This window comes from Ceratotherium simum, chromosome 15 (assembly GCF_057802395.1).
Source record: "Ceratotherium simum simum isolate JZ-2026a chromosome 15, ASM5780239v1, whole genome shotgun sequence".
In the NCBI taxonomy this organism is placed as follows: domain Eukaryota; kingdom Metazoa; phylum Chordata; class Mammalia; order Perissodactyla; family Rhinocerotidae; genus Ceratotherium; species Ceratotherium simum.
This window is the reverse complement of record NC_141914.1, coordinates 23,023,570-23,085,002: the sequence shown is the minus strand read 5'-3', so window position 1 is coordinate 23,085,002 and position 61,433 is coordinate 23,023,570. Positions and strand designations below refer to the sequence as shown.

General features: G+C 41.2%; 1 protein-coding gene across 4 annotated transcripts; it reads left to right on the top strand.

Moving 5' to 3' along the window:
• The first annotated feature begins 29,574 nt into the window (after nt 1-29,574).
• ILDR1 (immunoglobulin like domain containing receptor 1) lies at nt 29,575-61,188 on the top strand. Of its 4 annotated transcripts, none has more exons than XM_087439685.1 (8): nt 29,576-29,749; nt 42,437-42,607; nt 43,998-44,147; nt 48,041-48,160; nt 48,441-48,587; nt 54,643-54,774; nt 54,994-55,773; nt 59,830-61,188. In XM_087439685.1, exons 1-8 carry the CDS (start codon nt 29,695-29,697, stop codon nt 59,847-59,849), a joined length of 1,575 nt encoding a protein of 524 aa, XP_087295811.1. In that variant the 5' UTR covers nt 29,576-29,694; the 3' UTR covers nt 59,850-61,188. The 4 variants fall into 4 exon arrangements, with proteins under 4 accessions (XP_087295808.1, XP_087295809.1, XP_087295811.1 ...); XM_004436510.3 differs by having other exon boundaries at nt 54,994-55,814; XM_087439682.1 differs by lacking the exon at nt 59,830-61,188 and having other exon boundaries at nt 29,575-29,749; nt 54,994-59,802.
• The last annotated feature ends 245 nt before the right edge of the window (nt 61,189-61,433 follow it).

The following is a 61,433-nucleotide window of genomic DNA, read 5'->3' as shown; positions in this document are numbered from 1 at the left end:
CTAGGTCATATGATAAGTATATGCTTAGTTTTGTAAGAAACTGCCAAACTGTTTTCCAGAGTGGCTGTACCATTTTACATTCCCAACAGCAATGTATGAGTGATCCAGTTTCTCTGCATCCTGCCAGCATTTGATATTACCATTATTTTTTATTTTAGCCATTCTGATAGGTGTATAGTGTCATCTCACTGTGGTTTTAATGTTCATTCCCATAATACCTAATGACACTGAACATCTTTTCATGTGCTTACTTGTCATCTGTATATCCTCTTTGGGGAAATGTCTTTATCTTTTGCCCATTTTATAATTGGATTGTTTGTTTGTTTACTGTTTAATCTGATAAATGAAAATATTTCATTGGTGTTTGAATTGGCATTTTTTAAATATCTAGTGAGAATGAATATATTTTGTCATTTATATTTATTTTTTTAAAGTCACAATTATTAACTACATTGGGTTGCTTTTGTCATTTCGTAATTGTTGGTTTCTATTCCAAATTAGACTATAAAAATTACATGTTGGTTATTTCTTCTGTATACTCCACAGTGCCTTAAAACTATCAGGTTCTTGATAAAGATTTATTGTTTTGTTGGTTTAAAATAGTTGTTAAATGGGAGTGATGATCTAGAATTATCTTTTGGGTAGTTAGTTATTTCAGGTTTTATCCTGTGGTTAGTTTCTGGCTAGTATTTACTATGTTTATTCTTTTTTACTTTTATTAAAACTTTTCATACAGTCAAATCTGATTAATTTGATCCCCAATAATATAGAACTGTGACATTTGGGTTGTTTGGCCAATAACATCCCTGAGACAACAGAAAGCAAATTTTAGATTCATTTTTACTTCAAAGCTTTCTAAGAAAATGCTTTGATACTTCTCTGTTCCAATTCTAGTGTTTTTTTCTGCTTATTGCTGGAAATTATAAGTGATACCCAAAAACCACTTGGGCTTGTTTTCTTCTTTACATCACCAGATTCACCAGGGGCTTCATCTCTGAAAAGCCTCAAATAATAACTTTCTTTTGGTTTAACAAAGCAGAATGGAATCTGTGTCAGTACCAAAAATCCAACACAGAAAATGACAGCTGCAAGATCCTTTTCTTCCTGAAATCCTTTCCAAACCAGTTTTGGGTAGAAAAAGAAGTATTGATTTTTCTCTCCTCTCTTTAGCTATTAAAGCAGAGAAGACTCCAGGTGTGGATGACTCGACTCTAAGTTGTTTCCATGTGGCTCTTTATGGACAGCAGAAGTGAGTTTTGTCCAGTAAGAGGTGCCTTTTCATAAGCAAACATTTTGCAGGAGTAGTCTATCTGCTGTCTCCGTGTTCTCAGTTCTCTAAGGTCTGCTCCCTCTACTCAACTGGAAGTGCTCTGCAAAGGTCAGTGAGGGGCCTCTGGACTGACATGTTCAGTCATTCTCTTAATTCACCTTTCTGTAGAATTTGACACTGTGACTTCCCTCTGTTTTATGAAATATTTTTCTCCTTTTAGCTTAGGTGACTTAATCCTTTTTTGGTCCCCCCTCCCCACGTCTCTGAGACACTTATACAGTTTCCTTCTTTGGATGTATGCACTCTCACCAAGGGACTATGCATCCTCACCAAATGTATTAGTTTGTTAGGACTATAGTAACAAAGTACCACAAACTGAGTGGCTTAAACAACAGAAGTTTATTGTCTCACAGTTCTGGAAGCCAAAAGTCCAAAATGAAGGTATTGGCAGTGCCTGTTCTGTCTGAGGGTTGTGAGGGAAAGATCTGTTCCAGGCCCCTCTTCCTGGTTTGTAGATGGCTGTCTTCTCCATGTCTCTTCATATAGTCTTCCCTCTATGCATGTTTCTGTGTCCAAATTTCCTCTTCTTTATCAGCACACCGGTCATCTTGGATTAGGACCCACCCTAATGACGTCATTTTAACTTGATTATCTCTGTAAAGTCCCTATGTCCAAATACGGTCACATCCTAAGGTACAGGGGTTAAGATTTCAGTGCATGAATTTTGAGGGGATATAATTCAACCCTTAAGACTTAGTCCCTAAAGTCACTTTTTCCGTCATATCTCATGTGCTCAAAGTAGAAGTTTGGTAAAGATTCTTTGTCTTTCCCTGGACACATCCCCCTCATTCTTGCATCTCTCTTTTCCCCTGGTTTCTATGACATCACTTTTCTCCTGCTTTGCTCCAATCTCTCTAGTCGCTGCTTGGTGTCTATTGCGGACTCTTCATTCTCCTCTAGCTCCTTAAAAGTCAAAGTTTTCCGGGATCCATCCTTGGCTTCTTCTCACTCCACCATCCCCTTTCCCTAATGATCTCATCCACAACAAGAATTTCAATTATCAGCTGTACTTATGCTGAAGACTCTTAACGTCTACTTCAGCTCATACCTGTTTCTTGAACTTTGCACTCATATATCCACTTGTTTAGTTGGACCTCACTATTCAGCTGCTCCACAGGATCTCAAATTCAGCATCTTAGAAAATGAACTCAACTTCTGTCCTCTCTTTCCCTCTGGCCCAAAACCAGTCTACTTCCTATATCCCCCATTTTGTGAAGAATGCCACTGTGTACGTAGATCTCTCTTTCCAAGCTCCAAATCCTGTCAATTCTAGTGCTTAAGTATGTCCTAAATGCATTCTCTCCTCTCTGATCCCACCATAACTGCCCTGGTTTCATGTTCTCAACACCTGTCATTGGATTATTCCAATAGTTTCCTAAATGATCTCCTTGTCACCCCAAATCAGTTCTGTACTCTGCTGCCAGAGGAATTTTTTAAGACAAATTTTAGCATACCTTTGCTTGTTCATGATTCTTCAAGCTTAGGCTGTGACTTTAGGATAATCGTGACTGGATGCCTGGGCTCCAGGGGCTCCTTGTCCTGGCTCCTCCCAGTTTCCACTTCATCCTCTATTATTACTATCTGTCAGGCATCTTCTCACAGCTATACTTGCAAAACCCCCACACACCCCATTTGTCTTATTAATCATCCAGACCTTGGGTCTTTAAACCATGCTGACCCCTCATGAAGCCCAAAGCTTTTGGTCTATAATAGACTCAGCAGGGTCTCTGAGCCTTCTCCTCTCTCCTGCACTAGCTCGTTGTTCCCAGCTTCATCCTTGCACCTAACTTGGCTCTTAGCTTCCTTAGCCTCACCCTCCTTTCCAGCACTTGGCTTCTCACCGTGATCAGAGTCATTCCCTGGAAGTGGCTGGCCTGTCCTTGGGCTCTGCCTATTTCAGGTCACCACCCCCCCCCCCCCAAGAGCCCAGAGTCCTGACAGGCTCAGAGAGTATTGAACACTTCTGGTGGAAAAAACCTTCCTGAATTCTAGTCCTATAGCATTGCCATCAAGTAGTTGTGTAATCTTAAACAAATCACTTCCCCTCTGTATCTTGATCCTAACAATAATAGTAACAAAAACAACTAATAATAATAATAATTACTGAGTACTTATCAGAGCAAGGTTCTAAGCACTTCACACGGATTATCTCATTAAAATCTCACAACCACTATATGACATGTCACAGTTATCCCCATTATACAGATAAGAGGCTGAGGATTACAACTGTTAAGCAGCTTGTCCAAGGTCACACAGCTAGAAAGTGGGAGAAGCTGGGATTCAAACCTCAGCACTCTGGTACCAAAGTGTGGCCACTTAACCACTGTACTGTTCTTCCTCCCAACATGCAGCTCACTCTAGAGCCAGGCCATCACATCCGTAAAATAAGGAAATGAGAGCTCTGGTCTTTTCCACACAGAACATTCTATGAAAACGGGCTTATTAGGATCTATCAAGTTATGAGTAGAGTATGTATATTTTGAAGTGGAATCAAAAGACAAACAAGTTAAACACAAAGGGCAAAATCCCTAACAATGGAATTCCACAAATTATGAGTGATCACATACCACTAGACAGCTATCTGCTTTTCTGAGAGAAGTCAGCTCTTGGTTTCTTTTTCTTAAACATCTGTTTTTATTTTTCTGCCTGCAAGTGTGATCCAAGTTCAAAAGCACGAAGTAGAAAATAAAAATCATCTGTATTTCTGATTACCACTGTGTGTATATAGGTATTGTGTATGAAACTAGTAGCACTATACATTCTTCTTTTTTTTTCCTTAAGCTAAACACATCAAGAATTGTCCTACAATAGAATTTTTAATGATTGTATGGTATTCCATTATGGATGTTCTATAATTCACCAATTTCCTATGTTTAGACATTTAAACTATTTATAAGATTTTTCCCTATTAGAAACCATGGCAAAAAAAATCCATGTCACTAAAACTTACAAACACATATGATTATGTCCTTACAATAAATTCCAAAAAGTTGAACTGCTTTTGCTTTATGCTTTGAAGGGCGTATCCTTTTTAAGGGCTTTTGACATGTATCACCATATTATTGTCCAGAAAGATTATACTACCATCAGCAGATAATAGGGTATAAAGGTTCCTCCCTCCTTGGAAACATGTAGGATTTTTGCTTGCTTGCCTGCTTGCTTTTTAAACACAGTATTTGCCACTTTGATAAAAGAAAAATGTTTCACTGTTTTAGTTTGCATTTCTTTTATTTCAGATGAGTCTAAACATTATTTATTGGCCATGTATATTTTAAAATTTCCTGTTCATGATCCGTTTTTAGGCACTGTAAAGCAAAGAGAATCTTAACAAGAACAATAAAGACATGACCTGTGGTTCTATAGACGTCTGTAGGCAGCGTTAGCATAATTAAGTGATACCACCTCTATGGTTCCACAAAAATTCTAAATTCTGTAATTGTTTCTTTCATACACATGTAACATTTCAAAATTCCACTGAAGGGAAAAGGATTTTTTACTTGGAAATTTAAATTCTAATCTTCTGAAATAAAAGCAGCAAAGCTGTTTCCCAAACCAGTAAGCACTGGGTAGACGAGAGCTACTTAGATTTTCAAAGAACAATAATAAATAATAACTGACCCCAGCTGCCACCATCCAAGAGAAGGGTGGGTGTGACTCCTTCCAGTAAGTCACTGCCATGGGGACCTGCCAGGGCATGAAGAAACCTTGTGGTGCAGAGCAAAGTGGCAAGAAAGATTTTAGCTCTACTCTTTACGAGCAGTGTGACATTTAGCTAGTTACTTAGCCTCTTTAAGCCACAGTTATCTCATCCATAAAACACAACGATGCTATTATCTGTCTGAGAGTCATTGCGAAGATTAAAATTCAGTGAAATAAGGCTAGTGAAGTCCACAGCACATCATGCATGTTCAACACCCGGTAGTTGATTGAATTCCTCTGCCTCTTTCCACTACCTCATTCTGCTCAGAATCTCCCATGGCCTGTTTGTGACTCATTATCTGGCTTCTGCATTTTCTTCTTATATCTCTTCTTCTTCTACTTTTGCCTCGGTCTCTCTCTTTCTACCTTCTCTATCTCATTCCCCCATTCCCAGGCCAAAGTTTACTCCCTATCATTTGTCATACTTATGCAGACATTAAAAAACTTCCTGATTTCTCAAATCAACTACTGAAACATTTAAATATTTGAAAAACAAATTTACAAAATCAAAATTAATCACTTAAACAAACCAACAACCAATAAAATTTTGGGCAGCTCAAATAATTCTCACCTTTGAGTGGCAGTCAAATGTCTTTGGTAGAAATTTTTTTTAAAAGCTTGGAGTATGGAATCAACCTAGAGTGGATGCTCCAAGAAGGGGAGTATGGCTTCGGGACTTTGGCTGACCTTTCATGCTATAGACCATTCTTTCTCTCAGACGTTTCTACTTTTGGCTTTTGCATAAATATGCCTTTAACATATATTAACTTTCTTGGACAGGAAGGACAAAAAGAGCACCATCCTCAACCTCAGCCTGCCGCTGAGGTCATTTAACACATAACTGCCTTTCAAAGAATAATAAGAATGATCACTCACCATCCGAGATCCATCTGGGCTGTTTCTGCCGTTGGGCTAATGTCGAAGAATGACCCCGCTCTCTGTCTGTTTATGTTAGTTCACCTTACAGTAAAAGGAGGAGAAACCCCTTCTATGCCTGTGAAAGCCTTCCTCCTCAATGACTGTATACTCTGTAACTTTCTTTAATAAGGGCTGTTCCTCTTTTTTTCTACAGATTTTGCCAACACTTGGGGAAGAAACTTAACCCTTTCCTTGCATTCGAATCCATTGACCTAGGTCTAAATGTATTTTTAAAGATAATTCTGTGGCTTGAATTCCAAACACGACATTAAGATGAGGCTGACTAAAAATCCTCCCTTTTGAAATTCCTTCAAAAAACTTAGAAAATAAGATAATTAGAAAGAGGAAAAGTCTCTGCATCTATAAGATAAAATAAAAGAACATTCTACAGATTTTGGTAAGACAATAAAAAGTGTGATTTATGGGGCCAGCCTGGTGGTATAGCAGTTGGGTTCATGCGCTCTGCTTCGCTGGTGGCCCAGGGTTCACTGGTTCAGATCCTGAGCATGGACCTATGCACTGTTCATCAAGCCATGCTGAGGCAGCGTCCCACATAGAGCAACTAGAAGGATGTACAACTATGATATACAACTGTCTACTGGGGCTTTGGGGAGAAAAAAGGAAAAAAAGGAGGAAGATTGGCAACAGATGTTAGCTCAGGGCCAATCTTCCTCAAAGAAAAAAGAACGTGTGATTTATTATGGATGTAGATTAGGAGTGAGCAGCCTCGCTTCGCTGATTTCCACTACCAAGACGATGGAGGATTTCACTTCAGGGGCAAAAGGATGTCCTCCTGTGACAGCTGCTCAACCAAGGAAAGCAAACAAAAACTACTGCTTTTATTATTTCTTCCTACTATAGCCAACTTCCTACTATAGCCTACTATAACCTACTAACCCGGTTAAGGAGAAAACTCCTAAAATAGAGGCCTAAAAAAAAAGCAGCGTTCTAAAATTAAGAGATGTACTTGAGAGAGAAACACAAAATTCATCAAGCAAAAACTGTTACCAGACGAAAAGAAATTTCTGCGTATGAGCTAAAAAGGGCACTATTAAAAAACACAAAGGGTTCAGATTGTCAGAAAAAAAATTTATGAAAATGGATTTTCATCCACATAAATCATTGTGAACATTTTAAATTACAAAGATGAAGAAAGCTCAAAATAAAATGAAAAAGTAGGATGACTGCAGAGAAAGATAAACCAGCTTGGCCTCTTACTCACCCCTAAATGTCAGAAAACCACAGAACAATATCTATAGAGTTTTGAGGTAGCATTCTCTACCCAGATAAGATGCCAGTTAAGTGTGAAGTCAATAGAAATATATTACCAAGCAGACAGAAAAAAAATACCACCACCAAGATAACCTTTCTAAATAAATTACTTAAAGATGTGTTCCAGAATAGTAAGAAATAAATTAAAATTGAAAGCCTAGGAATGGAGAAGCTATGATTGGGGAAAAAAACAAACAAAAACAAAATAGTGTTGAGTTTGAAATCCAGTTGAACATATAGGGATAAGACTAAACAACTATTGTACATTGGTTTAGCAGATAAAAATGTTAAGAAAGAATTGTTAGAGATAGATTACCTATATTATTTTTAGTGAGGTTTGGAAATAACACTGTGATGGAGAGGATTCTGGGAAGATGACAGAGCAGAAAGCCCTAGGAATTTGTCTCCCCACCTAGCTAATTGCACTGGCAGAATCTGTCTGATGTCACTATCTTGGAACTCTGGAGACTATAAGGCTTTCGATGTCTAGGGGAAGGCTTGGACTGTAAATTGTGATTAATTTCAGTCAATTTCAACTCTTAGCACAGTAGCAGATACCCATGCCCCACTCCCAGTTTTGCTGCAGGAAGTTGTGCACATGTTCCTGAAGCAGCTTGCACACCGCTTGCATGAGTCAGGATGGGCAAAAAAGACTCTGTCCTCCAAATATCTGGGATCTATGCTATGATCCCTGATTGCTGCTTCTGATACAGAAGTGCAGACAACGAAGTGGGCAGTCATTGTTGTTGTACCTGCCTCTTTTGTTGCAAGATCTTCCTGCTCCAGCTGAAGTGATTTACAGGGGATGTAAAGGGCTGGTTCCCTTTCTCCCATTTTCATTTTTCTCTTTTTTCCCTTTTTGAAGCCAGACATTAAAGACTAAGAAATTCAAAAGTAACTGGATATATGGGGAAAATTATAAAGTGACCATGCATGCCCAGGGAAAGGCACAGGCTCTGAGAAAACCTTAAGTTTATACTTCAGTCTGATCCTTGGCACAGAGACAGCCTACAGCAATTAAAAAAAATAATAATAATAACAAAAAAGCAGCAAACAATGTGGAAGGTGGATAATCTGATTTCCAGAGTTACCACATTGTTGAATTCAAATGTCCAGTTTTTGACAAAAAATCATAAGGCATATAAAGAAATGGAAAAATATGCCCCATTCAAAGGAAAAAAATAAATCAACAGAAACTGTTCCTGATAAAGTCTTGATGGCAGGTCTACTAGACAAAGACTTTAAAATAATTGTCTTAAAGATGCTCAAAGAACTAAAGGATGATGTAGAGAAAGTCAATAAAATGATGTATGAACAAAATGGAAATATCAATAAAGAGATAGAAAACCTAAAAAGAAACAAAAAAGAAATTCTGGAACTAAAAAGTATAATAACTGAAATGAAAAAGTCACTAGAGGGATTCAAAGGAAAATTTGAGCAGGGAGAAGAAAGAATCAGTGAACTTTGAAGATAAGATAAAAGAAATTATTGAGTCTGAGGAACAGAAAGAAAAAATTGAAGAAAAATGATCAGAGCCTAAGGAGCCTGTGAGACACCATCAAATTGACCAACATATTTATTGTGGGAGTCCCAGAGGAGAGGAGAGAGAGAAAGGGGCAGAGAGAATATGTGAAGAAATAATGATTTGAAAATAATGAAGTGAAAACATCATAAATTTGTTGAAAGACATGAATATAAATATCCAAGAAGCTCAACAAACTCCAAGTAAGATGAACTCAGAAAGACCTACGCTGAGACATATTATAATGAAACTTCTGAAAGCCAAAGACAAACAGAAAATCTTGAAAGCAGCAGGAGAGAAGTGACTTGTCATATACAAGGGATCCTCAATAAAATTATCACCATATTTCTCATGAGAAACTTTGGAGGCCAGAAGGCCAGGTGCCAATATATTCAAAGTGCTAAAAGAAAAAAAAACTGTCAACCAAGAATCCTACATATGGAAAAACTGTCCTTCGTAAGTGAGTAAGAAATTAAGAATTCCAAGATAAATAAAAGTTGTGACAATTGGTTACTACTAGATCTTCCCTGCAAGAAATTCTCAAGGGAGTCCTGAAGGGTCAAATGAAAGCATACTATACTCAAAGCCATATGAAGAAATAAAGATCTCAATAAAGGTAAATATATGGGCAATTCTAAAAGCTAGTATTATTGTAACTTTGATTTGTAACTCTACATTTTATTTTCTATATAATTTAAGAGACTGTATTTAAAAGACTTACTAGTTTATGTTTTTGGGTGTATAATGTATAAAGATGTAACTTTGTAACATCAACAACTGAAAGGGGTGGTGACAGAGCTATAAAGGAGTAAAGTGTTTATATACTATAAAGTTAAGCAAGTATAATTCAACTAGAATGCTACAGTTTTAGGATGATAAATGTAATCCCCATGGTAACCACAAAGAAAACGGCTATAGAATATATACAAAAGGATATAAGAAAGGAATTTAAACATTTCACCACAAAAAAAATCAACTAAAGACAAAAGAAAACAACAATGCAGAAAATGAGGGACAAAAAAACTATAAGACATAAAGAAAACAAATAGCAAAATGATGGAAGTAAGCCCCTCCTTATCAATAATTACTGATAGTTGGAGAATTCAATAGACCACTCTCAATAATGGGTAGAGCAACCAGACAGAAGATAAGTAAGGAAATAGAGGACACAATAAAAAAACTACATCTAACAGACAAACACAGAACACTCTAACCAACAATAATAGCATACACATTCTTCTCAAGTGCACATGAGACATTTTCCAAGATAGACCATATGTTAGGCCACAAATTAACTCTCAATAGATTTAAAAAGATAGATATCATACAGAGTATCTTCTCAGACCACAATGGGATGACATTAGGAATCAATAACAGAAATAAAACTGGAAAATTCACAAATTGGTGTAAATTAAACAACATACTCTTAACCAATGGATCAAATAAGAAATCACAAAGGATATTAGAAAATACTTAGAGATGAATGAAAACAAAACACAACGCACCAAAACTTACGGGACACAGTGAAAGCAGTGTTAAGGTGGGAATTTATAGCTATAAACACTTACATTAAAAAACAAAAGAGATCTCAAATCAACAACTTAACTTTAAAACTTAAGGAACTGGAAAAAGAAGAACAGACAAAACCCAAAGATAACAGAAGGAAGGAAATAATAAAGATTAGAATAGAGATAAACAAAATAGAGAATAGAAAAACAGCAGAGAAAATCAATGAAAGCAAAAGTTGGTTCTTTGAAAAGATCAAAAATATTGACAAACCTTTAGCTAGATGGACTATGAAAAAAGAGAGAAGACTCAAGTTACTAAAATGAGAAGTGACCAATGGGTCAAAGAAGAAATCAAAAGGGAGATCAAAAAGAATTTTGAGACAGACAAAAATAAAAACACAAATTACCAATATTTACAGGATGCAGCAAAAGCAGTTATAAGGGGGAAGTTTACAGCAATAAATGCCTACATTAAGAAAAAGAAAGATCTCAATTGAACAATTTAACTTTACACCTCAAGGAACTAGAAAAAGAAGAACAAACTAAGCCGAAAGTTAGCAGAAGGAAGGAAATAATAAAGATTAGTGTAGAAATAAATGAAATAGAGACTAGAAAGACAACAGAAAAAATCAAGGAAACTAATAGTTTTTTGAAAAGACAAAAACTGACAAAACTTTAACTAGACTAACCAAGAACAAAAGAGAGAGAGGACTCAAATCAATAAAATTATAAATGAAAGAGGAAACATTACAACTGATACTACAGAAATACAAAGGATCATGAGATACTATGAACAATTATACACCAACAAATTGGATGACCTAGAAGCAATGAATAAAATTCTAGAAACCAATATTGAACACTAAGAATAGAAAATCTGAAGACACAAATAATGAGTAAAGAGATTGAAGCAGTAATCAAAAAACTCTCAACCAAAAAAAAGCCCAGGACCTGACGGCTTCAGGGGTGAATTCTACCAAACATTTAAAGAGAAATTAATGCCAATCCTCTTCAAACTCTTCCGAAAAATTGAAGAGGAGGGAACAGTTCCAAACTCGTTATACAAGGCCAGATTTACCCTCATTGCAAAGCCAGATAAGGACACTACAAGAAAAGAAAATCACAGGCCAATATTCCTGATGAACATAGATGCAAAAATCCTCAACAAAATACTAGCAAATTGAATTTAGCAGAACATTAAGGCAATCATACACCATGATCAAGTGAGATTTATCCCTGAGGTGCAAGGATGATTCAACATATGCAAATCAATAAATGTGATACACCACATTAACAGAATGAAGGATAAAAATCATATGATCATCTCAATAGATGCCAAAAATGCATTTGACAAAATTCAACATTCTTTCTTGATTAGAAAAAACTTGACAAACTGGTATAAAAGACATGTACCTCCACACAATGAAGACCATACACAACAAGCCCATAGATAACATCATAGCCCATAGATAACATCATACTCAACAATGAAAAGCTAAAAACTTTCTCTCTAAGATCAGGAACAAGACAAAGATGCTCACTCTCACCAAAATCCTAAAATTTGTATGGAACCACAAAAGACTCCAAACAGCCAAAACAATCTTGAGAAACAAAAACAAAGATGGAGGCATCACACTTCTGATTTCAAACAAATTACAATGCTATGGTAATCAAAAGAATATGGTACTGGCACAAAAAAGACATATAGATCAATGGAACAGAAGAGAAAGCACAGAAATAAACCCATGTATATACTGTCAACTAACCTTTGACAAGGGCACCAAGAATACACAATGTGGAAATGATAGTCTCTTCAATAAATCGTGTTGGGAAAACTGGATATCCACATACAAAAGAATGAAATTGGGCTCTTATCTTACAACACACAAAAATTAACTTCAAATGGATTCAAGACTTAAATGTAAGATCTGAAACTGTAACACTCCTAAAAAAAAAAATGAGGTAAGCTCCTTGATATTAGTCTTGGTAATGAATTTTTTTAAAATTATTTCTCTCTCTGTTTTTTTTAGTGAGGAAGATTCACCCTGAGCTAACATCCATTGCCAATCTTCCTCTTTTTTTTTTTTTTTTTTGGCTTGAGGAAGATTAGCCCTGAGCTAACATCTGTGCCAATCTTCCTCTATTTTGTATGTGGGACGCCTTCACAGCATGGCTGATGAGTGGAGTAAGTCCATGTCTGGGATCCAAACCCACAAACCTGGGTTGCTGAAGTGGAGCACATTGGCCTTTCACCACTTGGCCATGGGGCCTGCCCCAATGATTTTTTTTTCACATGACACCCAAAGCACAGGCAACAAAAGCAAAAATAAACAAGTGTGATCATATCAAACCAAAAAGTTTCTGTACAGCAAAGGAAACAACAAAATGAAAAATCAAACTATGGAATGGGAGAGATATTTGCAAACCGTATATCTTATAAGGGCTTATGAACCAAAATAAATAAGGTACTCATACAACTCAGTAGCAAAACATATAACCCAATTACAAAATGAGCAAAGGACTTGGATGGACGATTTTTCAAAGAAGACATACACATGAACAACAGGTAAATGAAAAGGTGCTCAACATCACTAATCATCAGGGAAATACAAATCAAAACCATAATGAGATATCACCTCACACCTGTTAGAATGGCTATTATCAAAAAGATGAGAAATAACAAGTGTTGGCAAGAATGTGGAGAAAAGAGAACACTTTTACACTGTTGGTGGGAATTCAGATTGGTACAGCCATTATAGAAGTATGGAGTTTCTGAAAAAATTAAAAATAGAACTTCCATATGATCTATCAATCCCACTTCTGGGTATATATTCAAAGAAAATGAAATCAGTATCTCAAAGAGATAATCACACTCTCATGTTTATTGCAGCATTATTTACAATAGCCAAGATATGAAAACAACCTAAGTGTTCATAGATGAAAGAACCAAAGAAAATATTGCACATAGATATACATATATATAATGAAATATTCAGCCATAAAAAAGCAGGAAATCCTGCCATTTGTGACAACATGGTGAACCTGAAGGACATCACGCTTAGAAATAAGCCAGAAACAGAAAGACAAATACTGTATAATCTTGTTTATATGGGGAATCTAGAAAACTCAAACTCATAGAAACAGAGAGTAGAACAGTGATTGCCAGGGACTGGAGGATGGGAGAAATGGGGAGATGTTGGTCAAAGAGTATAAACTTTCAGTTATAAGATCAATAGGTTCTGGGTATCTAATGTATAGCATGGTGATTATAGTTAATAACACTGTATTGATTGCATGGTGATTATTGTTAATGATACTTGAAGTAATTGAATACTTGAAATATGCTAAGAGAGTAGATCCTAAGTGTTCTCACCACACCAAAAAAGGTAAGTATGTGAGGTCATGGATGTGTTAATTAACTTGATTGTGGTAATCATTTCACAATGTGTATGTATATTAACTCATCATGTTGTACACCTTTAAAAAGTCACGTTTTACAACCTAAATATGTGTAATTTTTATTTGTCAATTTTACCTCAATGAAGCTGGGGAAAAATAATCAAAACATAAAAGGAAATTACAAACAATTACATTTACAGTAGCATCAAAAAGAATTAAATACTTGGAATTTAACCAAGGAGATGAAAGACTTGTACAATGAAAACTATAAAACATTCCTTAAAGAGATTAAAGAAGACATAAATAAATGGGAACATATTACATGTTCACAGATTGAAAGATTTAATGTTAAGATGTCAATACCATGCAAAGTAATCTATAGACTTAATGCAATTTTCTTCAAAATCTCAATGATATTTTTTGCAGGAAAAAAACCTTAAAATTCATATGCAATCTCAAGGGAGCAGGAATAGCCAAAACAATCTGGAAAAAGAAGAACAAAGCTGGAGGACTCACACTTCCTGATTTCAAAACTTACTACAAAGCTACAGTAATCAAAACTTTATGGAACTGGCATAAAGAGAGACATATAAACCAATGGAATAGAATAGAGAGCCCAGAAATAAACTCTCATATACACTGCCAAATGATTTTTGACAAGGTGCCGAGACCATTCAATGGGGAAACGACAGCCTTTTCAACAAACGGTGCTTGGAAAACTGGATATCCACATGTAAAAGACTGAAGTTTGACCCTCACCTAACACTATATATAAAAATTAACTCAAAATTAATTAAAGATTTAAGTGTAAGACCTAAAACTATAACAATCTTAGAAGAAAACATAGGGCAAAAGCTCTATGACATTGAATTTGGCAATGATTTCTTAGATATGACACCAAAAGTACAGGCAACAAAAGAAAAAACAGACAAAGTGAACTTCATGAAAATTAAAAGATGTTGTGTATCAAAAGACAACATCGACAGAGTAAAAAAGCAACCCACAGAATGGAAGAAAATATTTGCAAATTATATATCTAATAAGAGATTAATATCTAGAATATTTAGAGAACTCCTCAAACAACAACAAAACACAAACAACCCAATTCAAAAATGAGCAAAGAACTTGAATAGGCATTTCTTCAAAGAAGATATACAAATGACCAATAAACACATAAAAAGATGCTCAGCATAACTAATCATTAGGGAAGCGCAACTCAAACTACAGTGAGATACCACCTCACACCAATTAGGATGGCTACTGTCAAAAAGGAAAAGAAAAAAACCCCAAATCCCAGAATAACAAGTGTTGGTGAGGATGTGGAAAAATTGGCACCCTTGTGTATTGCTGGTGGGAATGTAAAATGGTGCAGCTGCTATAGAGAACAGTATGACATTTCTTAAAAAAATTAAACACAGAATTATCATCTGATCCAGCAATTCCACTTCTGGGTATATTTGCAAAAGAATCGAAAGCAGAAATTTGAAGAGATACTTCTGCCCCCACGTTCATAGCAGCATTATTCACAACATCCAGAAGATCAAAGCAACCCTAATGACCACTGATGGATGAATGGAGAAACAATATGTGGTGTATACATACAATGGAATATTATTCAGATTAAAAAGAAAGAAAATTTTGACACATGCTATCACATGGATAAACCTTGAAGACATTATGATAAGTGAAATAAGCTAGTCAAAAAAGGACATATATAGGGACCGGCCCTGTGGCGCAAGCGGTTAAGTGTGCACGCTCTGCTGCAGTGGCCCGGGGTTCGCCAGTTCGGATCCCGGGCGTGCACCGACGCACTGCTTGTGCGTGTGCTGCAGCGGCGTCCCATATAAAGTGGAGGAAGATGAGCATAGATGTTAGCCCAGGGCCAGTCTTCCTCAGCAAAAAGAGGAGGATTGGCAGATGTTAGCTCAGCGCCAATCTTCCTCACACACAAAAAAAGGACATATATGATTCCTCCTATATGAGGTTCCTAGAATAGTCAAATTCATAGAGACATAAAGTAGAATGGTGGTTGCCAGGGGCTGGTGGGAGGAGGGAACGGGGAATTAATATTTAATGAATACACAGTTTCAGTTAAGAAAGATGAAAAAGTTCTGGAGATGGATGATGGTGATTGTTGCACAATAAGGTGAATGTACTTATTACCACAGAATTGTACATTTAAAAATGGTTAAAATGGAAAATTTTATCTTAACTATATTGCTGCCATAACAAAATGCCAATGACTAGGTGGCTCAAACAACAGAAATTTATTTTCTCACATTTCTGGAGACTGGAAGTCCAAGATCAAGGTGTTGGCAGCTTTGGTTTCTCCTGAGGCCTCTCTTATCTTGCAAATGACCACAGTCTTACTCTGTCTGCATATGGTTCTTCCTCTGTGCATGCTTACCCCTGGTGTCTCTTCTTCTTGTGAAGAGAGTAGTCCTACTGGATTAGGGCCATGCTCTATGACATCATTTAACCTTAATTACCTCTGTAAAGGCCCTGTCTCCAAATACAGTCACATTGAGGGTTAGTGCTTCATCATACTAATTTCAGGGGGACACAATTCAGTCCATAATACCATAATTTTAAAAAATATTTATTATTTCACAGTTTCTGTATATTAGGAATTCTGGAGAGACTTAGCTGGTTATTCTGACTCAGGACCTCTCATCAGGTTGCAGTCAGGATGTCAGTATGGGCTATAGTCTTCAGAAGGCGTCTCTGGAGCTAGAAGAGCTGCTTCAAGAGGGCTCACTCAGATGGCTCTTCGCTGGAGACCTCTGTTCCTTGCTGGCTGTTGGCAGCAGTCCCCAGTTCCTCATCCTGTGTACTTGTCCTCTGACATGGTACCTGGCTTCTGCCAGAAGAAATTATCCAAGAATAGAAGTACAATGATGTACACCTGAAATTTTTGCAATGTTATAAACCAATGTTACTGCAATAAAAAAATAAAAATAAAAATAAAAATAAAAAAAATAAATAAAAATAAAAAATAAAAAAAAAAGAAATTATCCAAGAAAGAGAGATTAAACTACAGTGCCTTTTATGATCTAGTCTCCAAAGTCACATACTGGCTATTCTACTTTTCATTAGAAGCAAGTCACTAAGTCTAGACCATACTCAATGGGAGGAAAATTAGATGCCATCTTTTTAAGGCAGGAGAGTAAAAAACATGTGAACATATTTTAAAATCACTACAGGAATAAATATATTCCCAGAAATAAAATTACAGGGAAACATAGACATGAATATATTTAAGGTCCTTCATACACTTTGCCAAACTGATAATCAAAAGAATTATATCAACTTATGCTTTCATGGAAAAAAATGAAAATTAATCAATTTCACCAGTCACGGCAATTTTCTTTTTCATGAATTGTCTTTTTAGGAACTTTTCATCTCCTGAAGTAATTCTCATTAATTTGTGTATGCTTTTTATATATTAAAGATTAATTTCTATATTTTCTTTTCCCATGTTTGCATTAAGGACATTTTTAAGATGTTTTACATATTTTGTAGTAAAAACTATGGACCTTTTTCATGTGATTTCTTCTACTCTTCTTACACTGAGAAAATCGATTTTCCAACTAGAAATATAACTTTTCTATTCTTTTTCTAGTTTTTGAGACTGCAGTCTTACATGTAACTTCAATTCATGTTGAATCAACTTTTCTAATTGGTGTGATTTGAGAATCTAAATCCCTTTCAAATTTCAACCAGTGGTTTCAATATCATTTATTTAATTCTGGTTCACTCCTCTAGTAATTTGTGAAGCTTCCTTAATAATCTATTAAAATCTTATATGTGTGTGAAATAAGGTACAGTTTGGAGAATATTACGTTCTATACTCTTTTAATTAACATGGCTTTACAGTCCTTTATAATACTGTATTCACGTGCTCAGGCTACCGTAATGGAACACCACAGACTGGGTGGCTTAAACAACAGCAATTTATTTTCTGACAGTTCTGGAGGCTGGAAGTCTAAGATCAAGGTGCTGTCAGGGTTGATTTCTGGTGAGACCTCTCTTCCTGACTTGCAGATGCCACCTTGTTACTGTATCCTCACATGGCCTTTCTTCTGTGCGTGTGTGGAGAGAGATCTCTGGTGTCTCTTCCTCTTCTTATAAGGACAACAATCTTATTAGATTAGGGCTCCACTCTTATGAGCAGACTAAGACAGCCTCATAATTTTTTGTTCAAAGTCAGGTATGTTATACAAGATAATATATACTGAGGTAAATATGGTTTACGCTTAGAGATAAGCATGCCTTTCTTTCTGCCAGGCCCTTAGTAATGTGGGGATTTGTGTTTTGTCTGGAGTTGAGTTGGGTTTGCAGTTTCTCTTTGCTATGGTCAGCCTCAGTGCACCACAGGCTTCAGATTTCTCTAGTGATACCCGGGTGGGCTATTTGCCAGTGTTGTTTCTCTCAGTGTCTGCTCTACTCTCGGCTTCCTGTCTCTTTGCTTTGTTTTGAGTCTTCCCTTTGAACTGCTCCCCAGAAAGAATCTGTCTTTTGCAGCTCTCTCAGCTGTATTCCATTCTTATTTCTACTTGATGCTTATTAGAGTGGTTATAGGGGAGGGCAGGTGAGGAAAGCAGAGTTCTCTGATGTTCTAACTGTTTTGGGGCCGGCCCCATGGCTTAGCGGTTAAGTGCGCGCACTCTGCTGCTGGCGGCCCCGGTTCGGGTCCCGGGCGCGCACCGACGCACTGCCTCTCCGGCCATGCTGAGGCCGCGTCCCATATATAGCAACTAGAAGGTTGTGCAGCTATGACATACAACTATCTGCTGGGGCTTTGGGGGGAAAAATAAATAAATAAAATCTTTAATTGTTTCAGTTTTAGTCAGACATGTGAACCTGCTTCTTGCAGGCCTTCACTAGTATTCCTGCCCCTCCTCCAGATCTAGTGCTAGGCCACAACCTATTCCTGACTTTCTCCCACAGGTAAACATTTTTTTCCTATTTTACTCCCCCAGTGGCTATGCGTTTCCGCCAGTGCCCTAAGGAAGCAGTTTTTGTTTCCATTATCACTGCAGATTAAGCCTTTTGTTCCATAGAGGAGATAGCACAGATGGGTTTGGGCAGAGTTTTGACAGCAATTTCTAGTCCCCATCATCCAGCCAGTCAGCCCTGTGAAGAAAATTTCCTCAGGATTTTCTCCAATTTTCCTTGTGAGCTTCTGGTGAGGTTCTCAGAGAAAAACTCTGCAAGAAGGCGTGAATGTCCAGGGGCTTCACTGTATCACACTAGCCCACACTCGGCTTTTAGCAGTTTCTTACGATTTTCTAGCTGATTCTCGTTTCTAGCTTATATGCATCTGGAGGCATCTGCCCCAGATAATCAAATGCTCTGATCATGTTTGTCCACGTAAGAGCTTGTCTCTCCCCAAATTTTGGGTTACATTTTTGCCCTGTGACAGCAGTTCTCTTAAGGTTTCAAGAATCTTCTCAATAGTTTGCAGTTTGTCCAGAATTTTCTTGTTGTAAGGTTGGGAACAACACTCTTTATAGCTCTCTACATCTCTGAGGTGAAACAGAATTAATGTCTATAATTTTTCATATACAATTTCTGGGACTCAACAAAAATAATCAGACACAAGTTTGCTGAATACAAGGCCAATATACAAAATCAACTGAATGTCTATATATACCAGCCACAAACAACAGAAAATAAAAAGTTTAAAATAATACAATTTACCATCAAACTTTATCAACACCTAGAAATAAACCTCATGAAGATGTGTGACATTGCTGCCCAAAAAACTAAAAAAAAAAAAAAAAAAATTAAGAGAAATCAAAGAATATAAAAATAAATGGAGGTATATACTAACTTCATTAATTGGAAGGCTCAATAATATAAAAATAGCAATTCCCCCCAAATTGATCTATCAGTGTAAGGCAATCCCAATCAAGATCCTAGCAGATTTTTGTGGAAATTAGCAAGCTGATTCCAAAATGTGTGTGGAAATGCAAAGGGCTAAGAATACTCAAGTCATTCTTGAAAAAGAAAAGAAGGTGGAGGAACTTGCTCTAGTAGATATCAAGACTTGTTATAAAGCTATAAGAATTAAAAGAGTGTGGTATTGGCAGAAGGGTAGGCAAATAAATAGAACAATGGAAGAGAACAGAAAATCCAGAGTCAGATATACACACGTATGGACATTTGACTTTTGGAAAAGCTGACATTGCTGAGCAGTGGGGAAAGGAATTAATTTTCAATAATTGGGCTTGGTCACTTGGATATCCATACGAGAAAAAAAGAAACTTAACCCCCTACTCCACACCTCAGTTCTACGTGGATTGTAACCCAAAGGTAAAAAGCAAAATATAATGTCCTAGGAGATAGAGGAGAATACTTCCATGACCCTAGGGAAGGCAAGAATTTCTTAAATAAGACATTAAAACCTTAAGGACATTAAGGGAAAAGACTGATAAATTAAACTTCATTAAAATAAATAATAAAAATGTCTGTTCAACAGACAATATCATTAAGAGAGCAAAAAGGCAAGTCACAAATTGAGAGAAGATATTTTTAACCTATACCGCGAAAAGGACCATATCCAGGATATATAAGAAACTCCTACAAATCAAGAAAAGGATAGAAAGTTGAGTAGAAAAATAAGCAAAAGATTTCACCAAAGCCAAAAAAAAGGATATCCAAAGGTCTGAAAGGCCCATAAACATATAAGAAAGTGCTCAACTTCATTAGTCATCAGGGAAATGCAAATTAAACCACACTGTAATACCAGTACATACCCACCAGTAGAGCTATAATTAAAAAGACTGTCAATTCCAAATATTGCCAAGGATGTAGAACAATTAAAACTTTTATACACTGGTGGTGTGTAGGTAGATTTGGGAAAATCTTTGGCATTTTCTACTAAGGTGAACATGTGCTTACTATACTAGTAATCTATTGCTGCATAACAGCCCTATTGTTTTAATGGCTTAAAACAATAAACGTATATTCTCTCACTCTTTCTGTAGGTCAGGAGTTTGACAGTAGCTTAGCTGTATGGTTTTTGGCTCAGAGTCTCTCATGAGTTTACAGCCAAGATGCCAGCTGTTCTGAAGACTTGACCACAACTAGAAGATTCCCTTCCAAGATGGCTCACCCACATGACTATTGGCAGGAGGCCTTAGTTCCTTACCATGTGGACCTCTCCATAGGACTGCCTGAGTGTTCTCATGATATTGCAGCCGGGTTCCGCCAGAACAGGCAAGGAAGGAGCTGTAATGACCTTTTATGATCTTGTCTTGGAGATAACACATTGTCACTTCTGCTATTCTGTTCATTAGAAGTGAGTCACTAAGTCCAGCCTACACTTCAGGGTCATGGATTTTGACTCCCTTTTTGAAGAGACAAGGGTCAAAGAATTTATGGACATATATTAAAATCACCACATATATTCCATGACCACACAATTTGACCCTCAGTTATAGAAGCAAAAATGGGTGGGTGTATGGCCCCCCAAACATTTACAAGAATGTTTATAGCATCATTATTCATAATAGCCAAATAGTAGAAACAAATCAAATGTTTATCAACAATAGAATGGATAAATTATTTATTCTATCAATGGAATATTCTTCAGAAATGAAAATTAATAAACTACAAATACATGCAAAACCATAGATGAATCTCACTAATATAATATTGAGCAAAAGAGACAAACTCCAGAAATGTGTACTACATTATTTCCTTTATGTAAAGGTAAAGAGGCAAAACCAATCTATAATGTAAGAAGTCAAGATGGTGGTTACCTTTGGAGAAGAGAAAGGAGGGAATGATTAAGAGGGCCTATGGGAGGGAGCTTCTGGAATGGTGATAATGGTCTATAAGTTGCCCAGTGTAGTGGTTGCAAAGGTGTATTTATATCGTGATAATTTATTGAGACATACACCTCTGCTTTGTGCAGATTTCAGAATTGTCTTATATTTCAAATTTGGAAAGTTTAAAAAAGATATCAAGGAAAGTAAAAAGTATTCTTCAGGCAAAAAGCAAAACAAGTCTGTGTGCTGTTAGACCAGGGTTGGTAAATATGCTTTTTGGCAGGCCTCAAAGCATATGTGTCATGGTAGACTTTGGTGGTAGCATAAATCTATTCCTATAGAATTTAAAATTATCGAATGTTGGTTCTGGAAAAGACCTTCTGGATCATTTGATCCAGTGATTTTTCAAACTGACCTTTCAGGCATAGGCAACCCCTTAGGTACTCCACAGAATGCCAGAGCTTCTCAGAACACAGCATGAAAACCACTGATCTAATTGTGTTACAGATAAAGAAACTGAGGCTTTGAGAGACTGTGTTACTTGTTTAGAGTTACACTGCTACTTGGTGGCAATATCCTGAGATTCACTTCGGTCTAAAGGTACCATGAGTATGTTATGCTGTCCTGGTGGAGAAACCAGAAAAGGGAAAAGTTAACACATCTCAGGCCCATAGTCTTTGGAGTAGAAACTCGCCTAGTCTGTCATTTGAGATGGTGGCAAAGCAACGTTAACAAAGAGAAGCTGAGATAGGAAATGTGTTGAAAAGTATTCCATTTAGGGACTGCCCTGGGGAATGCCCTATTTGGTAACAAAGACCTGGGGCATTCTCTCACCCTTCAACTAGCTTCTCAACTCTGACTACACATTAGAACCACCTGGGAACTTTTAAAAAATACTGCTTCCTGGGCCTCCCCGTAGACTAATTGAATCAGGCTCTCTGGAGTGGGCTGGAAAGAACTGGGTATTCTGACCCTTATTGAGCTTTACTGAGATGTGTATGGACTGAGCTCATCATCTCAGAGGAGCTCTGAGTCTGAATAGCAAACTGGGCCTTGCCACAAGAGGAAGAAATACTAGCGAGAAAAAACAATCCCTCTGGTGGTAGTAAAACTCCAGGCTCTTTACCTTTGTTGCTATGACCTGAGGACCTGGACCTCTTCTCTATGGCTCTAGTCTCAGGAAGGCAGCCCCCTATTTGTCCCTGGTTTTTCTCCTTATAATAAAACATTGAGAGAACCAGATTCTTAGGCCTTGCATGACAAGCACAGTTAAAGCACCTTGGTATCATCCTTGGCTTTGACACAACATGGAGTCTACACCTCCACTTAGAATGAGTAGAGCCCAGCAAGACCCTTCTCTGAGAGAGGTCACCTTTGCAGATGCTTTAGTTCTGTATTCCTCTGTCCAGCCAAGAGACCTGACATCTTCCTAATCTGGGTCCTTCTCACCTTGGAACTGTAGAATGCCAGAGGTGAGAAGGACCAAAGAGATTATCTCACCCAGTTTCCCATTTGATAGATACAAACATTCTTGGCCAAAAGCTACCTACATAAAGTCACACTGGATGTCAGTGGAAATGTCATGGCACAAACACACGATTTTATACACAGTGCTCACTCTTTTTTTGTCTTCAAAGTATTTTTAATTACAAAATATGCCTAAGATATAGAAAAGCACATAAAATAATGTAATCGGCACCACTTACCTTATGCCAACTAAATTTAACTGATTTTACGTTTTTAGTGTATTTTTTCATATATTTTTAAAAAATAAAATGTTACAGATTCAGCTAAAGTCCCTCCCAACCCATTGCTCTCCTCTCTCCCTCTCAGGAGTAACAACACTCTAAGATTGGTGAACCGCATTCCCCTAGATATTTTTTGTGTGTGTGTGTGAGAAAGATCAGCCCTGAGCTAACAACCCCTAGATATTTTTATACTTTGTTCTCCACATATATGAATCTTCCATAATACTATATGATATTGTCGTGTCTTAACATTTGACAAAATACTGTAAATAGTATCTTGCAACTTCTTTTTTCATATAACATTATATTTTTAATATTCATCTATAGTATAGATCTAGTTAATTCATTTTAATAGTGGCATATTATCTCATTCCATTGATAAGCCCCATCTTATTTATTTATTCCCCTCTGATGAAAAGTTGTTTCCAAGTTTTACACAAATTGCTTTGCAACAAACATCATTGCACATTTATCTGTGTGTATCAGAGTGAGAATTTCTATAGTACAGAGACCTAGAAGGGAAAATCACAAGGTCCTAGAATATGTACACCTTCAACTTTATGAGGTTTTGTCAAATTGTTCTCTGAAATAGCTGAACCAATTTACACTTCTCACCACTTTATCAACATTTGGTTGGCTCAGACTTCTACATTTTAACCAATTTGTCAGATGTGAAATAGCATTTATTGTTTTAAATTTACAATCTCTGATTACTAGTGAAGTTGAGCATTCTTTAATATGTTTAATAGTGAATCAGATTTCCTCATACGTAAATTGCCTGTTCATCTCCCTTACCATTGGGTTGTCTTCTGCTTACTTTTCAGGAGTTTTTATATGTGCTGGTTATAATTTTTTTGCCTTTAAAATGCACAGCAAATATCTTTTTCCAGTTTGTGGGTTGTCTTATCATTTTGTATATGTTGTCTTTTGTTTATGTAACTTTTTAATTTAATATAGTCTTATGTATCAGTCTTCCTTAATGAATTATTCTTTTTGTTTTCTGTTTAAGAATTCATTCTTTTATTCAAGGTTCTATGGATATTCTACCATATTTTCTTCTAAAAGCTTGAAATTTTTGCTTTTAACATTCAGATTTTAATCAGTTTGGAATTTTGTATGTGGTAGGAAGAAAAGATACATCATCTTTTAACATAACAAACACTAATTGTCCCAGCATCACTTATTAAATAGTTTATGGTTGTCCTATTGAATTAGAATGCCACCTCTGTTATATATCAAATTCCTATTTGTATGGGTGTCTACTTTCAGAATCTCTTTTATGCTCCACTTGTCAGTTTGTCTATGTGCCGAAGCCACATTGTATTAATTGCTCTAGCTTTATAATTTGAAGAGGTAAATTTCCCTCTTTCTCCTTATTTTTCTTCAAAACTATCTTGGCTATTTATCACCCTATAATTCCATTAAATTTTAGGAATGGCTTGTGCAGTTCTGGGGAGATTTTTCAGATTTTTTGTTAGAAATATATAGAATTTGGGCTGGCCCCATGGTATAGTGGTTAAGTTAGCACATTCTGCTTCAGCAGCCCAGGCTTCACAGGTTCGGATCCCAGGCATGGACCTACGCACTGCTTACAAAGCCATGCTGTGGCATTGTTCCATATAAAGTAGAGAAAGATGGGCATGGATGTTAGCCCAGGGCCAGTCTTCCTCAGCAAAAAGAGGACGATTGGCAACAGATGTTAGCTCAGGGCTAATCTTCCTCACAAAAAAAAAAAAAAAGAAAAGAAAAGAAAAAAGAAATATATAGAATTTATTGATTAATTTGGGGAAAATTATCATCTTTAGTGATATTGAGTGTTCTTATCCATGAACATGGTACATCTTTGCATTCAAGTCTTTAAAAAAGTGTTTTCTGTAATTTTTTACAATTTTCTCCAGAAAGCTGTTTCACATATATTGTTAGATTTATTCCTCATTACTTTATAGATTTATTGCTATTGCAAATGTATATTTTAAAGTTATATCTTCCAAATAATATAATGTTGCTGGTAAGTACAAATACCAGTGACATTAATATATTGACCTTGTTTATAGCAACCTCTCTTGTTAGTCCTTCTATATAATTTATAAATTCTCTTCAATATTCTGTGTAGATAACCATAACACTGTGAATAACATCTTTATTCTTCATTTTCAGCCTTTTAATTTTTATTTTCTTATTGTCTTGTTAGAACATCCAGTATAATGTTGAATAGGAGAGGTAATAATACACGTTTGTTCCCAAACTCCTTTCACTAGATTACACCACCTCCTGATTTTAGCCCTACTCCAAGATGAACCGTCTTGTTATAGCCCACTAACCAAGAAATAGGTCTCCCAGTCACTACTGACTCAGACCTCCCTATCCAGGTATGCAGCTCCTACCAACCTCATTCAACCAACTGCACTTAATAAAGGTGTCCAACCATCCATAGGAGTTTGGTTTGGATGGTCCACTATTCTCTCAGGTGCAATGTGTCTGAAGTGATTCAAAACCTTTCTATATAACTATGTTCTTTAAAGGCATCACTATCCACCCAGGCTCAATAGTCAGAAACACATATTCTTCTCTCAAGCCCCATATCTAATTCATCATCAATCTTGTCAATTCGATATTCTAAATATCTACCAAAGTATTCTCTCCTTTCCATTCCCAACACTAATAATTGCTTTAGCCCTCAGTATCTCCCACCTTTACTACAGTAACAGTTTCCTAACTTGTCTCCCTGCCTTTCATCTCAATTCTCACCTACCATTCTTCTCACTGCTGCCAAGTTTATCTTTTTAAAATGCAAGTCTGATCATGACTCACCCAGCTTATAAACCCTTCACTGGCTCCCCATTGTCTACTGTATGAAGTTTTAGTTTCCCCCTGGTCGTGCAAGCAGCTTTATTTACTCTGGCTAGCTCTCTAATTTACTTTCCTACCATTCCCAATCTTGCCCTATAGTCCAGAAAAACTGACATGCTTATAGTTCAGCTATGCTATTTTCTGGTGCCATGATTTTTCCTCTCTGTTTGGATTGCTCTGGCAAAGTCTTATTCATTTTCAAACCCAGCTCATGTGTCACTTCTTCCAGGAACTATGGAAGAAAGCCCAATAAATATTTATTGAGCACTACTTATATGCCGGGTACTGTGCTAAATGCTAGGCATACAAAGATGAATAAGATATACTCTGAATATTGCAGGATCAGTTAGCTGCTTTCATTTCTTGCCTCCCTTTAGTTTTACCTGCCTGGAGCATGATTTTTACCCATATGTTTCTTTATTTTCTTTCCTGCCATTTCTTTTCTCCATTTTTGATAAATACACATACACAGGTACAAATACATTATTCTCAAATACATTTGCACACACACATATAGATGTAGTATTTAGAAACATTCATGAACACAGTTTCAACTAGGAAGTGTGATTATAAATGAGGAGATCATAAGCTCAACACTGTGGTTAGACCCTGGACCAGTCAACACAAAGAAGCACAATATGACTAGGGTGGTGCTTAATGGCGTGTGCTCTGAAGGCAGATTGCCTGAGTTTGCATCTCAGCTCTGCTACTTACAAGCTGGGTGACCCTAGGTAAGTAACTGAACCTTTGGGCCTCAAGCACCTCAGCTGTAAAATAGGGATAGTGATAGTCCCTGCCTCATACTGTTGTTGAGAGAAGTACTGAAGTTAATACAAAAAGTGCTTAGAATAGCGCCTAGCACAATCTAAGTGGGTTTACTAAATGGTAGCTATTATTATTACTCTGTATATGAGGACACTTTTGTCTCAGTCACTATCAGCAGGTCAAGTGATTTTTACTTCTATATCTAGCAATGAAAGAACCGTTTGTTGTTCTGAGCCAAATGTATTGTATACTCTTACCTAATCTTTATTGAACCAGTGGCACGTATTGCCAGAATGACTGGCCCAGGAGAGCTCATGGCAGTAGAATGGAGTTTTCCTTTATGTAGATATATGTAGAAAGAAACTGCATTAGCACACACTGATAGAATCAGCTAGCTGTAAATACAGATCGAGACATAGCTTGGTGAGAGTGTGTGGTGAAATAGCTACGAGTACAAGGTCTGGAATCAGACTGCCTCATTTAGACTCATTACTCTGCCACTTACTAGCTTTGTAACCTTGGGCAAGATCTTTCTTTGTACCTCAGCTTCCACATCTGTAAAATGGGATTGATAATAACAGTCCATATTTTATACAGTTATTGTGGAATATGCATATAAAGCACTTAGAACATTGCTTGGTACATGATATATAATAAGTGGTGAAGAAAAAAAGATGCATGCAGTAGACAGACAAACATATAAATAAAGTTAACCTAAGTGTTCACGCAATGGAGGTAGACATTCAACTGAATGAGTGATTCCCAAGAGAAAATAAGGAAACTCTAATTCTACTGCACTTAGGTTAACCTTTGTTCTTAGAGAAGTCTCCCACACATCCCACCAATTATGTTTGGTTTAGACCACCAGGATTTCCTAAAATATGTTCCACAGAACATCTACCCTAAGATATGTGTAGGTAAAAAAGGGCTTTGTGGTTGAATAATGCTGGGAAATGTTGTAAGAAATATTCCCTTGGAAATTCAAATGTACAGTAGCACCCTACAGGTTTGATAAGTCCTCGAAAAAATGCTTCATTTAGTTTAGTCCAGTATTTCTTGAATTTATTTGATCACAGAGCCTTTTTTCCATATAATATTCATTAACATTCCATGGAACAGTACCATGGAATAAACATGGAGAAGTGCTGGGTTTGATGAATATTAAAATAACCTTTATACCACAGCAAGAGCTGAGGGGCATAGGAGGGAGGTGTGGGAAGGACAGGGCTCATACTTTTTCAGACTGGAATTGAAAATTTGCCTAGAACAATTCACAAGGCCAGGAACCACACAAATCCCTCAGAGTCACAAACACTCAAACACGTACAACGTTCCTGAGACCATGTGCGGTTCTCTGGATGGGATTAGGGGACCACCTCTCACTCACATCATATCCTGCTGCTGCTGCTGTGCTGGGATCCCCCTGTGGAAGATCTAAAGGCTTCTAAACATACTGTACCATCTGCCTTTGGCCATGCACTTCCTGAATTTACTTTCTACTTTCTGGAAAGGAAGAGACTAGAGAAAAACATTTAAAGTGGAGAGGCCCAATTGGGGAAGCAGAGGCCAGACCCAGGGGTGGACCTGGGGAGGGGAGATGGGAAGAAGGGACTGGGTTGAGACCTCCAATCAGATTCAGGACAAGGATGCCCCTCTGAGTGGAAGCGAGATGAGGGACACCAGTAGCACCAGCCAAGAGGACCCTTCACAGCAGAGCAGGGCAGGAGATACACTTAGGAGAAATAATATTGACTTCTAAGGTCAGTGACCAGAATGAGAGCTCCCTGAGGGGCAGAAACCATGATTAATGCATCTTTATAATTCTTTTCTTGAGAAAAAAGATGGCGGCTGGGAGAGAGGAGAATTGTGTTTGTTACAGAAGGGGGAGCACAATGAGAAATCCCTGGTAAGGGAGAACTGTATAAAATGGCTTTCTGTCTACTTACGCTGACCAGTGTTTGGGAGACTTTCCAAATTAATGTCGTTGGTAGGTTGGTACCTGAAGGCAAGTGTGCCTTCTTCCTCTGTTTTGTTTTACCCTTCCCTGTGGGCTCCAGCCAAGGAAGGAGGAGAGACGGGATTACATCCTAGGTGGCCTGGTGCAAAGAGACCTAAAATCTTTGACCTTGGGAGGGCTGAGGTCTGTGAGGGGCTGCTGAGCTGCACGCAGGATGGGAAATAATAAAAAGGATTGTATCAACATTAACAATGCCTAACGACTGGTGGTTGGGAGCAGGACTTTTTCTTATTTCCATTAATTTATATTTTTCTAACTTTTCTATAATAAGCATGTTGCTTTTACAATTGTGGAAAATTAAACCTATTTCTGCAGTTCATTTCCTACATCTTTAGTTTCTAGAAAATCTGAACAGACATTACTTGTAAACTTCCTATTGGTGTGTTTTTAGTGGAAAAAAAAGTTTTCCAAGTACGTATGAGTGAATGGAAATTTAACTCAGGAACTACTCCTAGAAAGTTCTATCCACATAATTCTACAATTTGCTAGGGGTAAGATTTCCCGAGAACTTCTGGGGGCAAAAAAAATGGTAACATTCCCGATAGCTGGGAGGGGTGAGTGGCAGGAGACGGTGTTTGGGTGAGGAGGAGAATTCCCCGGCAGTCCGCAGAGCGGGCGGCGGCAGGTACGAAGGTGGCCGCGGTCTGGGACCGGGGGCGGGGCAGGAAACCCGGACGCGCGGTGCGGGAGGCGGGGCCGGGGGGAGCGCCGCAGGTGGGGATGCGCCGGGCGGTACCAGCCCGCGGCCCAGGATCCGCCCTCCCGCCCCGCTGCGCAGAGTGAGGGGAAACGGAGGGATTCCTTGGAGAAGTGGTGCGTCCCGGGGCCGCAGCTGATGAATGAAGACACAGTGCCCCTGGAGCTGAAAGGGGCCAGAGAGGGGCCGGCATGGGCCCCGAGCTGCCTGCACCTTGGCTGCTGCTCTTCATTTGGCTCCCAGCAGGTGAGCCGTGGGAAAATGCGTCCCACCCTGGGCCCAAGGAGACAGGAAGCCATTGTTGCCTGGCCTTGCAGAGCCGGCCACAGGCGGGGCAGCGGAGGCCTGGGCCGCGCTCCGGTGCCTCTTGGCAGGGCGGGGACTGGATCGAGTTTCTGCCTGTGGGAACCTGTTGTTTTCCTCTTTTATTAACCCAGGCCCTTTCAAGACAGGTGCAACTAAGAAAGAAACTAGGAGCCCCTGGGCTTCCCCTCCTGCAGTCATTAAGCACCTCTTGGTCACTTGACTCTAAACCTGAATTGATAGAGGCGGAAACAGCACTCTTAAAATTCCTAATTACTCTTTCTTTTCATCTGATACTTGCTTTTAGATATGAGGACAACCATATTGGACCAGAAATGCATTTATTTCTCTCCTAGGAGGTTATAATGTATCCTCAGTATGTAATGGAACGTGGGTATGATTCAGAATCTATTTTACGGGACCAAAACCTGTGGCTCTTTGCTAACCATGTTCACTGTCACTTTTTTACTTTCTTTGTATCCACGAACTTCCCTAACTTGCCCTCTTGCTGGTATCTCCCCATCAGGTGCCCAACCACCAACCCTCTCCTTCGTTCTCTTAATCTCCCACCAATCCCGTCTGCTTTGGAAGTGTAGTTTTGTGTGCCTCCATGTTTCTCCTGGAAATATGACAGGAGAGCGTATCTGCATGAGAGAAACCAGAGAGGAAAGGATAGCTGAGTGAGGAACCTGCAGGCTCTTTCAGCCCTTTTCAGTTAGGCTGTAGCTGTGACCTTGCAAACAAGAATGTGTGAGTTGCCTTGAAGTTCTGCCCTGTTTTATTTCATTTTACCTTTTTTTCCCCCTCTTTTAGGCATAGCTGCCCTCTTTCCTCTAAGTTGTCAGTGGAGGTCAGCTCTCTTGGCTCACAGACCAATTTGAGTCTTGTATTTTTCTGAGGGAAAAGATGTAATATGAAGGTACAGGCAGAATTTCATTTTTACAAGCTTGATAGGATGAAAATCTCTCAGATGTAACCAAATCAGACAAGATTCTACAATAAAGCTTCATGCTGAGAATAAAAAGGAGATTTGCAAAAGGGTAGGAAAACTGGAAAATTGACATTCCTAAGGTCCTCTGGCTTACAACATTTCTTATAAATTGTGAAGCTGACAAGACTAGATGTACACAAGGAAATGGACTAAACCTCACCTAAATTAAGTGCCTGGAATTCCACCAGAGCAATCACCAGCTTAGACGTGAAAGCAAATTCATAAAAATCCCACAGCTTCCCACAGTCTTCTCTCCTAGGCCTCACATGTTCAGCTCCAACTCCACGGCCGCTAGGGATTTCTGAAGCTGCTTGAGCTGCCTTTTCTGGAAAGTAGAGGTCTACTCCCACCTCTACCCCTGGTCATCCCATCCCCAGAATTAGAACTTTGTAACCAGCAGTCGTCGTCCGGGTCAATAGAATAAGAAAAGAAGCCTTATAGATAAAAATCCCATTAGGGTATAACCCCCAATCCTTAAATCACCAGCATAATGTTATAAAGCTATTCGATTTTTATGAAGAATATTGAACACTGAACATTTGTCAGATACAGTGATTATAACCAAGGCTGTATTCTTATAGTAAGCAAATTGCTAAATGGACAGGGACCTCGGAAAGCGGAGCTCCAGGTGTTCATGAACTGGCCATGTAGTGTTAGTAGCCAGGAAGCTGCATGGTAAAATAATACTGACTGCTGTGTTTGCCTGCCATTCTTTCCACGGAAGCCCACCTGATGACCCGCTTTAGAACCAGAGAATGCTGAACGCGAAAAGTCCTAAGTGAACATCTAAACTCACTTCTATTTCATAAGTGAGAAATTGAGATTTCAACTGTTTTGACTCCAACACTTGAGGGGAAATATCTATTTTAGCAGATATTTTCCCTGAATATGTGTAGGGAGTGTAAATAAAGCTGCCTTCAACTATGTCACGTGCATTTGGATTTTGCATCCATGATGTTTGCGTGACTCTGGTCAAGTTACTGAACTGCTGAAAGCCCCCAGTAAAGGGGGATGATTGTAGTGCATATCTCATAAGGTTTTTGTGAGGATTCAATGATATGAAGGTTTTAAAGCACTTAATACAGTGCCTGGAACGATGTGAGGGCTTAATATATGTTAGCCATGGTGATAATGGTAGTCATGATCTAGACCCTAGTAGGATTTTTTAAAGCTAACTTTAAAGAAATAGTTTAAGCTTCCTCTACTTCTCCTTCCCCTACAGCTAAGAAACTGACGTTACTAGTCAGATGACATTCAGATTCTAATTCAGAATCTGCCTCTTACTAGCTGTGATTTTGGAGGACTACTTAATTTCCCCTTATCTAGACAACCGACGAAATTCCTGACAAGTCCCTCCCCGTCACACCTCACAAAGCCAACCCTTGTTGGATAGGTTTAGATTGAGCACAGTGTGTACTGCCTGGTCATCACTCAGGAAATACTGGGGCCCTTCCCATTGCCCACACCTCTTTATTTATTCTTAAGCCAAACTTCCTAAAATGTCTCTAAGATCAAACTGAAAATCAAGCTTCCTCTCTCCCTCCCAGTATCTACCAAAGCAGTGCTTTTCAAACTTCTTTTCACAGCCCCCAGTACGAAATACAGTTTACATTGTGACATGTGCACACATATATAAGATTTATAAAATAGAAAAGGTGCACAAAAAAAGTTACTGTGTTGGATAAAAGAATAGCAAATGACATCAAATATTATTTTAATAACATTTAAATTCATAGAAAATAATCCTCAAGTTAATAGTATTAAATACAAAAATCCAGTAAGTAAGTTGATTTTTTCTCAAGATCCGCTGCAAACTGTGATATGCACTTTGGAAAACCCTGTGCTAGAGTGTGTTCATTTTGGTCCATCGCCTCGTTCTCTTGTGTTTCTAGAGAAGAGTCAACTCAGTCCTCTGATTAGCATCCACGTTTCTGCAATTGCAAAGTGTGGGCCTGGAGTGAAATTATGTCAGATTTGGATAAACTTGCTAGTCCGTGTGGCTTGGGGCCTCTGATGAAGCCTTGGAGGTCAGGGAGTCCTGGGAAGTTACTACAGTCCCTATGCTTTGAGCTGTGGAGACATCACTTGTCAGATTTTTTTTTTTGTAACTCTCCAAAGTTTTTTCTTTAAAAAGAGTTAAGTTTTTATCGCTCAAGTGATACTTGCTCCTTAAAACAAAAGATTGAGATAAGGCTGAAGTAAGTACCTGTAGCCCTTTGTATTATTGGCTAAGAGCTCTGGTTACCTTTGTCCAACCTCAAAGTTTATTCCTAGAATGAAAGTTAGTTTCCCCCTCAAATTCTAAAAGGGTGTGTCATCTGTGCTTTTGTGAAAAGTTTTTAAGATCATAGTTAACTTACACATCCACACAGCTCTCAACCTGTCTTATCGTTCTTTGGGAAATCAGACAGCTGACTCCTCAGGGACAAGATTCTTAGCATCTGGACCAGTAACTTTCCCTCAGTCGTAAGGGTGAAGGTTGGGGTCATACTGAAGACTTACTGACGTCTTGATCCCTGAGATAGTAGATAGTAAAGTGGAGCTTCTCGGAGTGAGGGGGGTGTGGGTGGTGGATGAGAGACTGCCCACTTGGCTCCTCCATTACCCCCATGGGCCACCTGAAGTACCTCCCCAGAATTCCAGTGCTCTGTTGAACACAAATAGAAATCACCCCCAGCCCCTGTCTTTCCCTCTCAGCCAGTTTTGGGAATAAGGAAATCTGTGTCCAGGGAAGTCATGCATCTCAGGTTGACACAATGGAGTTGGTTTGAGAGTTGGGACCAGATCCCTGGCATCCTCACTCTTGGTCCATTCCTCTTTCACCTGTTTCCTGCCATGGAGCAGGTTTGTTTTGTCTAATGGAATCCTGCTATGCAGAAATAGAAATAGACTGTATCCTGGATGTATAACTAAATGCTAATTATTGAACATCTTGCCCCAAAACAGTGCAGCGGATGAGATGCTGGGTAATTCATGTACGTTCTGCTTGGGTTTCTTTCAGCCTAATACTTTATTTCATTATTTGAAGTCCTTGGGGGAGAAGTAAAATTGTGTATTTTAAGAATTGGGAAGACTCTGATCATGTCTTGTCTTTCTCTGGTCCTTATTTCTGGATCTTCCAATCTGCAAATCTTGGGGTAAGATAGGGTCAGAGGAAAGCATTTTGACACTTTCCTCATTTCCCAAATCCAGTTAATCACCCAGTTCTGTTGCTTAATCCCAGGATCTGCCCTTTCTTTTCTATTCCAGGTGACAAACCTTGCCCTAGCCTACTTTAAGCATCTTAACCATCTCCTTCCCTCTAGGCCTGCTACCTCTCTGTCTAGTTCTAACCATCCTCTACCCAGATGCTAGGTTAACCTACCTGGGTTAATCTTTCCCACTTTCACTTTAATCCTCCATCCAAGAACCTCCACTAGATCCCCATAGTTTCTAAGAGTGAATTAAAGCTCTTTGTTTGGAATTCAAGGCTCACTCATTCTGGCCTCATTAACTTGGGCAGCCTTGTCCCCATTGATATGGGCATGCTCCTGTACGCTCTCTCCTCCCAGCACGTACCCTTCTTCCTTGTTTTTTTTCTGGCCGTACTACAAATGGTTAACTTTAACCATTTATTTTCTGTACTTTTAGAGCACTTAAAATTTCTTCCAAGAAGTTTAGCCTTGTCTTGTATAAATTTGTTCTTTTATTCAGCAAATGTTTAATGTACACTATGTACAAGGTGTGCTGACAAACAAGAGTGGACATGGCCCTGGCCCCTACGGTGCTTATGGTCTAAAGGGAATACAAGCAAATACAGAAATAATACTATGACAGAGATCATGAGAAAGAGATTACAAGACACCACAAGAGCATATCATAGATGGATTTGGCTCGTTTGGGAGGCCCTCCCTGAAGAAGTGTTGCTTGAGTTGAGAGCTGAGGACTGATCATTCCAAACTAAAGGAATAGCCTGTGCAAGACCACTGGATAGGAGCTCAGAAAGTGTGCTGGGTGGGAAGAAGGTCAGCATGACTGAGTGGAGGAAGTCACAGGGCATGTGGTGGAAATGAGGCCAGAGGGGTGGGTAGGACCAGATGTGCATGGCTTCATGGGCCATGGTAGGAGGCTTTGCATTTATCCTAGGAACAACGGACAGCTTTCGGAGATTTGTAAGGAGAAGGAGTTGGGACACTCACAGCAGTGTGGAATCCACATGGAGGAAAACCAGAGTGTGTGCAGGTACCAGTTAAGCTGGGGCAGTATCCAGGCTGGAAATGATGGTAGCCTGAACTAGGGTGGTAGTGAAGATGGAGAGAGAGAGAGAGAGATTCCAGAAATACTAGGAGATAAATAAACTCAATTTGATAATAGATTGTATATGAAGAATGAGGGAGAAAGAGAGGTCAGGGACCATTCCTAGTTTTCGTTCTTGCTCATTCCCTGTGATGGGAAACATGGGAGAGGCCCAGGTTTGTATGGAAGGATGATGATGTAGATTTGCGGCTTGATTTAGAATTTGAAACAACCAAGAAGAGCTATCAGGAGCATTGGATACGTCCGTCTGTCTTGTCCCTTATTATACAGTAGTAGGATTTGAATTTTAAAACTCGAGCAGTTTCTGAGCAGCCCTATAAAGCATATCCATGACAGGAATTACCTTGTCTATGTGTTTACTCATTTATTGTCGACTCTCCCACCAAGACTGTTTAAGTTCCAAGACTGCAGAGACCTTGTCTCTCCTGTTTGCTACTGTACCCCCATCCTCTGGAACAGTGCCTGGCTCATAGCAGGTACTCAATAAATGAGTGAATGAATGACCTCTGAAGGCCCAGGTCACATAGAAATTTGTCATTTTGGTGAGACGCAAATTTGCATGTGCTCTGAGATTAGCGTGTGGGGACACGGATGAGTCACTGGCCTGAGTGACTGACTGTGGGAAACCCCAAGCATCAGCTTCTCAAGCAGGTCTTGTTGTCCTCTACCCCTAATAGCCAAGGAATATCAAGTTCAAACCACCTGAGTGGCTATTTTTTCACCTAGTAGTTTATTCAAAAATTTTTAAGATTGATGTTTTCCCCTGTCGGAGAGATTGTGCTGAAACATGGAACTATCACACGCCATTCATGGGAATATAAATTTCTTTCCTGAAATATCTATTAAAATATAAAAGCCTTATTCCCTTTGACCTAGCAATCTCACTTTGAGAAATATATCCTACTGGAATAAAAGCATGCGTGTGAAGAGATACTTTATATAAAGATATTCATTTAACAATTCATTTCGGCATTGTAATAGTGAAAAATCAGAAACAACCAAAATGCCCATCATTAGGAAATGGGTAAATAAATTATATTTCATTCATGTAGTGAATTTTCATGCAGCCACTAAAAGAGAGAGATCTATATATAATGATATATCATTAGTTTGAAGAAAAAACAAAGTTGTAAGTCAATTTACGTAATATAATTTTAAAAAAAAACAGCATAGGAAAAGATGTGGAGGGATATACACTGAATTATCAAGAGTGGTCCCCTTGGAGAGTGGAATTCATGGCAAGCAAGGAGGAACTTTTTACTTTATACCCTTATCTCGTGTTTGAAGTTTCTTATTATTTATTTTATATTTATAAAGAAAAAAGGAAAAACGTTTCTATATCAAATGGCTAAAATAAATTTGTGAATGTCTCTTAAATTTGTGAATATCCCTTAAAGGGTTAAACCTCTACTATTAGAAAACTTATCCAGAAAACGCGTGGTACGCTGGAAACATAGGTTTTGGAGTTTTAGAGGTCTCTAAGTTTAAAGCTAGGTTTGCTACTTACTAAACTGTGTGACCTTAAACCAGTTACTTAATCTCCCTGAGGATTTTCCTCACGTAGAAAATTGAGATAAAAATAAGTCTTATCTCACGGTATTTTTGCAAAGGTTAAATGAGACACTGTATAATAAAGCACCGAATACCATGTCTAACAACATGTAAGTGCTCAGTATGTATCAGTTTCCTCCCCAGGGTCACCACATGCTTAGTGCCACCCCCAGCCTAGCACTATTGAGTAGCACATGCCAGACCTTTGTTAACATGTAATATGTAGACATATTTCCTCCCCCAGCCCTATCCTGCTTCTCTTTGTCTCCTGTCCTCTTTTCCTAACCCTGTTGATCCCTTACTTCTTGTCTATACTCACTGCCAATCCCTCTCTCCCTTGAGTCCTCTCATATTTGCACTGTTATCTAAGGAAATGTAATCAGTACCGATGGCAAACATGCTTGGGGAGATAGCTCACTCAGACATAAACTCTGATAGGATTAAACCTGTGTACTTTTTGTTAACCTGCTTAGTCGGGCAGAGGTGCCTGGGTACCTGAAAAACACTCCGGAATCGAGACCTTCTGTCAGAGCCAGCAATAGGCCACTGCTCCTTGCCAGGAAAGACCGTGCCCTCCCCCCGTGCCTGCCACTCCCTTCCAAGCAGGACCCTTCATGTTGAAAGGAAGGGAAATGCCATCCAGTCCCCTGAAAACAGTCCTTAGTTAAAAAAAAAAAGTTTTGTACCTATATCTCTATGCTGTATGAATAACATGTTCTAGAAACTATAAACATCTTGATCAATCTGATACTACAGAGGGAAGACAAACTGAGGAAATGTACAAAGATAGTATATATTTGGGAACACATGGCATTTAGTTGTAAAGATAGTCTTCTTTCATTGATATGTTTTCCTTCCACTTTAAAGCAGGATGGTAGTCCCCACTCTGTACAGCAGTGTAGTCTTGGAAAGTACCTCAAGGCGGGAAACAGAGAATCCCCTTCCCCTTCTCTCCTTCGCATGAGCTCTGATATCTCATCTGAAGTTACCTTTCTACCCTGAAATGACAGGTCTCCCTCCCTTCCTCTTTCACGGAAAGGACAAACTATGAATGGGTTTGCTAGGGTACAAAGGGACACAGCTTTAAAAGCTTTTCATGCACTAACTCATTTCGCAAAGAGAAAACAGTGATGATAGTTTATATTTGTATCATTTTAATTCTTTCCAAATGCTTTCACATGCTCTTCTCAGATGATCTCAATCTCTTAAGGTAGGTGAGATCTATACAAATGATACTTAAGACAGCTAATGTTTGAGTGTCTATTATGTGCCAGCCTCTTTGCTAAATGCTGGACATTTATTATCTCCTTTAATCCTCACTGCAACCCTATCACGCAAGTATTATCATTATCCCAATTTTGCATAAAAAGAAACACCTACAGTTTGGAAAGGACTTGTCAGATCTTTCAGTTGGTGGGAGAGTGGAGGCAGAAACTGAACTCAGGAAGTTAGTCTCCAGAATTAAAGTTTTCAAGAGAAAATGATAGAGACAGCTAGGAAATTAGATGGCAGTGAATTGAGGAGAAGGAAATGCTACAGGATGAAGGAAATCTAAGAACAGAAAGAAAATTTAAGAATTTGAAAACTCATAGTACTAACTTTAAAAGGGCAAAGATGCACCAGGACATCTATAAACAGGACATTCATCTTTTTTAATATGTTTGTATTTTCAGCCCTGATTCTGCTGCCCTTGGTCTCTTCTTGAAAATCTTTCCTGCTAGTAGCATGTGTGCCTGATGTGGTTAGTTTTACAGAGAAGTTAGAGGCTAAGGGAAAAGAAAGATGGGAGGTTTTTGCTTTTGAGATGAGCTGTCTTGCTACTTCCTTTCTCTTCCTCCCAATCTGGAAAATCCTCCTGCTTTTTGGGAGTCTAGTGCCTGACTTCCACTTAAAAGGTCAAGCTTACCTGCTTAGGAAAAATTGGGTTTTGGTGTCAGCAAGACCCGAGTTCAAATCCTGAGGCTGAGAGGGCTTGGCCTATTATAGTCTCTGAACTTGTGTCCACATACATGAGCAGGGCTGATCTCACCCTAGGGGGTTTTGTGAGGATTGGAGGCAGTGTATGTATGTCACCTGGCACACAGCAGAGGCTGAGATCCAAAGCAACAACTGAGAGGAAGGGAGAAGGGTTTGCTGGTTGCTCAGTACCTTTTGTCCTGGGACTCTTCCCCACTGTCCATGTAGGGTGGTGAGGGGCAGGGGGCGAAGGTCTGAGAGCTGTGCAGGATGCTGTGGGGCTGGCAGGCCCCTGGAGGGAGTGAGAGTGAGGTCAGTGTGGTCAAAGCATGTGGGAACCTGGTATATTTTAAGGCTTGAAATTCGCATAAGGGATGAAATCAAAGACAGGATAAAAGAGTGGTACCCAGGCAGCAAAGCCAGTGCTGACGTTGGTAAAGGTGAGTTGTGTCACCTCAGATGTGGTTGCCCATAATAAGGGCATTCATGGATTGGGAGCTGAGTGAAGATTTGATAATGAAGGTGATCACCCTTGTCCCCATTCTCCTCCCTCAGAATGTCAGATTTAGCAATCTTCAAAGCTACTCCAGAGTAGCTTCTGCCTCCAACCAAATTCCCTTCTCTGACTCCCAGCAAACCCACCGTCCCCCACAAATGTTCCACCTCTGTACAAATAGTGTTGACTAGAGTCTTTTGAATAAACTGCTATTTATGTTGAATTACCATTTAGCAAAATAAAGAACATGTAGGTTATTAATCATGGTATCAAAGTGACTGCTGCCGTTGTATATTAATTATTGCTCATGTAGCCTGGCCCCATATTCTGATTATTTGCAAGCTAGTGAATACCAGACATCTTCCATTATTTAAAGAATAGCCAGGCAGAGTGGCAAGAGCACTGCTCAGGGGCAGAATCTTGACTCTGACTCTCTTAGAAATTAATGACCACAGACAAGCCACTTATCTTTTCCAGTCCCAGATTTGCTGAGTATAAAATAGCACAGCCTGTCTCATTCCAGGGGTCATATTTAGTGTGTAAAAGAAAATATTTGAAAGTGCTCTGTGAACCTCGGATTTTGTTTAGACCACAAATCAGTGTTTTTCTGTCTATTCTAATCCATACATGTTACTGAACAAAATAAGCTAGTGTTGACAATGGCATCCTATTCATTGTCAAAATTTTACCTGTAGCTGCTTCTGCTGTTCAGTTAAAGCTGTGTTGGGCAAAAGCTCCAAAGTCTATTTCAGGTCAGTTCTGGAAAAAAGCAAAAGTGTGGTGAGGGTGGAGAAGCAAATGTAAAGAGTGGATTATGAAATAATCCATGGTGGGCTTGAGACACCAGTCACTGGCTCTTCCCTTCCAATGGGACTGATTTCCAGGAATCCTACAGCTAGTAGAGACAGTAGCTGTTTTTCCCCGGACTACTCAAGGCTTATTTTCAAAATGGTGATCTTTTTTCATTCACAGCTGAATAAGGAAGTCATCCATCTTCCTAAAAATACCACTTTCACCCTATTGCTCTTCTTCAGAAAAGCCTTCAGTGATTATCCGTTAACTAGAAATAGACGCTGGAGTGCAATTTAGACTCCACTCTATCTCCCCACCTCCCACTCACCACCACCAGCCCCGCCTCGTTTACCCCCTCTGACTCCCATAAAGCTGGAGACACCAGCTAGGTTGGTTCCCTCCCAGTTCCCCAAGTAACTGCCCCTTCCTGATAAGAGCCTTTGCTCACTCTTTCTTCCGGACTGAAACAATGAGTTTCTCTGCCCTCTCCCTATTTCTCATGTATAATCTTAATCCTCCCTGAGTCTTAGGGTCTAGTTTAAATCTCTTCCCTCCGTGACGTCTTCCCCACCCACAGGTCTCCCTTGCACTTCTGCAGACCCTCTCTCCCGCATGGCTGTCACGAGCGTATCCTCATTACAGCCCAGCCCTGGAGATGGCTCTGGTGGGGTCAGAGCCCGTTCTGAGCAGCATTCTGCTCTCTCTCCTTGGATGTGAGAAAAATGGGTACAGGTGCCCATCATAAGCCACAGCAGACTGCCTTATGAGGGCTGCGTCCAGAAGGTGAGGCAGGACCCAGAACTGTGTGGCTCTTGCCATGGTGCCAGGCCCACCCAGTTGCTCTGTAAGGGGGTGACTATGTTTGTTTTGTTTGTGGGAGTAACTCAGTCAAAATGAAGGCTGCTCCACCTGAGACTCCACTGGAGAGAATCCCAGCTTGAACCCCTTTCTCCTTAGCCCTTGAATAAGGGAAAAGAGAGAAAGAGACTCATATACTGACACTAACCCGGCAGCATCTGTGCCGGGCACCGTGCTGACACTAAGGTGGCACCATGCTAGGACTATGCCAAGTGCGGAAAGTGGATTATCTCATTGCATTCTTGCAAGGACCTGATGACGTTAGTATTCTTATAATCTCCATTCATAGCTGAGGAAACACAAGCTCAGAGAGAGTAAATAACTTGCCAGTGTTCAAGTAGTCAAGTTTGATTTGAACCCAGTTGTATCTGAGTCCAAAGCCTGGGGTTTTTTGTAACCTAGTCTATACCAGTGGTTCTCAAAGTATGGTGCCCAGAACAGTAGTATCAGCAACTGCTGAAAATTTGTTAGAAATATAAGTTCTTGGGCCCCACCCAAGTCCTACTGAATCAGAAGCTTCTACTGATGGCAGTCTGGGCTGTCACAAGTCCTCCAGTGATGCATGCCCAAGTTTGAGTTCTGTCATTCTACTAAACCTCCCACGAGAAGATTCCTTATAACTCGGTCTAGAAACCATATTGACATGGGAACATGCTAAGATATTGGTTATGTGTGGACCTCTGACCGTGCCAAAGTCCCTCTGACATTTCTCTGCCACCTGGTTCCTCATCAAGGCAGACCTGGAGCTTTAAGTATGTCTGTAGATTTGGAAGGTAGTGAGAGGGACTTTAAAAAAGGAAAAAGAAATTCTTAATTTCTTCAAATCTTCCTTGATAAAAGTTATCACAGTCCTATCATCAACAGTGAATAAGAGACAAACCCAGTCACCCTTCTCAGAGCCTGCAGGAAACAGGCCGTCACCAAGAAGTGTGAAAAGTGCTGCCTGGGGGTAGGACGAGGCACTTTGGGAAAACAGAGGGAGGCCGCTCTCTCAGACTTGCAGTCAGGAAGTCTTCTTGAGGAGGTAAGGGTACAGCTGAAGACCTAAGGAATAAATAGTAATTAACCTAGTGAAGGGAGTGGAGTGGTGGCTGGTGATATGGAAGAAAACTCTGTATTACCAGCTGAGAAATCCACATATGGGAAGACCTAGAGAAAACAGTGATCCTAGCATGGGAAGGACTGAAGCAAGTTCAGAGTGGCTGAAGCCCTGAGTGCCAGGTGGGGCATGGAGGGAGATGAGGCAGCAGAGAAAGGCTGAAGGCAGATCCAACAGGCCCCATAGGCCTGGTTACAGAGGTTAAACTTTATCCTATGGAAATGGGGAAACATTTTAAGAAACAAAGTGACATGAAAAAATATATATATTAGCAAGGTCACGCCAGTAGGTATATGGCCTTCTTTAGGTATGATTTCTGTATTGTTGGATGCATTATCACTATCAATGGACTGTAAGCTCCTTGGGAGTTGTCCTTGCTCCTTTTCTCCTCAGTCTCCCCCAGAGTATCTGCAGTCTCCACCCCACACCCTGTCCAGGCCAAGTAAGAATTCAGACTCTGCCTGTGAGTTCCCAACCGGTCAGGCAGTGTGTTTGCTCATTTGCTTTGCCTTTATTACCCCATGAACAGAAGTAGGTCACCCCACAGAGACCTGGTCTGCCTTCAGCATTGTCTTCTACTCTTGGCTGCAGGGTGCCTGTCCTTGCTGGTGACGGTCCAGGACACAGAGCGCTATGTCACCCTGTTTGCCTCCATCATCCTCAAATGTGACTACACCACCTCTGCCCAGCTCCAGGACGTGGTGGTGACGTGGCGCTTCAAGTCCTTCTGCAAGGACCCCATCTTAGACTATTACTCTGCATGTGAGTGCCCTCCCCCTTCTCGCTCACCGGGTCCCTCTGTGAAGTACTGCCATTAGAGGGTAGGAATTATTTAGGATCACAAATCCTTAGAGTGAGAAGAAGCCACAAAGATTATTTGATGCAATCCCCTCATTTTATAGATAAACAAACTGAGGCCAGGTAGATGAAGTAATTTGTTCAAGCTCACATATTCTTTATTTTAAAATTTATGTCCCACCTTGTTCTAAAAAGATTTAAGGCAGTTCAGACATTAAGTAAAAGGCAGAGCACGTCCTGCCTCCTAGTCCATTCCTGGTTGCATGCTGGTGCACTGAGATGGGGCTACAGATCTGCCTCCCAGCAACCCCATCACCTTAGAACGTAGTCAAGAAGACGCCCCCCAGGATGCATCAGGAGCGGTTATTTGTGAACCTCCTGCCCACTGCTACATCCCCTTCTACAGCCCAGCCTTCCTGGTGGACCATCATTCCCCTGCTGACTAAACACTCCCAGTGATGGAAGCTCGCTGCCCCCAGGGAACACACTCATTGTTGGACATCTCTTAGTGCTGCCCAACTCCCTTATGTTTAGCCAAGTCTTACCTCTCAGTCACAACTGCCCCACTCATGTCAGTTGTGCTGTCTGGAGCCAAAGCTCTTCCTAGCTGTCCACCTCTGCCCTCTCTTAAGGAACAAATGAACCTAGATCCCCACCGTCAGCCCAGGACAATTAACCTTGTAGAAATTTTGAGAATAGAAGTGGACACCTGTTTGTAGGAATGAAGTGAGCTTCCTGAGATGAGGAAAAGGAGCGGCAGGCATCAGCTTTACCTCTTTTAGCTCTGACTACTGTCTCATAATATGAACCCCCAAACCTAACTGTCTGAGCCACCCACAGAGCCTGACATTGTCCCCAAAAGACCCGTCTCTAAATCAAGGCATTGGTTCCTGGGGTTACTCTTAAAATGCCTGGGTCAAGTGGGAAGATAGGAGAGACTAGGGTGGTAGGCATTTGCCACCAGCAGATTTAGCAGCTCTCAAACCTTGTAAAGGCAGGTGGATGAACCCCATGGGAGCAGAGTCTGGGAGACTGCAGATGAGGCAAGAGAAGTTGGGATGGAAGACAGGGGATGCAGCCAGAATTTGGAAATGATGGCCTATTAGTGTGGTCTGGAGTCTGGCTGTCAAAGTATAGTTTATTGGTATCACCTGGGACCTCATGAGAAATGTAGAATCTGAGATCCTCACTCTAGACCTACAGAGTCAGAATCTTCATGTTTAACAAGACTCCCAGGGGATGCATAGGCTCAGGAAAAACTGAGATGCTTCGTTGCCCCTGGGAACAGTAAGGGCACCTTTCTTCATGGGAGTTCCCCATTGCTATGTGACTTGGGTGTGACCTCTTTCCTCAGCATACCAGGCAGCTTTATCCCTGGGCCAGGACCCATCCAATGATTGCAACGACAACCAGCGGGAGGTGCGCATCGTGGCCCAGAGGCGGGGGCAGAATGAGCCCGTGCTGGGGGTGGATTACCGGCAGCGCAAGATCACCATCCAGAACCGTGAGTGCGGGGGAGGCGGCAGGGAACCTGGGCTGGTGAAAGGTGCAGACACCAGGCCTGGCAGGCTGAGTCATTGTGGGGATTTCCCCTTTTTTCTGCTGCCTGATGGTCTACTTGGTCACTGTCGTTGTTTGAGGAAAAGGCTAGATATATAGAAAGTGCTGCATCATCTGAAGTCACTCTTCTGGAAGTTGGTTTCTGGATGAGAGGATGTCCTACAGCTTTGGCTAATGGTCTGGGAGTGTAGTTTCCTTTGCTTCCCTGAGATTCAGGGCTAAGGTGTGGATCAGGCTCCTTTGATCCCTTCCACAAATTGCTGTCAAGGCCTGCTCTCACTCCAGCCCCTGAGTTTTCCTCTGGCCTCTTCTGTTCTACATGTCTAAGGAAATAGGGGCTTCCAAGTAGATGGCCACCTTGAGACCGTCACCCTCCATTGGTAAATGAAAGAGCTTTGGGCTTAGAATTCAAAGATCTGGCTGGGTGTCCTGTTGCTTCCACTTGCTAGCTCAGTGACGAGCAGCAGATATTTTCTCTGGCCTCTGTTACCTCATCTGAAAGATGAGCATAATGGTCTCTGTCTCCCCACACTGAAGTGAATATCAAATGTGATATCTCAGAGCTATGTCTAAAGCATATCTATTCTTTGTTCCCAGTACAGGGAGTGCGATTAGAGCCCCCACTCTACAGTCAGATTCAGGTGAAGGTCCCCATTCTATACCTACCGGGTGTGTGAACCTGGGCAAGTCCCTTCAATTTTTTGCCCTCAATTTCTATAAAATGGGACTTGCCGTAGTACCTCTCTCCTGGAAAGTTGTCAGCATTAAGTGAGATGATATGTATAAAGCACTTAGCAAACAGTGAGTGTGCAGTGAACTTTAGTTATGATCACTCAGTACACTTTTGGATGGATGGGTTAGTGCCCCACATTCCTATCTTGTAATCCAGGATTGCTGCCATGGGTTATTGGTATGGAATTCAGAGCCTATTTCAGTGAGCTTTATGTACTGTGTTAAATAAATATTTGCTGATTAAAAGGGAAAAAAAGAGGATAATACACCCAGCAGGCCACTCAGGGTACCCATAGAAATAATATGAAGAAATCAGTCAATATTCTATGACCATTTAAAGGTAGATCATTTAGGGGCCGGCACCGTGGCGTAGCGGTTAAGAGCGCGCTCTCCCCTGCGGCGGGGTTCGCTGGTTCGGATCCCAGGCGTGCACCGACACACTGCTTGTCAAGCCATGCTGTGGCGGCGTCCCATATAAGGTAGAGGAAGATGGGCACGGATGTTAGCCCAGGGCCAGTCTTCCTCAGCAAAAAAGAGGAGGATTGGCATTGGATGTTAGCTCAGGGCTGATCTTCCTCACAAAAAAATAAATAAATAAATAAAAGTAGATCATTTAAAGAGGGCTAGTTTAACAATTCCTTCTAACTTTGTGTATAATACCTTGGCTGTAATACTGAAGTCTGTTGCTTTTACATTCAACCTTAGATTTCCCCAAGCCAGCCCTTGAACTCTCAGCCTTAAGGAAGATCTGTCCTTCTTTTCCAGTCTCTGGGTACATCCTCAAAGATTCAGGGTGGTTCTGTTTTCTTCAGAGCCCATAGAATTAGCTCTGATCTGACCCCAAAGTCTAAAGTCTCTTTAATTAGCAAGTCTCCTTTACAGTTTTTGTTTGTTTGTTTTTGGTGAGGAAGATTGGCCCTACGCTAACATCCATTGCCAATCTTCTTCCTTTTGCTTTAGGAAGACTGTCTGTGAGCTAACATCTGTGCCAGTCCTCCTCTATTTTGTATGTGGGATGCTGCAACAGCATGGCTTAGTGAGTGGTATGTAGGTCTGCGCCCGGGATCCGAACACATGAACCCCGGGCTGCCAAAGTGGAGTGTGCGAACTTAAACACTACTCCACTGGGCCGGCCCCTCCTTTATAGTTTTTGAAGGATGCAAGTCCCCGTAGGTGGTAGTCCCTGTTTCTCTGTCTTTTTTTTTCTAATTTTGAGCAGTGCTGTCCACTCCCTCCACTCCCTCCACTCCCAACCACCTTTAGATCAGACTCTGCCTCTTTCTTACTCCCATGAGAAAGCAGTATTTCCTCTCATTTTTTATTTCTACTTCCCGGCTTGTCGTGACTTCCTGGACCCCTTGTTTTCTGACACTTTTATACCCATGTTTGCATCGTTGGAGATGACCTGTCAAATCAGTTCTTGGATCATTTAAAATATTAACATATCCAAATGCCCTCGTTACTCTCACATCCCTAAAGTAATCTTTATGTCTCTAATAAAAATCGGGGCAGATTTATCATACACATTAACCTTTCAGGGGGAGTTTCCCCCAAAGCACTTTCACCATTCTTCCAAGTCTGGGGTAAGCTTGTTTCTGGGAAAGGTAGTGGGTTTGGAAAATCGTGGGTAGGAAAAAATCGTAGGGATTGACGTAGAAAGAGAAGGAAACAGAAGTCAAAGTTAGCTCCAATGTTGCATGACCTCGCAGTTTTGTTTCATTTCCTCAATAAGTATTTCTTGACAAACAAATAATAAAGAACTGCAGATATGACTGTCGACTAAGCAGGAGCAAGTCTGTAATGCTAAGGTCTTTAAGAATTTGAAGATGTGGAGGCTGCCCTGATGCCTCTGACCAGCCTGTAAGCCCTTTCGGGATAGAGACGGGTCTTGTTCTTCTTCAGATCTCTGACAGTGTCTGACATAGTGGTGGACCCACAAAAGGTCTTTAGTGTACACTTGTTGCATTTACTAAACTTGAACATATCGTTCATCTATCTTAAAGGGAGAGCAAGAGCTTGGTGCTCACAAGAACTGAAATTCTTTTCTTGAGTCACATTTACTCTTAAAATATTGGCATTTCATCCTCTTATTCAAGTTCATCTCATAACCTGTTCCTTCAAGATCCAAAGGTATCTGTTGATAGCTGGCGAGGGATCCAGGCTGCAGAGTTTTCCACCCAGTTTGGAGAAGACATTAGAGCTTAGTGGTTAAGAGCACTAGCTTTGAGGCAGAGAGACTTGGGTTTGAACCTACCTCTGATAAGCATTCTCTCTCTGTTCTTAGGCCAGTTTCTTAGCCTCCTGGAGTCTTGGTTTCCTCATCTAAAATGCAGCTAAAAATCATACCCACTGTAACAGGATTAAGTTTGATTGTGAGTAAGCAAAAGCCCAAAATATTAGTGACTTAAACAATAAATAAGTTTATTTCTTCTCATGTATAAATTTGGAGGTAGACAGTCCAGAACTAGTGTCGAGGCTCTGTTCCATTAAGTCCTCAGGGACCCAAGACGTCAGCTCCTTCCAGCTCACCAAGAATGTCATCTTCTTCCTCATGGTCCAAGATGGCAGCCATCACATTTGCTTTCCAGATAACAGAGTAGAAGAAGACACAAAGAAGAAAAGGGCAAAGGTGTTCCCAAACTATTTTAAGAAAGTTCCTAGGAGCCATCAGGTGACATTTCTGCTTACTTTCTATCTACCAGAACTGAGTCACATGTCCATGTCCATTTGTAAGAGAGGATGGGAAACATTGACTTTATTCTGGATGGCCACGTACATGACCAAAAATTCTATGACCATGAGAGAAAGGGAGAATAGACACTGGAAGACAACTGGTAATCTCTATGTCACCCACTTAGAGAGTTGTGGTGGGAATTAAATGAGGTGATGTATCCAAAATCCTTTCAAGTACCTAGCAGAGCTCAATGAATGGTCAGTACTGCCATCAGTACTGTTTGAAGAAAGAGGAGGGTCTCTAAGGAAGGAAGTGAGGCCTTTCTCTGAGGCCTTTCTCTAAGGGGGCCCTCTTAGGTTGTGGAAGGACAGTGCTGGGGTCTTGAAGCTACCATAGGTCAGAAACCACTGGTACTTCCTCCTTCTTTGCAGGAGCAGATCTTGTGATTAATGAAGTGATGTGGTGGGACCATGGAGTGTATTATTGCACCATTGAGGCTCCAGGGGACACATCAGGAGACCCAGATAAGGAGGTGAAGCTCATTGTCCTACGTAAGTGCTGCTGGAGCTTTCTCTTTGGCCACCCCACCACCATGACACTTTTATATACAGAAAAAAAACAAAACCAGAAACCAGCAAGCCCAGGTTACTGTTGGTGGATTGCCAACCTCTGAAGTTCCCTTATCAAAGCTAACCTTTTTTTTCTTTGCCATTATATTGCTCAACCTTAACCTGTAGGTCAAGAGCTATATTTATTAGACCTCCAGAATGTTAGAACTGGAAGCATGCCCCTGCAGATTTCGTTCAACCCCTGCTTGGCTTCTTCCTACAGACTGGCTGACGGTGATCTTCATCATTCTGGGAGCCCTCCTCCTCCTCCTGCTGATTGGAGTGTGCTGGTGCCAGTGCTGCCCTCAGTATTGCTGCTGCTACATCCGCTGCCCCTGCTGTCCCACCCGCTGCTGCTGCCCTGAGGAAGGTGAGAGGGGACGGACGAGCAGTGGGATGGGGTGGTGCTGGCGCCTGGTGCCCCAAACAGATCAGCTTCACATGCCCAGGTCAAAACCTGAGGTTCTTCCGGGTTCTCCTCCCTGCCCTTCTCCCATCACAGGCTCAGGGGAGTTTGGCCTCAGCCCAGAAAATGATGCTTGGGGAAGCTGTAGAGCCAAGTGAGAGGACTTCTGCCTGTCCACATCCTACCCTGCCTAAGGCCTCCTTCAGATGGCTCTGCCTGCTGATGGCATTTGCTCAGCAGCCCTTGTGCCTATGCTCCTGGCACTGCCCTCGCTTGGGCACGAGGTGGCTGGATGGAGTGGTTTGAATGTGGCAGCGAGAGAGAAGGCCACTCCTTAGAGATGACTTGAAAAGAACAGAGGAGAGGAGAGAGGTGTTACAGCAGTGGTTCTCAAACTTAAGTTCACATCAGAATCTCCTGGAGGGCTTGTTAAAACTTAATTGCTGGCTCCACCTCCAGAGTTTCTGATTTAATCGGTCTGGGGTGGACCCAAGAATTTGTATTTCTCAAAAGTTCCCAAGTGATGTGATGCTGCTAGTCTGGGGGCCGTACTTTGAGAACCTTTGTGTTAGAGGAAGGGAAGACGGAACAGAAGAAGATCTTGCACTTAATGGGATCTTTCTTTGGGCTGAAAATTGCCCTTTGAAAACATAATTATGACATGCTTTAGAAAATTTGGCCGCAGAATGCATGGTAAAGGCAAAAGAATAAAAAATTATTCTGCAAAGATCTTTTCTTAGTAAATAGATGGAGTGGAATCAACTGCTTTGAAAGGAAGGAGTTTTTGTGCCTTTTTAAATAACATTTCCTTTTCCTGATGATATAAGTAAAGTATTACATTGTAGAAAATTTGAGAAATTCAGTAAAATGTAAATACTAATCTGAGTACCCAGAGATAACCACTCTTATCTTTTTGGTCCATTTGAAAGGAAATTTTTTAAAAGGAAAAATAAAGAATTGTATCTAAAGATAGAAACAAAATCTAATCTACAATGTCAAGAAGGTCAGTGGTCTGAGTCTGGTTTCAGGCCTGTGTTCTGAGGTTGCTTTCTTACAGGCAAAGAGAACTAACTTTTATTGGATGTTTGCTATTTGTAGGCCCTTTGCATATATTTCCCTATTGAATCTTCACACCCCTAGAAGGCAGGTATCATCACTGTTTAACAGATGAGGAGACTGAAAGTCAGAGAAGTCACAGAGCTAGTAAGTAGCAGAGGCAGTACAGTGTTGAATTCATGTTCATCTGACTTATGAGTGCCTGAATTTCCCACAACAGAGGCTGACATAACCTCTGTGTAGATCATGATGAGATTGTTTGAGATACCAATGAACTCCTTAAAGAGAGGAAAAATAACAGAGAACTCAGTATTGGGCCATGGAGCTTCCTATCTTTCAAGGACCTCTGGAGAGAGGCCCTGGAGAAGTCACTGTCACTGAAGTAGTAATATGCCAAATGAGATGAGAAGAACCCTCCCAAGATGCCTTCTTAGAATCCCTAGGTCAGTGGGGCACTCAAAACAGGCAGGACTGGGGATAACGTCAGCACAAATGATAAATGTATCTGCTGTCATTAAGCTGATAAACAGGTTCTGGGGGAGAGTGGTTTCTCCTAAGTGGTTAGAGTTCACTTAGAAGAACTAGTAAAATAAAGAAATGTAGGCCACAAATAAAAGGCCCTGGACTTGAGCAGATGAGGTCACTTTCAAAGTGAGTCACTAGGGCAGACTGTCCTGAGAAGTTTGGTGACAAGAGGAGACTACATGGAGGGGCAGAAGTAGTTAAGAAAAGTTCTTGGAGGGCGAAAACGGTGTGTGTGACTGTTGGTTTTTTTAGAAGAAGATAACCTAAGCATATTTGTAGGCAAAGAACCAAGGCCAATAGAAAGTAAGTAAAATGCATTATGAAGTGAGGTGATCACGGAGGAGTGGTGGAGCTGGTGGAGTGACATCAGGCTTACAGTGAACAGACTACCTTTAGAAAGGAAAGGAAAGGCAGCTGACCTCTGAAGAGAGAGAGGAAGCCATTAAAATGTGGAAGATGATTAAAGTTTAAGGAAGGAAGCTGAGAGAGCTCACACCAGCCTGTCTTGCTTTCAGCAAATCAAAATTCTAGATGCAGAAGGAAGCTTTGAGAATGACGTCAGTGGTTCTTGAACTTCTCTGACCACAGCCCACCTCCCTAACTTGCTCCCACTTGAGAATTAATAGAGGACCAGAGAGGAGAAAAATGAAAATGACACCAAATTTTAGTAACTCTTTATAATTCACTTAATATTAGTAAACAACCCATAGTAGAACTTAAAGATAAAAGTTATTGAAACTGGACCTTATTTTTTCATGAGAACTAGAGAAAACATCTTTCATCCCTAGATGGGTTCTGGCTCTCCTCCTCGCAGAAGCTCTAGGCACACACTGCAGTGGGCCACAGGCCACAATGAGAATCTCTAATCTATGTCACTCACCTCCACATCCCCCTCACAGTGGAGGGAAGTGAGGCCTTGAGAGACTTTTCCACAATTACGACTTGTGAGTGGCGGGTCCTGGAATAGATATAGCTCTCTTGATTCCATGCCCAGTGCTGGTTCCTCTTCCTCAACAAAGATTTTGTCATCAGCTGAAAGTTCGTGGGAAGCGGAAGACAGGAGAATTAGGGAATATATAAACTGTTGCCCTAGAGGAGGGAAGCAGGATCAATAGATCAGTCAAGGAAAGCCAGGTTGGGAGGGAGGGCTATTTGAGGTCGGTTGTCTGTGCAGTCAGCTCTGGCGGTGTGGGGCCAGGAAGCATCTGCTGGTGGTTCCCTAAAGCTGAAATGGTAAGAGTTCAAAGGGCATGTGACTCTAGGAAGCTCCTGAGGATGTCACTGCAATAACTGGTCAGTCCAATCAGAGGGGATTGGTAGTATGGGAAAAAGCAAAAGGACTGTGTGACCGTGGGTCAAAAGAGGGCCAAGAACGGGCTCTGAGAGTGGAGAGGGGCTGGTAAGGAATGATAAGCAGTTCTGGGCAAGTGCAGGTACCACAGGTGATGCCGGCTGCAGGGGAGGATAGGCACAGGGTTCTGGAGGAGGGGTGGTGTGGAGTGTCAGTTCTGTCACAAAGGGGACGTCTTAAAGAATATGCCCTGGGTTTTCCTCAGAAATGAGGATAAAATGCCTGTGGTAGTTTAGTCTCCAAATGTGTACTTTTGTCTCTCCTATGGGATCTAAGGCAAAAGAAGCGACTTCTTATAACAATTTATTATAACAATGACAGCCAGTATCCATTGACTGTCATATAATAAGCATTTCATGTGTATTACCTCATTTAACCTCAACGACCTGGTGAAATAGGTATTATTGTCCCTAGCTCACAGAAGAAGAGACTTGGCTCAGACACTCTGGAAACTCACTCAAAATCACACAGCTAGTACATGCTGGGATTCAAGTTGAAGTTCATCTCACCCTCATAGCCCATATTTAAGGAAACCTATCTCTGAGGACCATATTTCTCAAAAAGTTATTGAGAATCCCCAATGGTCAACTCCAATTTGACTCCCTGTATTAGAATTAGGGAGGTTGTTGAGAACACAGATTTTCTTGTCTTGCATTAGACTGAAGGAGAGGCTCTGGCAGTGGGATTCAGGAGTCTGTATTTTTAACAAACTCCTTAAGGGTGACCAAGACAGACTTTACTCCAATGAGGTTCAGAGATAACTTATTAGGAGTCTTTTGAAACTTTGTTACTTTCTCCATGTTTCTTATTTTATTGACTGTCTGATTCCCCATTAGGTAAGCAGCAGAAAACCCTGGTAGTCTAGACATCCCCACGGAACTGTTTTCAGGAACAGGAGGGCAAGGGAGAGCCTCAGAGGCTGTGTTTTCCACTCCCATCTTATCAGTTCCAGTGCATCAGGGAAGGGAGGGACCCTAGTAAAAAGGTTGTGGCAGCTAAGAAGGGAGCCAGTAGGTTAATTTCTGGAGTTTGTGAAAATTTGACAGGAAAGCTCATGGCGCATCTGGAAGGGTTTCTAGGGAGTTATCTGTACAGGGGGTCTCATTAATTAAAAAAAGTCACTTGGGGAGCAAGCAGTAAGACTAACTCTCCCTTTCTCTCCTAATGAATTGGAGGAGTAGGGGAAGGAAGTGGCCAAAAGGGGAAATGGTACCATCTGGAAGAAGCCAGGATTCAAATACAGGGGCAGGGCGTGGGCAGGGTTGTTCCCAACAGAATCAGATGTCCCCAGGCCTTGGAAGCAGAGACTAATCTGGAGTGGGTTTTGAAAGGTATGGAGCTGAGTTGGAGAGAAATAAAACGAGGACATACTTCTGGGGAAGGTTTTTGTTTTTTTTGCTTCATCACAGAAATAAAGGAGTCTGGGGACTCGGTGGTTTGGCAGAAAGAGCACAGGCTTGGGTGTCAGACAGACACAGGGTCACGTCCTGCCTCTGCAGTTTACCAGTTAGGGCACCTTGAGCTGGGAAGGTAGCCTCTCTGAGCCCAGCTCCCTCATCTGATTCTCGCATTAAGAGACTTCTCTGAGGACTAGTTAGCTTATGTAAAGTGCCGGGCACGTATTAACCAGGGCATTATGTGTGCTGATGGTGGCACATACAGGGAGCTTGGGGAGGCCTCTGTTAGCAAGAGGGAGAGGAAGTGCTGAGCGTGTGGGCTTGTCTTCAGAGGGTTAGGGGTGCCAAAGGTATGGCAGCTGGCTGAGCTGCTATAAGTTTGCATCCGATTTCCTTTGGGCTGGGCCATGACTCACCATCAGGGCTACAGCTCCAGACATTTCTGGGGGCTCTGCTGCAACCACTTCCTGTTGTGCTGGAAGTTTGTTTCACACTGGAGACACTGGGCAGCCATCCAAATGGCCCCTTAACTGCCGGCCTCAGCAAATCCCCCACCTGGTGCAGCTGGCTCCGGAATGCCTGCCTTCTCTCCCCTCCTACTGTGCCAGGAGGAAGCCTCAGGCAGAGCCTGGCTGCTTTAGGGGTGGCCACAGGGCTTGAGGAACCCAGAAGGAGGTGAGAGTGCCAAGCTGGGGGCCTGAGGCAAGCACTTCCTGCACTGAAACACACAAGTACATTTATTACATGCATGAATAGACAGGGACTTTGGGAGACGTGGCACTGTCACAATGACCTCAAAATAGAAATTCATGAACAAAAACAACTAAATGCTTTTGTTTTTAATTTGCACTCACCATGGGTTATGTGCTTCAGACCAGTTGCACCAAGGGGACTGCAGTGACACTTCTATGGATCCCTTGTGCTGCTTTTTTATATTATTCTCTTTGCCCTGAAAGGAAATGGTGTTTCCCTTCTCCCTTCTCTGCCTCCACCCTACCCCTTAGAGATTTCCTCTAAGAGAGTCTCCCTAAGTAGAGAAGACCCCAACATTGAATAAAGTGAGGAGAAGAGTAGAAAAGATCCGCTGGGGTCCAGTTCAGCTTTTTACCTTCTCTTGCATTCTTTCCACTGGTTTTCTCCCAGCCACGGCTGTTGTACCAGAAATGTTTTTCAGTCCCCCTCCTTTTACCAGTAATTCTACCCATTGACTTCAGCATCTCCGTCCTTCTCTTTTTCTTTTTCTACTCTGAGCAGGCAGCCCTGTGTTTCCCTGGCAGCCCCTGACTCACAGCCTCCTCTAAGCCCTTTGCATCTGTACCTTCTGTGTTTGGCCTAAGACCTGAGATTTCATTGCCTGCTAATATCCATGTATTTGCCATACTTTCTGGGTGACCTTGGGAATGGGCAGGATGATGAAATGTTTTCAAGACTAGGAAGTCAGGTTTTCTGAGTATACTTCCCTGGGGTGCAGGAGTTGCCTTTTTGACTAAGGAATTTATTCCCAGCTCCTTGCCAGAGGAATAGTCAATTCACGACTCCCTTAACTCTTACTCCCGTGCAAGATAGGTCATAATGAACTTTGAGGAGAGAAACTGGCCTCTTGTCAAGGCCTCTAGGTGGAAAGCAGTGAAGAGGGATGTGTGGGCCTTGCCCTAGCTGAGGGTCTGCATTTCTCCTTTTTCCCCCGCAGCCCTGACCCGCCACCGCTACATGAAGCAGGCTCAGGTCCTAGGCCCCCAGATGATGGAAAAACCCCTGTACTGGGGGGCGGACAGGAGCTCCCAGTTTTCATCTTATCCAATGCACCCACTGCTGCAGCGAGGTAAACCTTGTCAGAGATTTGGGGTGGGAGAGGGCAGAGGGCAAGGGTGGGAGCATGGGCTGCAACGGGGCCTTCGTGACCAATAAAGTGGGTATTTTTGTGACTGAGGATGCGGAGGGACAGATGCAAGCTAAACAATATGGCATTTTGGTGCCCTGATTCTGAGGAGCGTGTTTGGGGCCAGTAGTTCTGCATGTTCTTATCCTTGTTTCCATTCAGATTTGTCCCTGCAATCCAGCCTCCCACAGATGCCAATGACCCATACCACCGCTCACCCGCCCATCACCAATGGTGTCCTAGAGTATTTGGAGAAAGAGTTGCGGAACCTCAACCTGGCCCAGCCTCCGCCCCCTGACCCCAAAGCCATATCTGGCCAACCCTTCAGCATGCTGTCCTCCCTGGGCTCGGAGGTGGTGGAACGCAGAGTCATCCACCTGCCCCCGCTGATCAGAGACCTCCCAGCCTCGCAGAGGACCAGCAACTCCTCTCGCCAGCAACGGCTCACCCCGATTCCCCCTGGACCCTGGGATCTGAGGGAGGGAAGAAGGCAGCACCACTACTCTGATTTCCACGCGCAGCTCCGGGACCGGGAGCCTAAGGGCTGGGCGTTGGAGCGAAGGGAGCTGAACCAGCAGCGGAGTGGAAGGTATCGCAGCTCCAGGCTCAGCGGGTCACCCACGCCCTGGTCAGACAGGGACAGCCTCAGCGACGGCCCCTCCTCCAGCGAGGCCCGCTGGCGGCCCAGCCACCCCCGTCTCCGGAGCCGCTACCCGGAGAGACCCCGCAGGCCCAGCCCCCGGGAGGGCGCCCAGAGGCACCGCCGGCGCAGGCACCGCAGCTACTCCCCTCCCCCGCCCTCGGGCCTCAGCTCCTGGAGCTCCGACGACGAGAGAGAGAGGCCGCCGTGGAGCAGGGGGGCCCGCCGCCGCCGCCGCTCGCAGTCCCCAACCTGGCCCGAGGAGAAGCCACCCAGCTACCGCTCACTGGATGTCACCCCAGGCAAGAATGGCAGGAAAAAAGGGAGTGTGGAGAGGCGCTCGGTGAGCCTGGGGCATCCTGCTGAGGGTCGGGCGTGGGCGGAAGGGACCCTTCAGCCGGGCTTGGCCACAGCTGACACAGGCCACCTCCCATGCCACCGCTGAGGGTACCTCCTCCCTTTTTTGCACAGCTTGCCCCATGGGCTTGGTGAGCCCCCTTGTTAGAGCTAGAAGGGACCCAGTGAGGGCAGAGGGCGGGGGAGGGGCTCGGTGCTTGAGGCTGACAAAGGCCCTGTCATCCTAGTCCAGTCCTCATCAGTACCGTGAGGCAGGTCAGGCAGCGTCCCCGCATTTCACAGATGAGGAAATGAGGCTCAGAATAATGAAGCACCTTGTGAGTTGTGGAGCTGAGACTTGAACGCCGGCCTTCGCGGCTAAGGCTTTACTTCCTGTCATAGCTACCTTGCTTTACTTAGCACCCCTATTTCCATACCCCAAATTAGACCACGGCCTGACAGAGGACATTTGTGCCACTTCTGCGGGCTGCACGTCAGTGTGCAAGGCCCTGTTGTATTTGATGAGCCCTCTGAGTCCCCCTGGAAAAGATCATTAAACTGATTAAAAAAAACAAAACCCACCTGATATCTCAAATATGGGTCAAAACTTTAGGATTCTGTGAATAAACAAGGTGCCAGTGGGTGTCAGTCATAGCTTACCAGCCTAAAAGGAGCACAAAGAGGGGCTTCTAAATATAGACCTTTTTTTTTTAAGATGTGACTTTTAAAAAATCATGTTATAATTAATATACCCAAATGATGGTATTCCTTTAACGTTATCATTTTGCAAAGTTATGCTGCCATTGCTCAAAAATATTTATGAACTGCCTTCAGAGCCAACATACATGGCTACCCATGAAAGTCTGTTTCTCTATTTGACCAAAATCCTTTTCTGTTTCGCTTCTATTGAGATAAAGGGATATGTAGTAGGCTCTGAGGGAAGTTCCCAGAATAGAGGGATTTTATAGGAAAAAGAATTTTAGTTTCTCACATATTTTGAAGGATACAACTCTCATTAGGAAATGCAAGTTCTGCTGTGATTTGTTTAAAAACCAATCATATACATGGTGTGTGTGCAAAGGAACAGGCACATTATGAGAGACACAGCTCTGGTCTTTCTAGGGAAGAGCCTTGGTGAGAATGTGATTTCGAAGAAGGTAGCAAAGGCCCGCAGGCATTTCTGAAATAATCAATGGCAATTACATCGTATTCTCACCGATGTCCCGTGAGAGGCAAAGACCAGTAATAAAGAAAATTAGTAGTATCCTTACTAAGTGGTACTGAGCTGAGGACATTTATGCAGCCTCTCATTTAATCCGTACGACACCCTGTGCGGTTTGTACTATTGTCTTCATTTTTATAGTGGATACAGCTCTTTCTTTTTCCCAAGTAAGAAAATTACATCCTGAAAGAAAACACAGAACCAGTCAGACCCAAGACAGCTACTGTTACTTCAGTCATATAGTAACTAAACTGCCTCTTATCTTCGTTTTAACAGAAAAATGTAATTTAAAAGCCAGTTTTTGGACCAAAACCCAAACCCTATTTTCTTCTAAGTTAAATTTTTTCTTTTATTTTCTTCTAAGTTAAATTATGTGGGTTCTTATAAGTGAGAGAAGGATAAAAGGAACACCAATTATGTTCCAGACACTGGGGTAAGCCCTTTCGAAGCCTTATTTCATTTAATCCTTGCAACAGCCCTGTGAGGCTCAGAGAGATTAAGTAACATGCCGGGAGTCACACAGCCAATAGTGAGTGAAGCCAGAATTTGAACATAGCCCTCTGACTCTCAAGCCTGTGCCCTTTTCAATAACTCATGCTGCCTCATTAGAAAGAGAGAAGAGAATTATGTGGGGCAGTGCTGTTTTCTGGTGACTGTATTTCTTCCTCGTTTTTGGGAAGTATCACAGCTTCCTTTATCATCAAGCTGTACCCACCAATAATTTTACCACAAGGAAACCAAATTTTCAATTGTAAAGTTGCTCATAAGAAGCAAAGAGTTTGCTCAAAATAATTTGAAAAGCCTTCATTGTTTTGGATCTACCTGAGCTTATCTCCCAAAGAGTTATCACTTTACTTTATCACATTCAACTGTCTGTTCATATTATGAGGGACCAGAGGCCCAAGACCAAAGCTTGATTTAGAATATTAGTTGGTTTGAAGGCCACAGTGTTTTGTTTGTAACTTGAGTTTTGAATACCCTTAGTGAAGCAAAGTTCTCCAGGGCCAGAGTCTCGCTCTTCCCTCCTCTCCTTGGTGGGGCTGGTGCTTCCCACACACTTTCTTAGCCTCTGAAGTCTATGGAGCTTGCAGCCCACTTCAGAAGTTATAATACAACTGGGCCACTAGATGGTGATCTTTGGTTATGTATAACAAAGTTTCTGTTTACTCCTTGAGTTGATAGGGTGTGTCACTATTTTCTTAAATCAAGCTTTCAGCAGTTACAGCTTTACCGTAACTTTTTACAAAGTACTTATTAAAAGTACTTTATTAAATATTCAGAGCAATGTGAATTCATCAAAAAATCTTTTGGCTCACGTGAACCTTCTGTCAAGAATAATGTTTAACAAGTAGATCAAGGGACAAGGGCTTCCATGAAGGTGATCTCATGGGACCCCGAAATAGGTAAGAACTATTCTCGTGCAGTGCCCATGAGAAAATGGAAGTGATGTTGAGGAATCTCCTATTAGACTCCAGAACCAGGACTCCAGCTGAGATCTTCTCACTTCAGGTCTAGTGGTCTTTTCACTCCATCAAAGGCTACAACCTCAGAAATATAAGAAGCTGTAACATCAAGCTTTAAACTCCAGTGGTTTCAGACTGAGTGGCCCCTGTGTTCCTGGCCTCCTTCAAATCAATTATCTTTCTAATCTTGCCTTATCAGATAGGGCTTCCCAAGGCATTTCTGGTTTGTTCCAAACTTGGCCTGTACACACCTGTTCTAATATAAGAGAAAACTACATCCTTTCCTCTCCAAGTTAAACTTTCTGTAGAGACTCCAAGATTTTTTTTTTAATTTTTGCTTGACTCTTTGATTCAATAAAAGTTTTGTTAGATCACGATACTTAATCTATTTTCAGTAAAATGTCTAGTCCTTGATTATGTCTAGGTTTTCCTTCAGCAAGCCCTGGATAAGTTCCTTTGGCCCCATTTCATGCTTTCCTTTGTGTCAGAGAGCTTTCATCCCACAGCATTTTGATTAGAAACCACACCCCCTTAAACTCCCTTTCCTGAGAAAATGGAAACACAAATTTTTTATAGCAACCTGAATATACATAAATATACAGTGTTTTCAACAGTATGTTTTGGGACAGATACCTTATTTTGCCATTTCAAATAAGACAAGGTCACATTCGTGGACTGCAGCTGTAGATATTCAAAACCTAAATAAAAATGCTCTCCTACAACACATAGAGAAATATAAGAAATGTAAACCGTAGTCCTTGCCCTCGTAGAGCAAGTTGAAAAAGCCGAGAGATAAAGTAGAATAACTTCTGAAGAAAAGCCACTGAGTTTGGTCAGGAAGAGGTAATTAGTGATCTTTGAAAAATAACTTCAGAGAAATACTAAGGTATGAAGCTAAACTTTTTAGAAAAGGGCTGAGAAGGAATGGTACAGGAGACTATAAATAAGAAAAGGAAAACTGGGCCATGTCTTCATAAACGAATAGTAGAGAGATGGACTGATGAATGGAACAGGGTACCTTTCTCCAATCTAAGGGAGACTTACTTGACGATGTTAAAAATCTGCAAGAGGCAGAGTGAATGAGACTGTAAGAAATTTTCAGAAATTAAAGGTTTTTGAGGGAAGCTCCAGAGAGGTAGGAAAGAAGAGAAACTTAAGCCTGGGGGAGAGACTGGCTTCATGAAGAGTCAAGAAATATGTTTTAGATTCAGATATGCTATCCCAGCAGCCACCACTCCCCTAGGATTTGCACCAGAATCAAGCGTACCTTGTGTATTGTATGCATAGACAATAGATCTCAACTGATCTGATTTTTTGTGTGTTCGTCTATTCCTCAGGAGAGAGACAGCTCCCATAGTGGAAGGAGTGTCATCATTTAGTCACCGGGCACAGCACTACTTCTGTGGCTACTTCTCAGCATGTCATCAGCATCACCTAGACTTCCAGATGACGTGGGAGGGACACTGCAAGTCTGTATCCAACAGTTTGGGGTTAGATTCTGAGAATCAAATAGAAGAATATTAAAAACAAGAGTTTGAGAAATTGATGACTGTAGTTTTAGCCTTGGTCATACTCTGTGCATATTTAGATAGTCTCTGACTTGCAATGGACCCTAACTGGTGTGTGATCTCTCAGCAACTTAGTAGCCTGAGTGTTCAACTAGATTACACTGCTCAGAGCCATGGCCATTCTCAAAGTGATAACTCAGGAATCGTTAAGAAGAAGTCAAACATGTTTCAGGAGCAGGAAATCTATGGAGTACTATAGGGAAATTTCCATAGGAACTTGTCTCTATCTCGATAGCATATCTCCATGTTAGGAGTCCACCTTGCTGCACCCATTCCCAGTCCTGAGTGCTCCTGAGGGTCCAATCAGAGATGGCACAGGAAATACCCTAGCAATGTGTCCTCTCATGGGTTATTTATTACAAATGTAGAGAATCACAAAATCACAAAGAAGCAGTTTTGCACCAACCTCATTCCTGTCCCTTGTTTTCCTCTTGTTGTTCTTTTTTGCCTACATCTAATTTATATTTTCTTATATATTATGTATCCATTAAAATCACTTTAAATCCTTCTTGGGAATGACACAGTATATAAATAAAAAGGAAAGAAATAAAACGTACTGGCCTGAGGATTCTGCCCCAAATAAATGTCTACTTTGGTGCACTTGACTGGGTTAAGCTTTCTTCCCTACTAAAGCTCAGAGAAGAGCCAGGAAACTTGGGTAGTTCTGTAGCCATCTTTCTCCTGGCACTGCTCAGCCTTGCAGAGTTAGATTTCCCAAGCAGAAGCATCCAGGCAGGTTTTGGCACTCGGAGAACCCCAGGAGGAGGGGGCTGTGCCCTTCCTGTAATCTGCTCTGCTACTCCCTCCCCATTTTCCCCAGCCCCTTGGTGGCTTCGTGAATCCATTTGTGCTTGATGTAGAGACCCTCCTTGAGCAGATTGGAAGGAGATGGCCTGAAAGGAGGTGTGTATGTGTTTGTGTTCCTCAACAGTACCTTTATGTGTATGGCCTTAAGTTTAATTTAGATCCTGTTGTGTTGATATATCTGTTTTTTTCCAAGTCTCATTAATTACATGTGGAGAAAATAGGTTAAATATCTGCATTGGGCAAAGGTTTCTTGGGATTTTTGATATCCATAATGTAACTGGGTCTAAATTAGCAAAACAAAAAAAATAAAAAATAAAAATTGTAACAGTTAATGAAGACATAGAATTCAGTAGGTGAGAGACTTGTGGTCTGGACAAGATAGCATGGACCTTTTTTCCTTGCTCTTCCCCACTAAGCACAACTTTATAAACCCTGGAAATGGCACAAGAAATAAGCAAAGAAGAACTCTGAAGGGTGCTAAGAAGAAGGTGAGCTGGTTTTGGAACCCAGGACCAGAGGAACAACACAGAGGCAGGGCATCCTCCAACCAAAAGAAGGTGGCCACT

What these genes read in the sequence shown, in the direction of transcription:
- ILDR1 (XM_087439682.1), top strand. Translation starts at nt 29,695, where the DNA reads ATGGGCCCCGAGCTGCCTGCACCTTGGCTGCTGCTCTTCATTTGGCTC. An exon ending in CTTCATTTGGCTCCCAGCAG is followed by an intron (nt 29,750 to 42,436) that starts GTGAGCCGTGGG and finishes TCTTGGCTGCAG; the next exon opens with GGTGCCTGTCCTTGCTGGTG. An exon ending in GCACCCACTGCTGCAGCGAG is followed by an intron (nt 54,775 to 54,993) that starts GTAAACCTTGTC and finishes GTTTCCATTCAG; the next exon opens with ATTTGTCCCTGCAATCCAGC.